The sequence below is a fragment of the Oncorhynchus mykiss genome, chromosome 30 (genome assembly GCF_013265735.2).
Source record: "Oncorhynchus mykiss isolate Arlee chromosome 30, USDA_OmykA_1.1, whole genome shotgun sequence".
In the NCBI taxonomy this organism is placed as follows: Eukaryota; Metazoa; Chordata; class Actinopteri; order Salmoniformes; family Salmonidae; genus Oncorhynchus; species Oncorhynchus mykiss.
This window is the reverse complement of record NC_050570.1, coordinates 8,644,325-8,716,413: the sequence shown is the minus strand read 5'-3', so window position 1 is coordinate 8,716,413 and position 72,089 is coordinate 8,644,325. Positions and strand designations below refer to the sequence as shown.

At 43.8% G+C, this 72,089-nt stretch overlaps 1 protein-coding gene across 1 annotated transcript; it reads left to right on the top strand.

Moving 5' to 3' along the window:
* Positions 1–18,339: 18,339 nt before the first annotated feature.
* LOC110521254 (very-long-chain 3-oxoacyl-CoA reductase-A) lies at positions 18,340–52,981 on the top strand. Its single transcript, XM_021598702.2, has 11 exons — positions 18,340–19,232; positions 39,637–39,683; positions 40,866–40,941; positions 43,397–43,504; positions 44,832–44,896; positions 45,283–45,327; positions 46,000–46,034; positions 46,968–47,049; positions 47,429–47,494; positions 49,104–49,253; positions 51,324–52,981. Exons 1-11 carry the CDS (start codon positions 19,055–19,057, stop codon positions 51,477–51,479), a joined length of 1,008 nt encoding a protein of 335 aa, XP_021454377.1. The 5' UTR covers positions 18,340–19,054; the 3' UTR covers positions 51,480–52,981.
* Positions 52,982–72,089: the final 19,108 nt, after the last annotated feature.

Sequence of the window (72,089 nt, the reverse complement as noted above, 5' to 3'; positions counted from 1 at the left end):
TGCCATGAATTAGTCTATTTCAGCCACAACCGTTGCTGACAGGTGTATAACATCGAGCAAACAGCCATGCAATCTCCATAGACAAACATTGGCAGTAGAATGGCCTTACTGAAGAGCTCAGTGACTTTCAACGTGGCACCGTCATAGAATACCACCTTTCCAACAAGTCATTTTATCAAATTTATGCCCTGCTAGAGCTTCCTCGGTCAACTGTCAGTGCTGTTATTGTGAAATGGAAATGTCTAGGAGCAACAACGGATCAGCCGCAAAGTGGTAGACCACACAAGCTCACAGTGCTGAAGTGTGGAGAAAATCCTCTGTCCTCGGTTGCAACACTCACTACCGAGTTCCAAACTGCCTCTGGAAGCAACGTCGGCACAAAAATTGTTAGTTGGGAGCTTCAGGAAATTAGTTTCCATGGCCGAGCAGCCGCACACAAGCCTAAGATCACCATGCGCAATGCCAGGCTGCTGGAGAGGTGTAAAGCTCGCAGCCATTGGACTCTGGAGCAATGGAAACGTGTTCTCTGGAATGACAAATCACGCTTCACCATCTGACTGTCCGACAAACTAATCTGTGTTTGGCGGATGCCAGGAGAATGCTACCTGCCCGAATGCATAGTACCAACTGTAAAGTTTGGTGGAAGAGGAATAATGGTCTGGGGCTGTTTTTCATGGTTCGGGCTAGTGGCCTTAGTTCCAGTGAACGGAATTCTTAACGCTACTTAATAAAATTACATTTTAGACAATTCTGTACTTCCAACTTTGTGGCAACAGTTTGGGGAAGTCACTTTCCTGTTTCAGAATGACAATGCCCCAGTGCACAAAGCGAGGTCCATACAGAAATAGTCTGTCAAGATCCCCATCGAACAAGTTTGGGATGAATTGGGACGCGGACTGAGAGCCAGGCCTAATCGCCCAACATCAGTACCCAACCTCACTAATGCTCTTGTGGCTGAAGTCCCCGTGGCAATGTTCCAACATCTAGTGGAAAGTGTTCCCAGAAGAGCGGAGGCTGTTATAGCAGCAAGGGGATGGGAGACCAACTCCATATTAATGCCCATGATTATGGACAACGAGCAGGTGTCCACATACTTTTGGTCATGTAGTGTAAATTGATTTGAAACTTCATACTTATGACGACGACTCTCAGGTTCACACGTTGACCCCACTCTATAGAACACACTTTCACTCTATAGAACACACTTTCACTCTATAGAACACACTTTCTCTCTATAGAACACACTTTCACTCTATAGAACACACTTTCTCTCTATAGAACACACTTTCACTCTATAGAACACACTTTCACTCTATAGAACACACTTTCACTCTATAGAACACACTGTCTCTCTATAGAACACACACACACTCGATAGAACACACACACACTCGATAGAACACACTTTCACTCTATAGAACACACTTTCTCTCTATAGAACACACTTTCTCTCTATAGAACACACTTTCACTCTATAGAACACACTTTCTCTCTATAGAACACACTTTCACTCTATATAACACATTTTCACTCTATAGAACACACTGTCTCTCTATAGAACACACACACACTCGATAGAACACACACACACTCGATAGAACACACTTTCACTCTATAGAACACACTTTCTCTCTATAGAACACACTTTCTCTCTATAGAACACACTTTCACTCTATAGAACACACTTTCTCTCTATAGAACACACTTTCACTCTATATAACACATTTTCACTCTATAGAACACACACTCTATAGAACACACTTTCTCTCTATAGAACACACTTTCACTCTATATAACACACTTTCACTCTATAGAACACACCTTCTCTCTATAGAACACACTTTCACTCTATAGAACACACACACACTCTATAGAACACACTTTCACTCTATAGAACACACCTTCTCTCTATAGAACACACTTTCTCTCTATAGAACACACGTTCACTCTATAGAACACACACACACTCTATAGAACACACACACACTCTATAGAACACACTTTCACTCTATAGAACACACTTTCTCTCTCTTGGACACACACAAACACACACACGCACACACACACACACACACAACACACAACACACACAAACACACTGAATTTGTCAAATAGAATAAAATAGAATGTATGATTAATGTATTTATTCATTATGATTTTATTATAGTTAAGTACTCATTGCTGCGGAAATAAATGTCTATCAAAACAAAATCACTAAATGATATCTAACTTATAGACTAATCTTTCTGAAAAGATGACTGTACTGAAAAACAGCATTTAAAAGAGTTCTTAAATGAAAGAATAACATTGTTTTATCACCTTTTTGTTTTTTTCAACTTTTAACAATATTAGTGATGAACAGAAGATACTTTTATAAGTTTGTTTAGACTGTAGATGTGTAATTTGTTCGAGTTTTGAATATTATAATATTTTCATTTTCCAAAATAGATTTTTTTTTAAATGGACTCATGCAATTGACTTACTTTTATCACACGAAGAAAGGAGTTTTGTTGTATTACAATAATGTTTTGTGGCCTCATTTGAGAGGGAATATGTCTTTACATTACAGTAAATTCAGACAACAAGATTGTATGATATGGAAAATGAACAATAAGCTGTTTCCTCTTATTCGGAAATATGTTAGATGAAAATAAACACTTATTTGTTAAAGGACTGAGACATTTTTATCTTACTACATCATTTCATTGGATACAATAAATAGAAACTTGCGCAGATTAAATCTGTTTGTAATTGTTAAATAGTAGAAGGGATCAAATTCATGACTTACCATTGAGGCTGAAATTAGCAACATATCAAATATCTATTGAGACAATTGTTCCGACAGAAAATAAAAAATTGCAGAATTCTGTGTAAATTATGTAGAATGAAATGTCAGAATATTCGTCATTCCATTGTATCTTTGTTTTAAATCAAGGTCAAGCGTTCTCTGCTGCCTGCTGCTCGACATTGTTACAATGGAAATAAATTCCAATAGACTGTAGATACAGCATTACATAACATGACATTAGTCAATAGTTGAAGATAACAAACTGTGGTTAGTTTACTGTTACTTATTCTATCGCCACCAAAAAAAAACACCTCAATTTTTATGTTTCATTGTTTTTGACAGGTTCTGTTGAAGCAACAGGAAGAATGAATTAACCGGGCAGGTGAGGTAATATAGAGCTAGAATATGATGGGTGGAGTAAGAGTGATACAGGATATACATGGTCTTACTTCCTCCTGGATTGTGTGTGTGTGTGTGTGTGTGTGTGTGTGTGTGTGTGTGTGTGTGTGTGTGTGTGTGTGTGTGTGTGTGTGTGTGTGTGTGTGTGTGTGTGTGTGTGTGTGTGTGTGTGTGTGTGTGTGTGTGTGTGTGTGTGTGTGTGTGTGAAGGTGTGTAAAAGCAGTATATTGTTAGTTTATTATTCCACCACTAAGGAATCAACATAATTTCAAGTAAATTTCTGTTTTTACAAACCAACATATACAAAGATGCAACCAGATGAAAATAGAGAAATTAGATGGAAATAAACAGACAGAGATTATTACAGACTAATACAGATAGAGACTAATACAGACTAATACAGATAGAGACATACATACTAATACAGATAGAGAGTAACACAGACTAATATAGATATAGACAAATACAGATAGAGACTAATACATATAGAGAGTAGCACAGACTAATACAGATAGAGACTAACACAGAATAATACAGACATAGACTAATACAGACTACTACAGATAGAGAGTAATACAGATAGAGACAAATACAGATACTGTAAATATAAATACAGATAGAGATGAATACAGACAATTACAGATAGAGACTAATACAGCTAGAGACTAATACAGACTATTACAGATGGAGACGGATACAGACTAATACAGATAGAGACAAATACAGATACATTTGTATACAGATAGAGACGAATACAGACTATTACAGATAGAGACTAATACAGCTAGAGACTAATACAGACTATTACAGATGGAGACTAATACAGCTAGAGACTAATACAGACTATTACAGATGGAGACTAATACAGCTAGAGACTAATACAGACTATTACAGATAGAGACTAATACAGCTAGAGACTAATACAGACTAATACAGATAGAGACTAATACAGATAAATATGAATACAGATAGAGACAAATACAGATAGAGATGAATACAGATAGAGACGAATACAGATAGAGACGAATACAGACTATTACAGATAAAGATGAGTACAGATAGAGATGAATACAGACTAATACAGATAGAGATGAATACAGACTAATACAGATAGAGACATACATACTAATACAGATAGAGATGAATACAGACTAATACAGATAGAGACGAATGCAGATTTAGATTTAGAGTGGTAAAGAAATAAAATAAAGACAGTAGATGTAAAGGATGTTGAACCTGTTTCTCGGGATACATGGTGTACTCAACTATTTCAACTTTTTGACCCATTCCAAATAATTTCTTTATCTACCAATTTGTGCACAGCTTTTCATCGATTTTAACTGTTACGTTACTTTCCCAAAGACTTTCAGGCATTTAAAACATTCTAAATCGTTACTTTGTAGGCCTATAACAGATTGCTACAGGTTTTAAGTTTGATTTTAGTAAAAGACAGAGCAAGATCCCATGAATGTCAATGGACCCTCAGAAAAGTCCTGTTTTTTGGTGTTGTTGTTGTTGTACTTTTTAGCGGAGACGTGAAATATTCTGACAGGATGCCGTGTCTGGACACCAGCTTGTATAAAAACAAAAGGAGACGTCTTTTTTTTGAGGTAAATTGGAGCTGTAAACAGTTTTAATGAACGGTGGTGCCTGCGTGTGTGTGTGTGTGTGTGTGTGTGTGTGTGTGTGTGTGTGTGTGTGTGTGTGTGTGTGTGTGTGTGTGTGTGTGTGTGTGTGTGTGTGTGTGTGTGTGTGTGTGTGTGTGTGTGTGTGTGTGTGTGTGTGTGTGTGTGCTTCCACCAGACGGATGTGGTCGCTCGTAAACAAATGACAGAGAATGTCTGTGCAGTCACTGGGTTGTGAGTGTGTCTGCAACATTCAATAATACTTTTGAGAAACTTGAAGCCTTGTTGCTTTGGTTTGAAAAATGACACAGGATAGTATAGTATGTAAAAAAAAAAGAAGTGATAAAATACCACGTATGTCACTAATATAGGACGTTTTAATCCAATCTCACTGCACCTGATGTTGTGCTGTGGGTTACCCACTTCAACAGTGCCCTTCTTGTTGAAACATGCTAGCGTATAAATATGTTACCTTCAACAGTGTTATCTTGTGATCAAGACATCAATGTCTTGTGATTATTGGTGTCGTAATAATGTTAGCTAACGGGTTAGCAATTAGCGTGTTTGACATTTCAGTGGAGTTAGGGGGTGTCCCTTTGTTGGGAGGAAAATTAGCTAGCCATTTGTGTGTGCGGTTATGTATTTGTGTTTTTGAGTGTGTAATCTCACATGCACATTCAGAAACTGTGAACAGTCTGTCCAGAGATGCCTGTGGGCTGGTGAGACTGTAACACCCAACATCAAGAGTCCCAGCCCAAAAGGGAGCACCACTCCTCCTACCAGAAACACAATGGTGCTCTGTTAATTACTGTCTACCCATGTCACATGTGCTCTGTTAATTACTGTCTACCGAATGGAACATGTGCTCTGTTATTTACTGTCTACCCATGGAACATGTGCTCTGTTAATTACTGTCTACCGAATGGAACATGTGCTCTGTTAATTACTGTCCACCCATGGAACATGTGCTCTGTTAATTACTGTCCACCCATGGAACATGTGCTCTGTTATTTACTGTCCACCCATGGAACATGTGTTCTGTTATTTACTGTCTACCCATGGAACATGTGCTCTGTTATTTACTGTCTACCCATGGAACATGTGCTCTGTTTATTACTGTCCACCCATGGAACATGTGCTCTGTTATTTACTGTCCACCCATGGAACATGTGCTCTGTTAATTACTGTCCACCCATGTAGCATGTGCTCTGTTAATTACTGTCCACCCATGTAGCATGTGCTCTGTTAATTACTGTCCACCCATGTAGCATGTGCTCAGCTCAGGGCAATGGCAGAGTTCCTAAAGCAATGTGAACAGAGTGTGACAACACCATGTGTGGGCCCTACCTAGGGTTTGAAAATTCTGGTAACTTTCTAGATTTCCTGCTCATTCCCTCCTGATTCAGATAACCTTCCAACTGGGGTTTCTGGGAAACCTGGGGAACCCTAGGCCTACCGAAACGCTGTTGTTTCTTTCCTTATCGTTAGTATTTTACTTCATTTGATTTCAGGCATCAATCCCAATTATACTAAAGTATCTCCAATTCCCAAAATATTTGTCATATAATTGTTAATGGTAAGAGTGCTTTAAGACAACCAGCAACACCCAAATGGTTTTGGAGAAATTGTTTAACAAATCGGATGCTCTGTTTGTGTATATTTTAAAGACCCAAACTGCTTGAATGGCGAGATGCGCACGTGTGTGTGTGTGTGTGTGTGTGTGTGTGTCTGTGTGTGTGTGTCTGTGTGTCTGTGTGTGTGTGTGTCTGTGAGTGTGTTTGTGTCTGTGTGTGTGTGTGTGTGTTTGTGTCTGTGTGTGTGTGTGTGTGTGTGTGTGTGTGTGTGTGTGTGTGTGTGTGTGTGTGTGTGTGTGTGTGTGTGTGTGTGTGTGTGTGTGTGTGTTTGTGTCTGTGTGTGCGTACACAATATCATTTGCTGCACATGTGAGTTTTACAGTGTGTTTGTCCCTTTGTCCTCATAGCAATAGTAGTGTGTTGCTCCCATTGTTATGAGCAGAGTCTTGTAGCGTCTGTGTCTTCATTACTCCCATTGTTATGAGCAGAGTCTCGTAGCGTCTGTGTCTTCATTACTCCCATTGTTATGAGCAGAGTCTCATGGCGTCTGTGTCTCCATTACTCCCATTGTTATGAGCAGCCTCATGGCGTCTGTGTCTCCATTACTCCCATTGTTATGAGCAGAGTCTCATGGCGTCTGTGTCTTCATTACTCCCATTGTTATGAGCAGAGTCTCGTAGCGTCTGTGTCTTCATTACTCCCATTGTTATGAGCAGAGTCTCATGACGTCTGTGTCTTCATTACTCCCATTGTTGTGAGCAGAGTCTCATGGCGTCTGTGTCTCCATTACTCCCATTGTTATGAGCAGAGTCTCGTAGCGTCTGTGTCTCCATTACTCCCATTGTTATGAGCAGAGTCTCATGGCGTCTGTGTCTCCATTACTCCCATTGTTATGAGCAGAGTCTCATGGCGTCTGTGTATTTCTCTTGTTTTCAGAGGAGATTTATTAAAGGATGTTGTGAATGGTGAGTGGTGAAACGGAGAGATTTGTACATCCTGGGAGAAGAAGAGGAGAGGAAGAGGAAGATGGAGGAAAGAGATGGATTAAGAGTACAAAACAACTGGGGAGGGGGGGGGGGGCTCAAATAGAAGGAGAATAATCCAGAAGTTCAATAGAGGAGGTATCAGGAGGTATCAACCAGAGAGGAGGTATCAAGAGGTATCAGGATATATCAGGAGGTATCAACCAGAGAGGAGGTATCAGGAGGTATCAGAAGTTATCAGGAGGTATCAGAAGTTATCAGGAGGTATCAGGAGGTATCAGGAGATATCAGGAGGTATCAGGAGGTATCAACCAGAGAGGAGGTATCAGGAGTTATCAGGAGGTATCAACCAGAGAGGAGGTATCAGGAGGTATCAGGAGTTATCAGGAGGTATCAACCAGAGAAGAGGTATCAGGAGGTATAAACCAGAGAGGAGTTATCAGGAGGTATCAGGAGATATCAACCAGAGAGGAGGTATTGGGAGGTATCAGGAGGTATCAACCAGAGAGGAGGTATCAGGAGGTATCAGGAGTTATCAGGAGGTATCAACCAGAGAGGAGGTATCAGGAGGTATCAACCAGAGAAGAGGTATCGGGAGGTATCAGGAGTTATCAGGAGGTATCAGGAGTTATCAGGAGGTATCAGGAGATATCAACCAGAGAAGAGGTATCGGGAAGGTATCAGGAGGTATCAACCAGAGAGGAGGTATCAGGAGGTATCAGGAGGTATCAACCAGAGAGGGGATATCAGGAGGTATCAACCAGAGAGGAGATTTCTCGAGTTATCAGGAGGTAACAACCAGAGAGGAGTTATCAGGAGGTATCAGGAGGTATCAACCAGAGAGGAGGTATCAGGAGGTATCAACCAGAGAGGAGGTATCAGGAGTTATCAGGAGGTATCAGGAGGTATCAACCAGAGAGGAGTGATCAGGAGGTATCAGGAGGTATCAACCAGTGAGGAGGTATCAAGAGGTATAAACCAGAGAGGAGGTATCAGGAGGTATCAACCAGAGAGGAGTGATCAGGAGGTATCAGGAGTTATCAGGAGGTATCAACCAGAGAGGAGGTATCAGGAGTTATCAACCAGAGAGGAGGTACGCTGAATGACGGCCATTTTGGGCGGGGCACATGCACTATGAGAGAACAAGAGAGAGAGCGAGCGAGAGATGGGGAGAGAGAGAGAGAGAGAGAACAAACTTGGAGGGAAAAAAGATTGAGTTCTAGATTGTGTCTAGATACATAACGAAATTGCATACATTTTGTCCTAATCTGTTCCGAAACAAATCTCAAAAGCTGACAATACTGCCGACCGCACTGTTTTCTGAGGAGAGTCTCTCAAGCAGAACTTAACATTTCATTGGAAGTAAAACCATGAATACAGTGTATTCAGTGTCAGGGGGAACAAGATCATGCATATCATATTAGGAGTGCTGTTGTAGGCTCATTTTTGTCTTTGGGATCCCAATGGATAAGATTATATGGACAGGTGGGTGGCTGATCCTAGATCAGCACTCTTAGTCTGACATTTACGGTACCAGAGGTCAGGGATAGAAACAAGGCTTAGGGTGCCATCCTCTCTGTGTCCTCTTAATCATCCTCTCTGTGTCTTGTTAGTCATTGTCTCTGTATCTTGTTAGTCATGGTCACCTGTATCTTGTTAGTCATGGTCACTGTATCTTGTTAGTCATTGTCTCTGTATCTTGTTAGTCATTGTCTATGTATCTTGTTAGTCATTGTCTCTGTATCTTGTTCGTCATTGTCACTGTGTCTTGTTAGTCATTGTCACTGTATCTTGTTAGTCATTGTCTCTGTATCTTGTTGAGTGTGTGCTTCTTTAAAAAATGAGCATTTTACCCAGCATGCTTTGTCATGAAGAATACTCAAATGAACAATGGTTAAAGTAAGGTGTCTCATGTAGACCAGGCAGACGTGGGTAGGTGCCATTCTGGTGTCAGATTCGGTCATTTCCTAGTGCTATAGATGCCATTTATGAGCTGATACTTAGAACAAGCCAAGGAAATCATGCATGTATTTGTGAGCAGACAATATGTATACATTTCCAAAACTTTGTTTGATATCAATGACTGTATATAAATCCACATATAAAGCCACACATTTACAACTGCACATACTTCTGTTCTCAACATAGTATATTGTTTTGGTCATTGATTTAAAGCTCTTGTCCTCTAAAACTAGTATCTAGTTTGATAAAGAGATTAGAACAGAACAATGACAGAGTATTTTTAGAACGGAAAAATGACCGTGAGTATTCTCAGAACAGAAAAAATACATAGTATTCTTTGAATATAAACATCACAGAGTATTCTTAGAAAATACAAATGACAGAGTATTCTTAGAACAGAAAAATTACAATGAGTATTCTTAGAAAATACAAATTACAGAGTATTCATAGAACAGAAAAATGACAATGAGTATTCTTAGAAAATACAAATTACAGAGTATTCATAGAACAGAAAAATGACAATGAGTATTCTTAGAATATACAAATTACAGAGTATTCTTAGAACAGAAAAAGGACAAAGAGTACTCTTAGAACAGAAAAATGACAATGAGTATTCTTAGAATATACAAATTACAGAGTATTCTTAGAACAGAAAAATGACAATGAGTATTCTTAGAATATACAAATTACAGAGTATTCTTAGAACAGAAAAATGACAATGAGTATTCTTAGAATATACAAATTACAGAGTATTCTTAGAACAGAAAAATTACAATGAGTATTCTTAGAACAGAAAAAGGACAATGAGTATTCTTAGAATATACAAATTACAGAGTATTCTTAGAACAGAAAAATTACAATGAGTATTCTTAGAAAATACAAATTACAGAGTATTCTTAGAACAGAAAAATGACAATGAGTATTCTTAGAATATACAAATTACAGAGTATTCTTAGAACAGAAAAATTACAATGAGTATTCTTAGAACAGAAAAATGACAATGAGTATTCTTAGAATATACAAATTACAGAGTATTCTTAGAACAGAAAAATTACAATGAGTATTCTTAGAAAATACAAATTACAGAGTATTCTTAGAACAGAAAAATTACAATGAGTATTCTTAGAAAATACAAATTACAGAGTATTCATAGAACAGAAAAATGACAATGAGTATTCTTAGAATATACAAATTACAGAGTATTCTTAGAACAGAAAAATGACAATGAGTATTCTTAGAATATACAAATTACAGAGTATTCTTAGAACAGAAAAAGGACAAAGAGTACTCTTAGAACAGAAAAATGACAATGAGTATTCTTAGAATATACAAATTACAGAGTATTCTTAGAACAGAAAAATGACAATGAGTATTCTTAGAATATACAAATTACAGAGTATTCTTAGAACAGAAAAAGGACAAAGAGTACTCTTAGAACAGAAAAATGACAATGAGTATTCTTAGAATATACAAATTACAGAGTATTCTTAGAACAGAAAAAGGACAATGAGTATTCTTAGAACAGAAAAATGACAATGAGTATTCTTAGAACAGAAAAAGGACAATGAGTATTCTTAGAACAGAAAAAGGACAATGAGTATTCTTAGAACAGAAAAAGGGCAATGAGTATTCTTAGAACAGAAAAAGGACAATGAGTATTCTCTTTGTATCTTCCTGTTCCATTTGCGACGTATCCCATTGATAATTCAATGTGAGAGGAGAAAATAGTTTTTTCTTTGTTCCAAGAGACATGTTAGCACACATTCAATATCTTTAGCAGCTGATCTGTAATCCTTATTTTGCTCTTGACTTGTCAGTGTTCTTGAAGCTCTAAGATTTACTTAGAGAAATTGTAGGTTAAAGTTTACAATAGTTGTACTGGTAATGATTGTCTTAGTTGAGGTGAACATTTTCAACTCCAACATGTAAAGATAAGTAACAGTGTGTGTGTGTGTGTGTGTGTGTGTGTGTGTGTGTGTGTGTGTCTGTGTGTGTGTGTGTCTGTGTGTGTGTGTGTGTAAGAATAGTGTATTTAAAGGGTGTGTGAAAAGTAGAGATGGAGAGAGACAGTTGGGTGAGAGATGGAGAGAGACAGTTGGGTGAGAAATGGAGAGAGACAGTTGGGTGAGAGATGGAGAGAGGCAGTTGAGTGAGAGATGGAGAGAGACAGTTGGGTGAGAGATGGAGAGAGACAGTTGGGTGAGAGATGGAGAGAGACAGTTGGGTGAGAGATGGAGAGAGACAGTTGGGTGAGAGATGGAGAGAGACAGTTGGGTGAGAGATGGAGAGAGACAGTTGGGTGAGAGATGGAGAGAGACAGTTGGGTGAGAGATGGAGAGAGACAGTTGGGTGAGAGATGGAGAGAGACAGTTGGGTGAGAGATGGAGAGAGTTAGTTGGGTGAGAGATGGAGAGAGACAGTTGGGTGAGAGATGGAGAGAGACAGTTGGGTGAGAGATGGAGAGAGACAGTTGGGTGAGAGATGGAGAGAGACAGTTGGGTGAGAGATGGAGAGAGACAGTTGGGTGAGAGATGGAGAGAGACAGTTGGGTGAGAGATGGAGAGAGACAGTTGGGTGAGAGATGGAGAGAGACAGTTGGGTGAGAGATGGAGAGAGACAGTAGGGTGAGAGATGGAGAGAGACAGTTGGGTGAGAGATGGAGAGAGTTAGTTGGGTGAGAGATGGAGAGAGACAGTTGGGTGAGAGATGGAGAGAGACAGTTGGGTGAGAGATGGAGAGAGACAGTTGGGTGAGAGATGGAGAGAGACAGTTGGGTGAGAGATGGAGAGAGACAGTTGGGTGAGAGATGGAGAGAGACAGTTGGGTGAGAGATGGAGAGAGACAGTTGGGTGAGAGATGGAGAGAGACAGTTGGGTGAGAGATGGAGAGAGACAGTATATAGAATATGTTATTCTAAGTACCTACCCACTGGACACAGCCGTCAATTCAACATCTAGTTTGGATTTACATTTGGTTGAGTTGTCAACTAACGTGAATTCAATGTAAAATTATAAAAAATTCAACATGTCATTTGATTTAGGTGAAAAAATAAAACAACATTCCCTTACATTGAGGACTTTTTGCAAATCCAATCAGTTTTCCACGTTGATTCAGCGTCATCAAATTAAATGTTTCTGATTGAAATGATGTGGAAACAACGTTGTTTCAACCAGTCTTCTCCCCAGTGGGTAAAAACATGGCACAGAGGGGAAGAAATTAAATGTATCATTCTTTGCATTACGTGTGTGTGTGTGTGTGTGTGTGTGTGTGTGTGTGTGTGTGTGTGTGTGTGTGTGTGTGTGTGTGTGTGTGTGTGTGTGTGTGTGTGTGTGTGTGTGTATGTGTGTGTGTGAGAGAGAGATAGAGGATGTGTATGAATATATTGATTGAAAAAGATTTTATGTCCCCCTAAGAAATGTAATACATTTTAGCATTATACAGTTAGACTCTTTTGCTTGCAAAATCATGTAGCCTATAAGTAGGACCTTGTGTAGCCTACTGATTTGATTTAACCAGATATTATCATGGTACTGTAATTTCTCTAAATATTAGAAAGCCGTTAATTACTTATCAAAATGCCTTATGTTCTGTGTCATCAAAGTTAGACATTAGTAAATTGCTTGTTAGTTTTGTTAGGGAGTGTTTGATGAAGTTAGAACTGAAATTCTTGATACAAACATGGTAAGACTGTGCTTGGGCTCTGTAAAGTATTGCTGTTCTTCTCAGTGTGAACACGCTCTACTCGTTTGTGAAGGAGCGGGCAGTTTGATGGTACATTTGAAAACTGTGGTACTGTGACAGAATCATACGTGTGTCAAGAAACCGGGTAATTTGTTCCTTTACTCTTACACAGATATTATATTGTGTATTACAAATGTTGTCAAAGATAAGAGCAATTAGGTTGCCTTAATATGGCAGTTTCCGTGTGGAATTGTGACCAGGTTAGAATTGATCCGATTTTTTAAAATGCAAGGTCTGTAAATTCACGTTGTATTTTGTTGCACATACAGCATGTGCCAGCAGGGAAGAGCTTGAAAAATGTACGCACAGCTGTATGCATATTTGTACATACCTTGTATGTGGAGAAAAAGTTCCCTAAACAGCATGGACAATTGCTTTAATATTGAGAGGACATAATATTGGAGCGCATGAGCAGCCGAGCTGGGGGCTGTTAGGTGAGTGTCGCTGTCCACTGAACGGTGGTGCTGAACTGTTGCGTTCTCTTGTATGACTTCAAGGGGCCATTTTAAACACTTACACATCAAATAATTTATTGATTGGCATATTTTTTATTACAAATGTCAAATGTGAACTTTAAGTACAAAACAGAGATAAACATACACATGGTGATTGTTTGAAATGGGAGGAAATGTATATGCACTGGACAAAAGAGAGGGGAAAGTGTAGCAGCCCACACGATACTAGTGGAGTAACTGTGTGTTTCAGGGGAAATGTATGCAACACCCAGGTGTTTCAGAATATTGTCAAGATGAGAGTCCATATATCTTCTATAATTCCGAATGGGTTGTATGTCCCATTCCAACTGCACACGACGCTGAAATGTGTTTAAGTCAAATAGGATGCATTTGACTTGAAAGAAAAAAACGGAAGAAAAAGCCGAATTTTACATCATTACAAATAGCACTGAAAATACATACTACTTGGCCTAACTAGAAGACAGGACAGTTAAAACATATTACAGGACATGTATTTATTGAAGACATTGAAGAGCTAGAGGGACTGTCTGACAGCAGAGTAGTGTTTCGTAGCCGGTTCATACAGCCAGTTATACAGATGATGCAGGATTAGACCACTACAATATACAGACGTCCTTTGAACTCCCAAAAATGATTGTGTGTGTGGTGTGAGAGAGATAAAATAGTGTGTTTGTCTGTTTCAAGAGTGTGTGTGTCAGTATACAGTATGTAAGAGGGGTGTCTGGAAGGGTGTGTGTGTGTGTGTGTGTGTGTGTGTGTGTGTGTGTTTGCACGTGCGTGTGTGTATGTGAGAGAGAGATAGAGGATGTGTATGAATATATTGATTGAAAAAGATTTTATGTCCCCCTAAGAAATGTAATACATTTTAACATTATATAGTGAGACTCTTTTGCTTGCAAAATCATGTAGCCTATAAGTAGGACCTTGTGTAGCCTACTGATTTGATTTAACCAGATATTATCATGGTACTGTAATTTCTCTAAATATTAGAAAGCCGTTAATTACTTATCAAAATGCCTTATGTTCTGTGTCATCAAAGTAAGACATTAGTAAATTGCTTGTTAGTTTTGTTAGGGAGTGTTTGATGAAGTTAGAACTGAAATTCTTGATACAAACATGGTAAGACTGTGCTTGGGCTCTGTAAAGTATTGCTGTTCTTCTCAGTGTGAACACGCTCTACTCGTTTGTGAAGGAGCGGGCAGTTTGATGGTACATTTGAAAACTGTGGTACTGTGACAGAATCATACGTGTGTCAAGAAACCGGGTAATTTGTTCCTTTACTCTTACACAGATATTATATTGTGTATTACAAATGTTGTCAAAGATAAGAGCAATTAGGTTGCCTTAATATGGCAGTTTCCGTGTGGAATTGTGACCAGGTTAGAATTGATCCGATTTTTTAAAATGCAAGGTCTGTAAATTCACGTTGTATTTTGTTGCACATACAGCATGTGCCAGCAGGGAAGAGCTTGAAAAATGTACGCACAGCTGTATGCATATTTGTACATACCTTGTATGTGGAGAAAAAGTTCCCTAAACAGCATGGACAATTGCTTTAATATTGAGAGGACATAATATTGGAGCGCATGAGCAGCCGAGCTGGGGGCTGTTAAATGAGTGTCGCTGTCCACTGAACGGTGGTGCTGAACTGTTGCGTTCTCTTGTATGACTTCAAGGGGCCATTTTAAACACTTACACATCAAATAATTTATTGATTGGCATATTTTTTATTACAAATGTCAAATGTGAACTTTAAGTACGAAACAGAGATAAACATACACATGGTGATTGTTTGAAATGGGAGGAAATGTATATGCACTGGACAAAAGAGAGGGGAAAGTGTAGCAGCCCACACGATACTAGTGGAGTAACTGTGTGTTTCAGGGGAAATGTATGCAACACCCAGGTGTTTCAGAATATTGTCAAGATGAGAGTCCATATATCTTCTATAATTCCGAATGGGTTGTATGTCCCATTCCAACTGCACACGACGCTGAAATGTGTTTAAGTCAAATAGGATGCATTTGACTTGAAAGAAAAAAACGGAAGAAAAAGACGAATTTTACATCATTACAAATAGCACTGAAAATACATACTACTTGGCCTAACTAGAAGACAGGACAGTTAAAACATATTACAGGACATGTATTTATTGAAGACATTGAAGAGCTAGAGGGACTGTCTGACAGCAGAGTAGTGTTTCGTAGCCGGTTCATACAGCCAGTTATACAGATGATGCAGGATTAGACCACTACAATATACAGACGGCCTTTGAACTCCCAAAAATGATTGTGTGTGTGGTGTGAGAGAGATAAAATAGTGTGTTTGTCTGTTTCAAGAGTGTGTGTGTCAGTATACAGTATGTAAGAGGGGTGTCTGGAAGGGTGTGTGTGTGTGTGTTTGCACGTGTGTGTGTGTGTGAGAGAGAGATAAAATAGTGTGTTTGTCTGTTTCAAGAGTGTGTGTGTCAGTATACAGTATGTAAGAGGGGTGTCTGGAAGGGTGTGTGTGTGTGTGTGTGTGTGTGTGAGAGAGATAAAATAGTGTGTTTGTCTGTTTCAAGAGTGTGTGTGTCAGTATACAGTATGTAAGAGGGGTGTCTGGAAGGGTGTGTGTGTGTGGATTAGACCACTAGAATATACAGATGTCCTTTGAACTCCTAACGCTGAAATGTATTTTATATTTTCCATCAAATGGGCTGTTGCAATGTCAATAAATGCCTTATTTTTAATGTGTTTACCGGGGACACTATTTCTGTTGATGTATAATCGGTGTGTGTCTGTGTATAGGTCTTTATGAATACATACCTGTCTAGAATTCATCACGTGATGTTCCATTAACAAAAATGCATATGCAAACACACACAATATATATATATATATATATATATATATATATATATATATATATATATATATATATATATATATGTGTGTGTGTGTGTATATATTCTCTAAAAGAGAAAATGTTGTTGCGTGGCATGATGTATAGAATTGTTGCTCAATAAACTGCTGGGTGTTTGAGTCGCTGACACGATCGTGTAGAATATTTACTTACAATTGTTTTGTTTATTGTGCATTGTCATATTTGAAACCATGGCAGAAAATCATAATGACAGATTGAGGAAGTTGTTGTGAGTAATTATATAACTACTTCTTCATTGGAGACGAGGTGTTGGATATTTTCAGCATTGATGTGATTGTTATGAAATCATTCTGAAATATCTGTGCGTGAACGGAATGATGAATTGTTGATTTCACCTCTTATTTTTGGGCCTTTAAAAAAATGTATATTTTTGGCTGGGGTGTCATTGTGTATTGCTAATGTTATGGGCTGACGCATAATCACTGTTTTTCAGATGTTCGTGGTGGGGGCTCAGAGCAGTGTGAATAACCACTACTGACGTAACTCACAAAACAGATGGACGTGACATATGAAGAGTGCTGAATGTATTTCTATCCTAATTTACAATTACATGTGGTATTGTTGTATTCATTTGATGGGTATAGACTGTAAGTCATGTCCCTTTGATGCACGCTCATAAGATCTCAAATGCTGAGATATCTTTTCAATATACTCATTGGTTGTAAATGTTTTTGCCCCTTTTGTTGTTGTTGCTGTCTTTAATTTAGAGATGAATTCTGATGGACCTTTATAAAATGGCACTATAGTTGGTAAAGTTAAGTCATAAGCTATCTAAGCAGGATGATAAATAAAATAGGCTACCTCTTAATGAATAACCCCTGTTTGAGTAATATCCTATCACCTGAAGAGATATATTAATAATGTAAGAATATTCTGTAAATGTGCTACTATGCCAAATAGTCTACGTTACAAAAGTGAGATGAACGTCTGAAACGCCAGTTCATCCAAGCCATAACGTAGGCGCTACCTATCACGTATATATCGAATGATCTTCACTTCTGTCAAAGAATGCAAATGGTTGAATGATGACTTGTCAAAAGTCAATCGTTTTTTCCTACTGAGCACATTTTGCTGAGCACATTACATTGGTAAAATGTTCTAGGGCATTTGTGGTTTGTTCATATTTCATGTTTAGTTTACATGTCGGTGCAGGCATACAGCTAATAGACTATGGCGACAGCGGGGTGTCTTCAAGGCAAGAATATCCCAGGATACACTGTTGTGAGACGCTCTGTCTGGATTGCAGGCTGACGCACTGTACATCAAAATGCCCAACGACAAGTCTACATTTTTCCACAGTCGTGACATTATGCAAAGGAGACGCATATTCTCTCATTAATCATGTTCGAGATGTCATTGTGGCTCACAAATGTACAGTGCAACGGAATAAAATGTTAGAAATTCACTGACTGTCTCTCTGTTTATGTAATCACACATCCGCCCCTCCTCTTCCGTGTTTGGAAATTTTACTCAGAGACAGAAGAGGAAGCGAGACATCTCACTCTCTCATTTTCTCTGGTTCATATTCAACTGAGCAGACCAGACACAGCTGCTAATGCATTGGTGCTAATGAGAGACCCCTTAAGCAGACCGGAACTTAGATTTTTTTTGTCACAGTTGTGGGAGTGGGACATCTTTATTCATCCACCATCTTTGATTTACTATGGCGAGACAGTAGTCTCGCGAAACATGAGAATAGAATGAAATCGGCCAGATGGGGTTTGTAGTTTTTATGGGGGGGGGGGGGGGGGGGGGGGTGCTATTGTTCACGCGCGCTACTAGCTCTCATGTAAGCAAAAAAAACACGCGTGTGCTTATAAGCTTTAACTATGAAATGTCAAATAAAATACAATTGTATTCGTCACATGCTTCCTAAACATTATGTTTAGACTAATAGTAAAATGCTTACTTACACATACCCTATCACATGTTGTAATTATCAATATAATGGTACCAGGGTGCTTAAAATAGGCGAATGAGTCATGTCCAGAAGGGTGCGCGCTGATACCAATGATAGACATTTCTTTATCGAATGGCGTCTTTCCAAAAGCTCTCCGGGAGGCTGGTGGATAGATTATTGTTCGACCAATCGGAGCATCCTTCCATTCATAAAGTGGTGTGGACAGTTGTTTTTTTGAACGCGTGGATTTGGAGGGTTTCATAACCCTGACTGAAACTGAAAAACCTGTTCGACTAGAGCCAATAAAAGGCTCGGAAAAGAAGTTGCAGTAATGTGCGCCCAATCGTTCCTCACCTAGGACCTACATGTGACCCCCCCTCCTTCATACACAAAATTGCATGAATGGAAATAGACTCTTCGTGATTGACATGTAAATTCACCAAAGTGTGGGCCGTTTCTATTGGTAGACAGCTGTTGTAGCCAATCAGGAGTGGAGGTGGGTTGGCAGGCAGCCGTAGAGTAGGTGGTGGGCGTGTGCTTAAATCTGGATAGACGAGTGTTGGGGGAGTTGTGGGAGTGTGACGCTACAACCACCTTATAAAGGGACTCACGGTGTGTCTTGAAATTAGAGCACGTTGCCTGAATTTGAGGTCTCCACACAGTCACTGAAAAACCGCTGTCATGCATTCGTTGAAGTTGGACGACATGCTTCATATGACCGAGACGCCGCTCTTCTGGGTCGGGACATTCACCGTGGCCTCACTGTCTTTATGGGTGCTCCACCGACTCCTCCAGGGTTTTCGGATTTGGGTCTTGGGAAATGGACAGTTGCTCTCTCCGAAATTGGGCAAATGGGCAGGTGAGTTGGTCACACGAATTCCTTACGAAAAAACCCAAGTCACGAATGCTGTTCAATAAGCCCTGAACTCGACAATAAAATGTCAACATTGGGATATTTCAGGGAAACTTTGCAATTCCCCCCCAAAAATGTATTCTCATCATTTTTGACGTATCAGCGACATTAGAAAGTTGAGTTGTGTAACAGGGCTATCGAGTAAACGCACTAACTGGTTAACAAGATCATGCTTATTGGCTAAATGTATGTGTGTGTGCGCAACACCCGCACTTCAGCACCTCTGACTGATGTTCCAGAACCCAAACCAGCGTTGTTTTTCGCCCTCCTTTAGAATCTACAAAGATGTCCAGTACAGATGAACCACAAACCAATTTGCGCAGGTTGTGCACTCATTCAGAGCTCTGTCATGTGTTGTGGGTGAGCATTCATCCAGCGGCACACTGGGCAACAATTGCCCATCCACTTGCTGTAGGAACAACCTGCCCAATTCTATAAATATAGATTCCTAATGTTGACATCGTTAGATTATCCAACAGTTTTATTAATTTGGTCATGCGTACTGTGTTACCATGTTTTGTTTTTTTTAATTTTTTTTGACGCAATGGGTTATCAAATGTATTGATCTTTGGTTATTAGTTTCTTTGCCTCTGACTGTATTTGGTCTCATTCGTATCCAGACAGTTGTCTTGTTTCAAAATTGTTTTGTTTGTGTGTTTAAAACTATAGGGCTTTCTGTCGCCGTTTTGGTAATCTAGAAGTTTGTCTTCGCTGTGTAGACATTCGAGAATCGTGTCTTTGCATAATGCTGAGACTTGTCTCGTTGGAATAGCTTTGGCCTAGCTTGACCCAGTTATCCAGTCTCCTCTTTCGAGTATACTACTGCGTCTGGAGGAGAAGCGCGTTTTCGTCTTGCTGCGCAATTGGCCCAGCGCGCACTCCATAGCATCCGGATAGGTTTTATCTTAGACGTTCACATATGCAAAACGGCCACATCTTTCTCTGCATCATGACGCACGTTTGTCAAAAAAAAAAAAAAAAAAAAGGTCTGGGTTTGGAATTATATTTTAATTTGATACAAAATGAATGCCATGTGCGTTTAAGGAATCGGACACGTGTCACATTGATATAATGCATAAGGACATAGTTTGATCTACTCTCGGTTTCTATGCCTCGGGGTTCGGGTTTGTCTGCGCTCTAGCTCTGTAATCGGTTATTGCCTTGTCATAGATTCAAAAAATCATTCTCATGTTGCGTGGACGTTCGTATGTAACCATTTATAATAGGTATGTAGTCAATCTCCATATTGATTGTTTCACATTGAGGTTTGGCAGGCTGCCACTAGCCTACCTCACTGTACAACAGGTGATATTAATATGATTGATAATTAGGGTTTAATTCGTTTTTTTTGGGGGGGGGGGGGTGGCGTTTCTTATATGCCACCCTGGCAATTTTTCTTTAAGTGGTGATGTGAAATATGCATGCCTCGCCCTGAAACCAACCCTCAGCCTCTTCTCATTCATTTCCAATGATAACAGTCCTCAGTATGTATAGCGGTAGTGGGGGTGAGGTCAGTGTAGAGGTGACTATGTGCCAGGGTATGGGTAAACTTGTTACTCTCCCTGAAGCGCAGGTCTTGCAACCAGGTTGAGCAAGACTCACAAGACAGACTATGTTGCCAACTCTTATGGTCATTGTCTAAATAACACAAACAGACCTGGGACCAGGCTACCTGTACATGGCGATCATGCCAAAGGGGGGGGGGGGGGGGGGGGGTGGACGCTAGTTGTGTGTGGGGTGTAGAGATGCTGGGGGTTGGGGGGGTAAATTGCTGGTAGAGTGGGGGGGATGAAGATGCCGGTAGAGTGGGGGGGGTGCTGGTAGGGGTGGAGACGCTGGTAGAGGGTGGGGGTGCGGGGGGAGTGAAGACGCTAGTAGAGGGGGTTGGAGACGCGGGTGGGGGGGTGGAGACGCAGGGGGGTGGAGACGCGGGGGGAGTGAAGACGCTAGTAGAGGGGGTTGGAGACGCGGGTGGGGGGTTGGAGACGCGGGTGGGGGGGTGGAGACGCACGTGGGGGTGCGGGGGGAGTGAAGATGCTAGTAGAGGGGGTTGGAGACGCCAGGGGGGTGGAGACGCAGGGGGGTGGAGACGTGTGGGGGGAGTGAAGACGCTAGTAGAGGGGGTTGGAGACGCGGGTGGGGGGGGTGGAGACGTGGGTGCGGGGGGAGTGAAGACGCTAGTAGAGGGGGTTGTTGACGTGGGTGGGGGGGGTGAAGACGCTAGTAGATGGGGTTGGAGACGCGGGCAGAGTGGGGGGGGTGGGGACACGAGCAGAGTGGGGGGATACGGGTGGAGACGTGGGGGGTTGGAGACGCAGGTAGAGTGGTGGGAGTGAAGACGCTAGTAGAGGGGGTTGGCGATGCGGGGGGGAGTGAAGACGCTAGTAGAGGGGGTTGGAGACGCGGGGGGGAGTGAAGACGCTAGTAGAGGGGGTTGGAGACGCGGGTGGGGGAGTGAAGACGCTAGTAGAGGGGGGTGGAGACGCAGGTGGGGGTGCGGGGGGAGTGAAGACGCTAATAGAGGGGGTTGGAGACGCGGGTGGGGGGGGTTGGAGACGTGGGTGGGGGTGCGGGGGGAGTGAAGACGCGGGTGGGTGGGCTGGAGATGCGTGTGGGGGGGTGGAGATGTGGGTGGGGGGGTGGAGATGTGGGTGGGGGTGTGGGGGGAGTGAAGACGCTAGTAGAGGGGGTTGGAGACGCGGGTGGGGGGGGAGGGAGACGCGGGTGGGGGGGTGGAGACGCAGGGGGTTGGAGACGCGGGTGGGGGGGTGGAGACGCACGTGGGGGTGCGGGGGGAGTGAAGATGCTAGTAGAGGGGGTTGGAGACGCGGGTGGGTGGGGGGGGAGGGAGACGCGGGTGGGGGGAGTGAAGACGCTAGTAGAGGGGGTTGGAGACGCAGGTGGGGGGGTGGAGACGCGGGTGGGGGGTTGTAGACGCAGGGGGATGGAAACGCAGGTGGGGGTGCGGGGGGAGTGAAGATGCTAGTAGAGGGGGTTGGAGACGCGGGTGGGGGGGGTGGAGACGTGGGTGGGGATGCGGGGGGAGTGAAGACGCTAGTAGTGGGGGTTGGAGACGCGGGTGGGGGGGTGGAGACGCGGGTGGGGGGGAGGGAGACGCGGGTGGGGGGAGTGAAGACGCTAGTAGAGGGGGTTGGAGAAGCGGGTGGGGGGGGGAGACGCGGGTGGGGGGGTGGAGACACGGGTGGGGGGGTGGAGACGCGGGTGGGGGTGCGGGGGGAGTGAAGACGCAAGTAGAGGGGGTTGGAGACGCGGGTGGGGGGGTGGAGACGCAGGTGGGGGTGCGGGGGGAGTGAAGACGCTAGTAGAGGGGTTGGAGACGCGGGCAGAGTGGGGGGATGCGGGTGGAGACGTGAGGGGTTGGAGACGCAGGTAGAGTGGTGGGTGTGGAGACACCGGAGTGGGGGGTAGTGGTGGTGGGTGTGGAGACGTAAGTAGAGGGGGTTGGTGCTGCGGGTAGAGTGGAGACGCGAGCAGACGGGGGGATGCGGGTGGAGACTTGGTGGTGGGGGGGGGGGGGGGGGGTGAAGATGCAGGTAGAGTGGTGGGGGTGGAGACGCAGGTAGAGTGGTGGGGGTGGAGACGCCGGTAGAGTGGTGGGGGTGGAGACGCCGGTAGAGTGGTGGGGGTGGAGAGGCCGGTGTGGGGGGAGTGGTGGTGGGTGTGGAGACGCCGGTAGAGAGGTGGGGAGTTGCTGGTAGTGGTGGTGGTGGGTGTGGAGACGCCGGAGGGGGGGTAGTGGTGGTGGATGTGGGGGGGTAGTGGTGGTGGGTGTGGAGACATCGGTAGTGGGGGGGTAGTGGTGGTGGATGTGGGGGGTAGTGGTGGTGGGTGTGGAGACATCGGTTGTGGGGGGGTAGTGGTGGTGGGTGTGGAGACATCGGTAGTGGTGGTGGGTGTGGAGACATCGGTTGTGGGGGGGTAGTGGTGGTGGATGTGGGGGGGTAGTGGTGGTGGGTGTGGAGACATCGGTTGTGGGGGGGTAGTGGTGGTGGATGTGGGGGGGTAGTGGTGGTGGGTGTGGAGACATCGGTTGTGGGGGGGTAGTGGTGGTGGGTGTGGAGACATCGGTTGTGGGGGGGTAGTGGTGGTGGATGTGGGGGGTAGTGGTGGTGGGTGTGGAGACATCGGTTGTGGGGGGGTAGTGGTGGTGGATGTGGGGGGGTAGTGGTGGTGGGTGTGGAGACATCGGTTGTGGGGGGGTAGTGGTGGTGGATGTGGGGGGGTAGTGGTGGTGGGTGTGGAGACACCGGTAGTGGGGGGGTAGTGGTGGTGGATGTGGGGGGGTAGTGGTGGTGGGTGTGGAGACATCGGTTGTGGGGGGGTAGTGGTGGTGGATGTGGGGGGGTAGTGGTGGTGGGTGTGGAGACATCGGTTGTGGGGGGGTAGTGGTGGTGGATGTGGGGGGTAGTGGTGGTGGGTGTGGAGACATCGGTTGTGGGGGGGTAGTGGTGGTGGATGTGGGGGGTAGTGGTGGTGGGTGTGGAGACATCGGTTGTGGGGGGGTAGTGGTGGTGGTGGATGTGGGGGGTAGTGGTGGTGGTTGTGGAGACATCGGTTGTGGGGGGGTAGTGGTGGTGGATGTGGGGGGTAGTGGTGGTGGTTGTGGAGACATCGGTAGTGGGGGGGTAGTGGTGGTGGATGTGGGGGGGTAGTGGTGGTGGGTGTGGAGACACCGGAGGGGGGGTAGTGGTGGTGGGTGTGGAGACACCGGAGGGGGGGTAGTGGTGGTGGGTGTGGAGACATCGGTAGTGGGGGGGTAGTGGTGGTGGGTGTGGGGGGGTAGTGGTGGTGGGTGTGGAGACATCGGTTGTGGGGGGGTAGTGGTGGTGGTTGTGGGGGGGTAGTGGTGGTGGGTGTGGAGACGCCGGTGGTAGTGGGTGTGGAGACACCGGAGGGGGGGTAGTGGTGGTGGGTGTGGAGACACCGGAGGGGGGGTAGTGGTGGTGGGTGTGGAGACGCCGGTAGAGCGGTGGGGGGGGGTTAGAACAGCGTTTCATTCATTGTAAGGAACATGCACATATGGGAATGAAATGTATCCCCAGTGTGTCTGTTACTCAGGAATGGTCTGCAGCTCCATCTATGCTTGTGAATGTGCTTCCCCCTAGTGGTGTGTGTGTGTGTGTGTGTGTTTGAAAGAGTTGTGCTAGAGAGAGAGAGAGAGTGCGAGAGCGGCGTTGCAGTTCATGTGACGAACATGCTCCGGGTAAAGAATGCTGCAGCTCCTCATTTGAAGCTCCCCCCACCAGCACCCCTCTCCTCCACTCTTCTCTGTCCAGCAGCATCTCTCATCCCTCCATCCTGCTCTTGATCTTTTCTTTAATTTTTTATAATTCTCTCACCTACACTTTGTCACCACGATAAAAATAATCCCACAAGGTGCTGTTCCTGTCCACTTGTTCTGTTTAGTCAGTCTGAATGGTTTGAACTTAACTCTTCTCTATAGTCTTTTTGTTTGGAGATCCCACCTTAGCAGTGTAACTGTTCTGTAGTGGGGGTGAACTGAATACGATTCACTGCAGAAGACTGCCCAATAAGTGTTGCTTTATATATTTAACACAAATTGAATGACCGTAAGTGGCTTTAATTTAGAATTGTGTTCAAGAATCTGCAGTTAAATCATTCTTAAAGGAATGCCTGTTCTGATTGTTTTGATATATCAGCTACAGTTAAATCATTCTTAAAGGAATGCCTGTGCTGATTGTTTTTATTTCAGTTACAGTATGTTATCATTTGAAATGAAATCCTATTTATTGATGTCAACTTAAAGATTCTTTCAATGCACTAACTAGGCATCAATTGGGGGGGGGGGGGGGGGGGGGGGGGGGGATTAGAAAGCAACAAGTTACCCTAAAGTTTCCTCTCTCCAAAACCCCCCCCCCCCCCCCCCCCCCCCGAGAGAGAAGTTGAGATGTGAAGAAAAATAAACTATTGATTTTTATATATTTTTGTGACCTAAATATATATGCTATTTTTGGTCCTGGGTGGCTCTGAAGTAGACTTTAATAAGATGTATTGTCTCTCAGCTGATTATGCTCTGCAGTATTTTTTTCTTCTGTGTTTTGTTTGTTCGCCCATGTGACTTTCTTCTTCTCCTGCTATTTAAAGCAGCGTGTGTCTGAGAGGGTGGTGGTGGTGGATGGAGGGCACGTTGGCTCTTCTACTGCAGCCCTCACCCTCCCCACCACACACTCCTCTCTCGGGAGGGGGTGGATTGTTGATAGGAGGAGGAAGAGGGGTGGGACAGTTTATGTAATGAGAGGAGAGAGGCTCGCTTCTCCTCACAGAGACAGGGATCCACTTGTAGTTTGGTACCCATTTTTTATTTGCTACAGCGCTATATTGTATACAGCCATGTATGCTATATTGTATACAGCCATGTAGGCTATATTGTATACAGCCATGTATGCTATATTGTATACAGCCATGTATACATGTATATTGTTTTCTACCCCCCCCCCTCCCCCTTTTCAGTGTCAATTCCTTGACAAGGTCTAAAGAATCTCTGTTGCATGAGGCTCCAGGCTACAGCTACAGTGTTTTCAGTTTCCTGAGACCCTATGTGTTTTCCAGGTTGCTTGATGCGACTGGGTAGCCATAAGGGGTCTGTGAAGGGAAGAGCTCAGCTTGTTGCGGCAGGGGCAGCTCCGCTGTGCGGCCGAGGGGGGGAACGTCGATATACAGCAGCTACCTCTGTTACGTGATGTGCAGCACTCTGCGCTGAGTGCAACTGATGCCCTCCCCACTCGGGGCATCATTGAGCCAAAATGGCATTTAGGATAATTTTCTGTATCTTGAAGGTAGATAAGATGGGAGTGAAACATTTGTGCCAATGAGGCGTTCTACATTTCAATTCAACACTTAAAAAGGGCTCTATGGATCCACACACAGTAACCCCTCCCCCCCACATGGTTGTCATTGTTTCTGTCCTCCCAGTAGAGAAGCGTCAGCTGCTGTGATATCACTCACGGCTGCTTGCCCCTTTCTGTGAGGATTGTCACCGACGTAACTCTCCCCTCACGTGAGGGGAATTAACCATTCTTCTTGTAGCCCTGGTGTGTGTGTGTGTGTGTGTGTGTGTAACTGAATTTTAACAATGAGAAGTTTGGACACAATGTTCCTTTCTGGGTTGACGAGTGGAATTGTTGAATGAATGATTTTCCTGCATCGTTTTCATCTATTGTTTTATTCCATTTCACAAGAGTACAACACAATAGGGCAGTTTGAACTGGATCCTATTCCCTATAGCAGTCTAAGAATGGGTTTGAACTGGATCCTATTCCCTATAGCAGTCTAAGAATGGGTTTGAACTGGATCCTATTCCCTATAGCAGTTTATGAATGGGTCTGAAATGGCCCCTATTCCCTATAGCAGTTTATGAATGGGTCTGAACTGGATCCTATTCCCTATAGCAGTTTATGAATGGGTCTGAACTGGATCCTATTCCCTATAGCAGTTTATGAATGGGTCTGAACTGGATCCTATTCCCTCTAGCAGTTTATGAATGGGTCTGAACTGGATCCTATTCCCTCTAGCAGTTTATGAATGGGTCTGAACTGGATCCTATTCCCTCTAGCAGTTTATGAATGGGTCTGAACTGGATCCTATTCCCTCTAGCAGTTTATGAATGGGTCTGAACTGGATCCTATTCCCTCTAGCAGTCTATGAATGGGTCTGAAATGGCCCCTATTCCCTATAGCAGTCTATGAATGGGTCTGAAATGGCCCCTATTCCCTATAGCAGTTTATGAATGGGTCTGAACTGGATCCTATTCCCTATAGCAGTTTATGAATGGGTCTGAAATGGCCCCTATTCCCTATAGCAGTCTATGAATGGGTCTGAAATGGCCCCTATTCCCTATAGCAGTTTATGAATGGGTCTGAAATGGCCCCTATTCCCTATAGCAGTTTATGAATGGGTCTGAAATGGATCCTATTCCCTCTAGCAGTTTATGAATGGGTCTGAAATGGATCCTATTCCCTATAGCAGTTTATGAATGGGTCTGAAATGGATCCTATTCCCTATAGCAGTTTATGAATGGGTCTGAAATGGATCCTATTCCCTATAGCAGTTTATGAATGGGTCTGAATTGGATCCTATTCCCTATAGCAGTTTATGAATGGGTCTGAACTGGATCCTATTCCCTCTAGCAGTTTATGAATGGGTCTGAACTGGATCCTATTCCCTCTAGCAGTCTATGAATGGGTCTGAAATGGCCCCTATTCCCTATAGCAGTTTATGAATGGGTCTGAAATGGATCCTATTCCCTATAGCAGTTTATGAATGGGTCTGAACTGGATCCTATTCCCTATAGCAGTTTATGAATGGGTCTGAACTGGATCCTATTCCCTCTAGCAGTTTATGAATGGGTCTGAACTGGATCCTATTCCCTCTAGCATTTTATGAATGGGTCTGAAATGGTTCCTATTCCCTCTAGCAGTCTATGAATGGGTCTGAAATGGCCCCTATTCCCTATAGCAGTTTATGAATGGGTCTGAAATGGCCCCTATTCCCTATAGCAGTTTATGAATGGGTCTGAAATGGCCCCTATTCCCTATAGCAGTTTATGAATGGGTCTGAAATGGCCCCTATTCCCTATAGCAGTTTATGAATGGGTCTGAAATGGCCCCTATTCCCTATAGCAGTTTATGAATGGGTCTGAAATGGCCCCTATTCCCTATAGCAGTTTATGAATGGGTCTGAAATGGCCCCTATTCCCTATAGCAGTTTATGAATGGGTCTGAATTGGATCCTATCCCCTATAGCAGTTTATGAATGGGTCTGAACTGGATCCTATTCCCTCTAGCAGTTTATGAATGGGTCTGAACTGGATCCTATTCCCTCTAGCAGTTTATGAATGGGTCTGAACTGGATCCTATTCCCTCTAGCATTTAATGAATGGGTCTGAAATGGTTCCTATTCCCTCTAGCAGTCTATGAATGGGTCTGAAATGGCCCCTATTCCCTATAGCAGTTTATGAATGGGTCTGAAATGGCCCCTATTCCCTATAGCAGTTTATGAATGGGTCTGAAATGGCCCCTATTCCCTATAGCAGTTTATGAATGGGTCTGAAATGGCCCCTATTCCCTATAGCAGTTTATGAATGGGTCTGAAATGGCCCCTATTCCCTATAGCAGTTTATGAATGGGTCTGAAATGGCCCCTATTCCCTATAGCAGTTTATGAATGGGTCTGAAATGGCCCCTATTCCCTCTAGCAGTTTATGAATGGGTCTGAAATGGCCCCTATTCCCTATAGCAGTTTATGAATGGGTCTGAAATGGCCCCTATTCCCTATAGCAGTTTATGAATGGGTCTGAAATGGCCCCTATTCCCTATAGAAGTTTATGAATGGGTCTGAAATGGCCCCTATTCCCTCTAGCAGTTTATGAATGGGTCTGAACTGGATCCTATTCCCTCTAGCAGTTTATGAATGGGTCTGAACTGGATCCTATTCCCTATAGCAGTTTATGAATGGGTCTGAACTGGATCCTATTCCCTATAGCAGTTTATGAATGGGTCTGAAATGGCCCCTATTCCCTATAGCAGTTTATGAATGGGTCTGAAATGGATCCTATTCCCTATAGCAGTTTATGAATGGGTCTGAACTGGATCCTATTCCCTCTAGCAGTTTATGAATGGGTCTGAACTGGATCCTATTCCCTCTAGCAGTTTATGAATGGGTCTGAACTGGATTCTATTCCCTATAGCAGTTTATGAATGGGTCTGAACTGGATCCTATTCCCTCTAGCAGTTTATGAATGGGTCTGAACTGGATCCTATTCCCTATAGCAGTTTATGAATGGGTCTGAACTGGATCCTATTCCCTCTAGCAGTTTATGAATGGGTCTGAACTGGATCCTATTCCCTATAGCAGTTTATGAATGGGTCTGAACTGGATCCTATTCCCTATAGCAGTTTATGAATGGGTCTGAACTGGATCCTATTCCCTCTAGCAGTTTATGAATGGGTCTGAACTGGATCCTATTCCCTCTAGCATTTTATGAATGGGTCTGAAATGGTTCCTATTCCCTCTAGCAGTCTATGAATGGGTCTGAAATGGCCCCTATTCCCTATAGCAGTTTATGAATGGGTCTGAAATGGCCCCTATTCCCTATAGCAGTTTATGAATGGGTCTGAAATGGCCCCTATTCCCTATAGCAGTTTATGAATGGGTCTGAAATGGCCCCTATTCCCTATAGCAGTTTATGAATGGGTCTGAAATGGCCCCTATTCCCTATAGCAGTTTATGAATGGGTCTGAAATGGCCCCTATTCCCTATAGCAGTTTATGAATGGGTCTGAAATGGCCCCTATTCCCTATAGCAGTTTATGAATGGGTCTGAATTGGATCCTATCCCCTATAGCAGTTTATGAATGGGTCTGAACTGGATCCTATTCCCTCTAGCAGTTTATGAATGGGTCTGAACTGGATCCTATTCCCTCTAGCAGTTTATGAATGGGTCTGAACTGGATCCTATTCCCTCTAGCATTTAATGAATGGGTCTGAAATGGTTCCTATTCCCTCTAGCAGTTTATGAATGGGTCTGAAATGGCCCCTATTCCCTATAGCAGTTTATGAATGGGTCTGAACTGGATCCTATTCCCTCTAGCAGTTTATGAATGGGTCTGAACTGGATTCTATTCCCTATAGCAGTTTATGAATGGGTCTGAACTGGATCCTATTCCCTCTAGCAGTTTATGAATGGGTCTGAACTGGATCCTATTCCCTATAGCAGTTTATGAATGGGTCTGAACTGGATCCTATTCCCTCTAGCAGTTTATGAATGGGTCTGAACTGGATCCTATTCCCTATAGCAGTTTATGAATGGGTCTGAACTGGATCCTATTCCCTATAGCAGTTTATGAATGGGTCTGAACTGGATCCTATTCCCTCTAGCAGTTTATGAATGGGTCTGAACTGGATCCTATTCCCTCTAGCATTTTATGAATGGGTCTGAAATGGTTCCTATTCCCTCTAGCAGTCTATGAATGGGTCTGAAATGGCCCCTATTCCCTATAGCAGTTTATGAATGGGTCTGAAATGGCCCCTATTCCCTATAGCAGTTTATGAATGGGTCTGAAATGGCCCCTATTCCCTATAGCAGTTTATGAATGGGTCTGAAATGGCCCCTATTCCCTATAGCAGTTTATGAATGGGTCTGAAATGGCCCCTATTCCCTATAGCAGTTTATGAATGGGTCTGAAATGGCCCCTATTCCCTATAGCAGTTTATGAATGGGTCTGAAATGGCCCCTATTCCCTATAGCAGTTTATGAATGGGTCTGAATTGGATCCTATCCCCTATAGCAGTTTATGAATGGGTCTGAACTGGATCCTATTCCCTCTAGCAGTTTATGAATGGGTCTGAACTGGATCCTATTCCCTCTAGCAGTTTATGAATGGGTCTGAACTGGATCCTATTCCCTCTAGCATTTAATGAATGGGTCTGAAATGGTTCCTATTCCCTCTAGCAGTCTATGAATGGGTCTGAAATGGCCCCTATTCCCTATAGCAGTTTATGAATGGGTCTGAAATGGCCCCTATTCCCTATAGCAGTTTATGAATGGGTCTGAAATGGCCCCTATTCCCTATAGCAGTTTATGAATGGGTCTGAAATGGCCCCTATTCCCTATAGCAGTTTATGAATGGGTCTGAAATGGCCCCTATTCCCTATAGCAGTTTATGAATGGGTCTGAAATGGCCCCTATTCCCTATAGCAGTTTATGAATGGGTCTGAAATGGCCCCTATTCCCTCTAGCAGTTTATGAATGGGTCTGAAATGGCCCCTATTCCCTATAGCAGTTTATGAATGGGTCTGAAATGGCCCCTATTCCCTATAGCAGTTTATGAATGGGTCTGAAATGGCCCCTATTCCCTATAGCAGTTTATGAATGGGTCTGAAATGGCCCCTATTCCCTATAGAAGTTTATGAATGGGTCTGAAATGGCCCCTATTCCCTCTAGCAGTTTATGAATGGGTCTGAACTGGATCCTATTCCCTCTAGCAGTTTATGAATGGGTCTGAACTGGATCCTATTCCCTATAGCAGTTTATGAATGGGTCTGAACTGGATCCTATTCCCTATAGCAGTTTATGAATGGGTCTGAAATGGCCCCTATTCCCTATAGCAGTTTATGAATGGGTCTGAAATGGATCCTATTCCCTATAGCAGTTTATGAATGGGTCTGAACTGGATCCTATTCCCTCTAGCAGTTTATGAATGGGTCTGAACTGGATCCTATTCCCTCTAGCAGTTTATGAATGGGTCTGAACTGGATTCTATTCCCTATAGCAGTTTATGAATGGGTCTGAACTGGATCCTATTCCCTCTAGCAGTTTATGAATGGGTCTGAACTGGATCCTATTCTCTATAGCAGTTTATGAATGGGTCTGAACTGGATCCTATTCCCTCTAGCAGTTTATGAATGGGTCTGAACTGGATCCTATTCCCTCTAGCAGTTTATGAATGGGTCTGAACTGGATCCTATTCCCTATAGCAGTTTATGAATGGGTCTGAACTGGATCCTATTCCCTATAGCAGTTTATGAATGGGTCTGAACTGGATCCTATTCCCTATAGCAGTTTATGAATGGGTCTGAACTGGATCCTATTCCCTATAGCAGTTTATGAATGGGTCTGAACTGGATCCTATTCCCTATAGCAGTTTATGAATGGGTCTGAACTGGATCCTATTCCCTCTAGCAGTTTATGAATGGGTCTGAACTGGATCCTATTCCCTCTAGCAGTTTATGAATGGGTCTGAACTGGATCCTATTCCCTCTAGCAGTTTATGAATGGGTCTGAACTGGATCCTATTCCCTATAGCAGTTTATGAATGGGTCTGAACTGGATCCTATTCCCTATAGCAGTTTATGAATGGGTCTGAACTGGATCCTATTCCCTATAGCAGTTTATGAATGGGTCTGAACTGGATCCTATTCCCTATAGCAGTTTATGAATGGGTCTGAACTGGATCCTATTCCCTCTAGCAGTCTATGAATGGGTCTGAACTGGATCCTATTCCCTCTAGCAGTTTATGAATGGGTCTGAAATGGATCCTATTCCCTATAGCAGTTTATGAATGGGTCTGAACTGGATCCTATTCCCTATAGCAGTTTATGAATGGGTCTGAAATGGCCCCTATTCCCTATAGCAGTTTATGAATGGGTCTGAACTGGATCCTATTCCCTCTAGCAGTCTATGAATGGGTCTGAAATGGCCCCTATTCTCTCTAGCAGTTTATGAATGGGTCTGAACTGGATCCTATTCCCTATAGCAGTTTATGAATGGGTCTGAACTGGATCCTATTCCCTATAGCAGTTTATGAATGGGTCTGAAATGGCCCCTATTCCCTATAGCAGTTTATGAATGGGTCTGAAGTGGATCCTATTCCCTATAGCAGTTTATGAATGGGTCTGAACTGGATCCTATTCCCTCTAGCAGTTTATGAATGGGTCTGAACTGGATCCTATTCCCTATAGCAGTTTATGAATGGGTCTGAAATGGATCCTATTCCCTATAGCAGTTTATGAATGGGTCTGAACTGGATCCTATTCCCTATAGCAGTTTATGAATGGGTCTGAACTGGATCCTATTCCCTATAGCAGTTTATGAATGGGTCTGAAATGGCCCCTATTCCCTCTAGCAGTTTATGAATGGGTCTGAACTGGATCCTATTCCCTATAGCAGTTTATGAATGGGTCTGAACTGGATCCTATTCCCTATAGCAGTTTATGAATGGGTCTGAACTGGATCCTATTCCCTCTAGCAGTCTATGAATGGGTCTGAACTGGATCCTATTCCCTCTAGCAGTTTATGAATGGGTCTGAAATGGATCCTATTCCCTATAGCAGTTTATGAATGGGTCTGAACTGGATCCTATTCCCTATAGCAGTTTATGAATGGGTCTGAAATGGCCCCTATTCCCTATAGCAGTTTATGAATGGGTCTGAACTGGATCCTATTCCCTCTAGCAGTCTATGAATGGGTCTGAAATGGCCCCTATTCCCTCTAGCAGTTTATGAATGGGTCTGAACTGGATCCTATTCCCTATAGCAGTTTATGAATGGGTCTGAACTGGATCCTATTCCCTATAGCAGTTTATGAATGGGTCTGAAATGGCCCCTATTCCCTATAGCAGTTTATGAATGGGTCTGAACTGGATCCTATTCCCTATAGCAGTTTATGAATGGGTCTGAACTGGATCCTATTCCCTCTAGCAGTTTATGAATGGGTCTGAAATGGATCCTATTCCCTATAGCAGTTTATGAATGGGTCTGAACTGGATCCTATTCCCTATAGCAGTTTATGAATGGGTCTGAACTGGATCCTATTCCCTATAGCAGTTTATGAATGGGTCTGAAATGGCCCCTATTCCCTCTAGCAGTTTATGAATGGGTCTGAACTGGATCCTATTCCCTCTAGCAGTTTATGAATGGGTCTGAACTGGATCCTATTCCCTCTAGCAGTTTATGAATGGGTCTGAACTGGATCCTATTCTCTCTAGCAGTTTATGAATGGGTCTGAAATGGATCCTATTCCCTATAGCAGTTTATGAATGGGTCTGAACTGGATCCTATTCCCTATAGCAGTTTATGCATGGGTCTGAACTGGATCCTATTCCCTATAGCAGTTTATGAATGGGTCTGAACTGGATCCTATTCCCTCTAGCAGTCTATGAATGGGTCTGAACTGGATCCTATTCCCTCTAGCAGTTTATGAATGGGTCTGAAATGGATCCTATTCCCTATAGCAGTTTATGAATGGGTCTGAACTGGATCCTATTCCCTATAGCAGTTTATGAATGGGTCTGAAATGGCCCCTATTCCCTATAGCAGTTTATGAATGGGTCTGAACTGGATCCTATTCCCTCTAGCAGTCTATGAATGGGTCTGAAATGGCCCCTATTCCCTCTAGCAGTTTATGAATGGGTCTGAACTGGATCCTATTCCCTATAGCAGTTTATGAATGGGTCTGAAATGGCCCCTATTCCCTATAGCAGTTTATGAATGGGTCTGAACTGGATCCTATTCCCTATAGCAGTTTATGAATGGGTCTGAACTGGATCCTATTCCCTATAGCAGTTTATGAATGGGTCTGAACTGGATCCTATTCCCTCTAGCAGTTTATGAATGGGTCTGAACTGGATCCTATTCCCTATAGCAGTTTATGAATGGGTCTGAACTGGATCCTATTCCCTATAGCAGTTTATGAATGGGTCTGAACTGGATCCTATTCCCTATAGCAGTTTATGAATGGGTCTGAACTGGATCCTATTCCCTATAGCAGTTTATGAATGGGTCTGAAATGGATCCTATTCCCTATAGCAGTTTATAAATGGATCCTATTCCCTATAGCAGTTTATGAATGGGTCTGAACTGGATCCTATTCCCTATAGCAGTTTATGAATGGGTCTGAAATGGCCCCTATTCCCTATAGCAGTTTATGAATGGGTCTGAACTGGATCCTATTCCCTATAGCAGTTTATGAATGGGTCTGAACTGGATCCTATTCCCTCTAGCAGTTTATGAATGGGTCTGAACTGGATCCTATTCCCTATAGCAGTTTATGAATGGGTCTGAACTGGATCCTATTCCCTATAGCAGTTTATGAATGGGTCTGAACTGGATCCTATTCCCTATAGCAGTTTATGAATGGGTCTGAACTGGATCCTATTCCCTATAGCAGTTTATGAATGGGTCTGAACTGGATCCTATTCCCTATAGCAGTTTATGAATGGGTCTGAAATGGATCCTATTCCCTATAGCAGTTTATGAATGGGTCTGAACTGGATCCTATTCCCTATAGCAGTTTATGAATGGGTCTGAACTGGATCCTATTCCCTATAGCAGTTTATGAATGGGTCTGAAATGGCCCCTATTCCCTATAGCAGTTTATGAATGGGTCTGAACTGGATCCTATTCCCTATAGCAGTTTATGAATGGGTCTGAACTGGATCCTATTCCCTCTAGCAGTTTATGAATGGGTCTGAACTGGATCCTATTCCCTATAGCAGTTTATGAATGGGTCTGAACTGGATCCTATTCCCTATAGCAGTTTATGAATGGGTCTGAACTGGATCCTATTCCCTATAGCAGTTTATGAATGGGTCTGAACTGGATCCTATTCCCTATAGCAGTTTATGAATGGGTCTGAAATGGCCCCTATTCCCTATAGCAGTTTATGAATGGGTCTGAACTGGATCCTATTCCCTATAGCAGTTTATGAATGGGTCTGAACTGGATCCTATTCCCTCTAGCAGTTTATGAATGGGTCTGAACTGGATCCTATTCCCTATAGCAGTTTATGAATGGGTCTGAAATGGCCCCTATTCCCTATAGCAGTTTATGAATGGGTCTGAACTGGATCCTATTCCCTATAGCAGTTTATGAATGGGTCTGAACTGGATCCTATTCCCTATAGCAGTTTATGAATGGGTCTGAACTGGATCCTATTCCCTCTAGCAGTTTATGAATGGGTCTGAAATGGCCCCTATTCCCTATAGCAGTTTATGAATGGGTCTGAACTGGATCCTATTCCCTATAGCAGTTTATGAATGGGTCTGAACTGGATCCTATTCCCTATAGCAGTTTATGAATGGGTCTGAAATGGATCCTATTCCCTCTAGTGTGCTACTTAGGTATATTGTAAATGTATTTAACCTTTTATTTAACTAGTTAACTACAAATTTAACTAGACATTTTTATTTAAAATGATAGCCTACCAAAAGGCCTCATGCGGGGACGGGGGCTGGGATAAAAAATACAAAATGAATTTAATAAAAAATATAGGACTAAACACACATCACGACAAGAGACAACACAACATAAAGAGACCTAAGATGACAACACAACATGGTAGCAACATAACAACATGGTAGCAACATAACAACATGGTAGCAACATAACAACATGGTAGCAACACAACATAACAACAACATGGTAGCAACACAACATAACAACAACATGGTAGCAACACATGACAACACAACATGGTAGCAACACAGCAACAACATGGTAGCAACACAACATAACAACAACATGGTAGCAACACAACAGAAAGAGACCTAAGATGACAACACAGCATGGTAGCAACACAGGGTACAAACATTATTGGGCATAGACAACAGCGCAAAGGGCAAGAAGGTAGAGAGAACAATACATCACACAAAGCAGCCACAGTAAGAGTTTCCATGATTTGCGTCTTTGAAGGAAGAGATTGAAATTAAACTGTCCAGTTTGTATTTGTTGCAGTCGTTAGCAGTTGCTACTCTATTGGACCCGGGTCAAACGCGGTCCACCATTTTAGGTGATAAAAGTACATCTGAAATGTAACATAATTCCACACACACTGCTTTGCACCCTATGCGTTGAGACATGGGATCAATATACGTTGCATCATTTCAGGGAGCCCTGAATTCTCTCTGTCTCTCACTCTGTCTGTTTTTCCTGTAGAGGGATGGACTGATCTGTTAACATAGTGTTTCTTTCTCTAACTCCATCTTGTGAATACCCTCCTCCTCTCCATCTTGTGAATACCCTCCTCCTCTCCATCTTGTGAATACCCTCCTCCTCTCCATCTTGTGAATACCCTCCTCCTCTCCATCTTGTGAATACCCTCCTCCTCTCCATTTTGTGAATACCCTCCTCCTCTCCATCTTGTGAATACCCTCCTCCTCTCCATCTTGTGAATACCCTCCTCCTCTCCATCTTGTGAATACCCTCCTCCTCTCCATCTTGTGAATACCCTCCTCCTCTCCATCCCTCAGACTTTTTTGTCAACCTGATGTGATGCAGTCAAGTTGCCCATTGATGCTTTTCTGCCCAGGAGTGTTTTAATTCTTAAGATGGCCAGGGACTCTGCTTCTCTTTTCACTCTGTGCTGCGCTCTCCCTCCTTTTTTGTTCACTTTCCCTCCCCCTCTTCTCATTATTCTGCTCTCTTTCTATTTTTAGCCACCCCTAGGATCCCTGCTCTCCCTCCCTCTTGTGCTTCTTGTTCGTCATCAACCCCCCCCCCCCCCCCTCCAGCTTGGTGCTAGATAATAATGGCTACTGCCTGCATGAATCTTTCATCATCTGTGGGTTGGTTCCTCTGCTACAGTGCTACTCATGGTGCATGATGGTTTTGGGGTGGGGTGATGGTAAGCATTGGTACCCACTTCCCACCCTGAACATCCTGCATCTGATGGCTTTGGGTAGCGAGAGGTGTGTGTGTGTTGATCAGTCAGGCAGGGACTAGGGGGTGAAGGGCAGAAGCTGTCTAAAAATAGCAGTGCTCCCTCCTGACAAGGAGAGCAGAGAATGTCACTAGAACATCAGTCCGGACTCCTTGTACATCCATCTATCCTGCTTGGGCTCCGCTGTCTTTAGTCTTTGTTATAACCACTCATTTAATAGACCTTTCTCTTCAGCCAACTGTAAAGATCATTTGTCAAGAGGCCTTGTTTAATAGACCTTTCTCTTCAGCCAACTGTAAAGACCATTTGTCAAGAGGCCTTGTTTAATAGACCTTTCTCTTCAGCCAACTGTAAAGACCATTTGTCAAGAGGCCTTGTTTAATATACCTTTCTCTTCAGCCAACTGTAAAGACCATTTGTCAAGAGGCCTTGTTTAATAGACCTTTCTCTTCAGCCAACTGTAAAGACCATTTGTCAAGAGGCCTTGTTTAATAGACCTTTCTCTTCAGCCAACTGTAAAGACCATTTGTCAAGAGGCCTTGTTTAATAGACCTTTCTCTTCAGCCAACTGTAAAGACCATTTGTCAAGAGGCCTTGTTTAATAGACCTTTCTCTTCAGCCAACTGTAAAGACCATTTGTCAAGAGGCCTCGTTTTATAATGAGTCAGCGTAGCTTATTGATAACGTTGTAGAATTTATACTAGTTTATTTTCTTTCAGTTCCACGTTTGTGCGTTGTCATGTGGATTAATAACGTTGTTGGGTGTGTCTCCTTGACTGATTTGCTGTTGACACAGATGTTCTATTTGAACCGATTGCCATCCAGTCACCTGTGAAGGCTCCAGTGCTGTGAAGGCTCCAGTGCTGTGAAGGCTCCAGTGCTGTGAAGGCTCCAGTGCTGTGGAAACTCTGTTGCTCCACTGTTGCTGTTTTGATCATCCGAAAAGCAGTCTGACCAGAAATTATGGCGTCACAATTTAGCTAAGATAAAGGAATTTTCTCTGCAATGAGTTTCTTTTGAAAGCCTTGACAGGAATTGCATGAGGACACTTCATGTTAATGTATACTGAACACAAATATAACATGTTGGTCACATGTTTCATGAGCTGAAATAAAAGATTTCAGACATTTTCCATATGCTTATTTCTCTAAAATGTTGTGCACAAATTTGCTTACATCCCTGTTAGTGAGTATTTCTCCTTTGCCAAGATAATCCATCCACCTAACAGGTGTGGCATATCAAGAAGCTGATTAAACAGCATGATCATTACCCAGGTAATGTTGTGCTGGAGACAATAAGGCCACTAATGTGCAGTTTTGTTGCACAACACAATGCCACCGATGTCTCAACTTTTTAAGGGAGTGTGCAATTGGCATGCTGACTGCAGGAATGTCCACCAGAGCGGTTGCCAGAGAATTGAATGTTCATTTCTCTGCCATAAGCCGCCTCCAACACAATTTGAGAATTTGGTAGTATGTCCAACCAGCCTCACAACCACAGACCACATGTAACCATGCCAGCCCAGGACCTCCACATCCGGCTTCTTCACCTACGGGGTCATCTGAGACCAGCCACCTGGACGGCTGATGAAACTGAGGCGTATTTCTGTCTGTAATAAAGCCCTTTTGTGGGGAAAACCTCTGACTGGTTGGGTCTGGCTCCCCAGTGGGTGGGCCTATGCCCTCCCAGGCTGCACCCCTGCCCAGTCTTGTGAAATCCATAGATTAGGACCTAACTAATTCAGTTCATTTGACCGATATCATTATATGACCTTTAAGTCAGTAAAATCGTAGCAATAGTTGCATGTGGTGTTGATTTTTGTTCAGTATGTTAGACCCCCAATATATTGGTTATGTCATATATTCCCCACTATATGTTAGCAGTCCATACAGTTTGAAGTGTGGTGTATAGTGATTTGGCACCAGGCTGAAATGTTATGAGAACCTGTACCGGCCTCTCTGTACCGGCCTCTCTGTACCGGCCTCTCTGTACCGGCCTCTCTGTACCGACCTCTCTGTACCGACCTCTCTGTACCGACCTCTCTGTACCGACCTCTCTGTACTGACCTCTCTGTACTGACCTCTCTGTACTGACCTCTCTGTACTGACCTCTCTGTACTGACCTCTCCTCCCCATTTTCTCTTTTTTTATCTCCAGTTGTGACGGGAGCCACAGACGGAATCGGGAAAGTCTATGCAGAGAAGGTGAGTTTCCTGCATGGGCCCATTATTTCATTTCCTCCATAGAAAAACACACAAGAGCAGTGGTTCCCAGGCTTCTACTCAGTTCCTCACACACACAGAGTTCCGTGTTGAGTTGGAGAACCCTTGTCATTGGGCCATGTGTTTTAGAGTAGTAGTAAAAGCCCAGACATAGTAGTTGGTCGGCCCATGCTACAGGTCTCTCTCCCAGTGAAGATGTGGTAGTTGGTCGGCCGGTGCTACAGGTCTCTCTCCCAGTCAAGATGTAGTAGTTGGTCGTCCCATGCTACAAGTCTCTCTCCCAGTCAAGACGTGGTAGTTGGTCGTCCCATGCTACAGGTCTCTCTCCCAGTCAAGACGTGGTAGTTGGTCGGCCCGTGCTACAGGTCTCTCTCCCAGTCAAGATGTAGTAGTTGGTCGGCCCGTGCAACCGCTCTCTCTCTCCTAGTCAAGACGTGGTAGTTGGTCGGCCCGTGCTACAGGTCTCTCTCCCAGTCAAGACGTGGTAGTTGGTTGGCCCGTGCAACCGCTCTCTCTCTCCCAGTCAAGACGTGGTAGTTAGTCGGCCCGTGCTACAGGTCTCTCTCTCCCAGTCAAGACGTGGTAGTTGGTCGGCCCGTGCAACCACTCTCTCTCTCCCAGTCAAGACGTGGTAGTTGGTTGGCCCGTGCAACCGCTCTCTCTCTCCCAGTCAAGACGTGGTAGTTGGTTGGCCCGTGCTACAGGTCTCTCTCTCCCAGTCAAGACGTAGTAGTTGGCCCGTGCAACAGTGTAGCTTGATTCCTATTGAGTCTCCCATTCAAGTTCAGTATGGTCTTCAGTAACTGGAGTGGTGGTGTTCAGTAACTGGAGTGGTGGTGTTCAGTAACTGGAGTGGTGGTGTTCAGTAACTGGAGTGGTGGTGTTCAGTAACTGGAGTGGTGGTGTTCAGTAACTGGTGTGGCGGTGTTCAGTAACTGGTGTGGCGGTGTTCAGTAACTGGAGTGGCGGTGTTCAGTAACTGGAGTGGCGGTGTTCAGTAACTGGAGTGGCGGTGTTCAGTAACTGGAGTGGCGGTGTTCAGTAACTGGTGTGGCGGTGTTCGGTAACTGGTGTGGCGGTGTTCAGTAACTGGTGTGACGGTGTTCAGGTATACTGGAGTGGTGGTGTTCAGGTATACCTCGTCTTCTCGCCCCTCCTTCTCAGCTTGCTGGAAAAGGGTTTGCCATGATGCTCATCAGTCGCTCCCAGGACAAGCTGGATGACGTTGCCAGGCAGCTTGGTAAGTGTGTGTGTGTGTGTGTGTGTACCTCTTTCTGACTGTCTGGCAGTCATCCCAATGCTAATGGGTGGATCACTATATTCACTTTAATAACGTCACTTTAATAATGTTTACATATCTTGCATTACTCATCTCATGTGTATATATGTAGATGTGTAAATACTGTATTTTACCATCTCCTGCATCTTGCCTATGTCGCTTGGTCATCCATATATTTTATGTACATATTCTTATTCCATCCCTTTAGGTGTGTGTGATTGTTAAATATTACTGCACTGTCTGAACTAGAAGCACAAGCATTTCACTATATTTGCATTAACATCTGCTAACCATGTGTATGTAACCAAGAACATTTGATTTGGAGTATAGTGTGTGTGTGTGTGTGTGTGCACCAGGTCTGCTGACATGTAAGATGGGGGGCCAGTTTAAAAAGATTCCCCAGCCTTTACTAAAGGCTAGCCTGTACATCATTACAGGAACTGTATATAACATGGGGATACACACTCCTGTCTGTGGACGCCTGGAATCCCTTCAGGTGGAAGCCTGGAATCCCTTCAGGTGGAAGCCTGGAATCCCTTCAGATTGTCATGGAAAGCTGTCAGGTTGAGGGCACGGTGTGTGGGAAGATGAAGATGTCTGCGTGGGCAGGCCTGCGTTGTACACCACGTGTCCAAAAGTATGTGGACGCCCTTTCAAATGAGTGGATTCAGCTGTTTCAGCCACACCCATCGCTGACAGATGTATAGAATCGAGCACACAGCCATGTAATCACCATACACAACCATCGGCAGTGGAATGGCCCGTACTGAAGAGTTCAGTGACTTTCAACATGGCACCATCAGGATGCCCTGCTAGATCTTCCCCGGTCAACTGTAAGTGCTGTTATTGTGAAGTGAGAATGTCTAGGAGCAACAACAGCTCAGCCTGCTAAGTGATAGATCAAACAAGCTTACCAAACGTCACCGGTGAGTGCTGTAGCGCGTAAAGAAAATAGTCTCCTCCGTTACAACACTCACTACCGAGTTCCAAACTGCCTCGAAGCCACATTGGCACAATAATTGTTCGTCGGGTGATTCATGAAATGGGTTTCCATGGCTGAGCAACCGCACAAAAGCCTAAGATCACCATGTGCAATGCCAAGCGGAATTGGTGTAAAGCTCGCCGCCGTTGGACTCTGGATCAGTGGAAACGCATTCTCTGGATTAATGAATCACACTTCACCATCTTGCATTCCGACTGACTAATCTGGGTTTAGCGGATGCCAGGAGAACACTACCTTCCCGACTGCATAGTGCCAACTGTAAAGTTTGGTGGAGGAGGAACAATGGTCTGCGGCTGTTTTTCCATCGTTCGGGCACCTTAGTTCCAGTGAAGGGAAATCTTAACGCTACAGCATACAATGACATTCTAGACGGCCCTTTCCAGTTACAATCATGACAATGCCTCTGCACAAAGCAAGGTCCATACAGAAATGGTTTGTCGATCGGTGTGGAAGAACTTGACTGGCCTGCACAGAGCTCTGACCTCAACCCCATCGAACACCTTTGGGATGAATTGGAACGCCGCCTGCAAGCCAGGCCTAATCGCCCAACATCAGTGCTCGACCTCACTAATGCTCTTGTGACTGAAGTGGAAACGAGTCCCCGCAGCAATATTCCAACATCTAGTGGAACACCTTCCCAGAAGAATGGAGGCTGTTACAGCAGCAAAGGAGGGACCAACTCCATATTAATGCCCATGATTTTTGAATGAGATGTTTGACGAGCACGTGTCCACATACTTTTGGTCATGTATGGGTATCTGTCCAAGGCTTGTACTAAAATGTCACCCCTTAATCCAGCAGTGGTGACTCCTGGCTGTGTTCAGAAATATCCCTCTCTGTGATTGGCACATCCCCCTGAATTCTTCTCTCGTATCTTACCGGGGCGCACATTAGACAAATGAGTATTCTACAATCTAATTGCGGCGAGTGTTAAAGGAGAAGAGGGAAAGGAGGGGGGTTTTTTAACGTTTTTTTGGGGGGTTTGTATACATCGCCCACTCCTGTTTGAGTCGGTAAAGTTGTGTATTTTCATACTGATGATAAATAAAAAAAAATCTGTGGAATTTTTGTTGTTGAAAGAGGGATCGATCTCCTGTTGGATGGGACATGGAACGTGCTTAGTGCAGTCAGTGAATGGGCTGACTGATGATAACGTATGAATGTGTGAGTATGTAGGCCATAGGAAGTGGAGACTACTTGATGGGCGTGTTTTTTTTTTTTTCAGGTTGTCTCTACATAACATTAGAACGCAAAGTTAGCTTTGGTGCCTCCTGTCTGCACTAAAACTATAACTGATAAGGAAAGCATTGAAACACAGTCAGACAACCATATAAATCTCTCCTCCAATATGTACTGCTCATCATTAATGGAGTATTGTATTAATGTCCCACCGTTAACATCAACTGTTTACAGAGGAGCAATACAAGGTGGAGACCAAGACCATCGCTGTGGACTTTGGTCTGTCGGATATCTACCCCAAGATCGAAGCTGGACTGGCAGGCCTGGAGATCGGAGTGTTGGGTAGGTGTTCCTCGCTCTGTGTACCACAACTTCAACACACCACGTTCTCATCTGTTTCACAAAACATCCTCACAAACCACATACTGACATCGGTCTCATAATCTACACCGATAAACGACTCGCGCGCACACACTTTTGACATTGCACATTTTGTTGTACCGAGGTAAACGTGTCAGTTTAAAAAAAATTAAAAACATTTCCCAGCAGCACATACTGATACTATGGTGGCATGCATGTTTACACTTGTTTAACAACACATGCCGCTGGTCCCTGGACTGTCGAGCCGCTGGTCCCTGGACTGTCGAGCCGCTGGTCCCTGGACTGTCGAGCCGCTGGTCCCTGGACTGTCGAGCCGTTGGTCCACGGACTGTCGGCTACTTAATGCTACTTAATATAATGTTTACATACCCTACATTACTCATCTCATATGTATATACTGTACTCGACACATCTACTGCATCTTGCCTATGCCGTTCTGTACCATCACTCATTCATATATCTTTATGTACATATTCTTTATCCCTTTACACTTGTGTGTATAAGGTAGTAGTTTTGGAATTGTTAGGTTAGATTACTCATTGGTTATTACTGCATTGTCGGGAACTAGAAGCACAAGCATTTCGCTACACTTGCATTAACATTTGCTCACCATGTGTATGTGACCATTAACATCTGCTTACCATGTGTATGTGACCATTAACATCTGCTCACCATGTGTATGTGACCATTAACATCTGCTCACCATGTGTATGTGACCATTAACATCTGCTCACCATGTGTATGTGACCATTAACATCTGCTCACCATGTGTATGTGACCATTAACATCTGCTAACCATGTGTATGTGACCATTAACATCTGCTCACCATGTGTATGTGACCATTAACATCTGCTAACCATGTGTCCTTAGAAAATAAGATGCAGTCAGTCCTGGAGTTGTGACCCTAAAAATCTAAAACAGTAGAAGTGTTACTCTATTCTCAGTGTGGTCATTCAGAATGAACCACCTACTAGTATGCCTTAAGATGTACCTACAGAGTTGATTAGTTTTCAGATGTCACTCTCCGTCAGTCCACATTCTTGCTGTGTGACTGTCACATTCAGACAAGACCATTGTTCTTTGTGTCAGAGCCCATAAGTACATGTGCTGCTTGGCTTGCTCTTCCAGTTTAAGGTGTGGTTGTGTGCACTTTTTATGAACACCTTGCTCTCATAAGGTCCTGCTGCCCCCTGGTGGCTTTCAAGTGTAACAGCGGCAGTTTTAAATTTATTTATTGCCAATAACTATGGTCTCGTCTGCTTTTAAATAAAAACAATTATTCAACAGTGAACAATGTTGGAATCTCCTATCCCTACCCTGAGTACTTCCTGCATATTCCTGACCTGGACAACGTGAGTATTTATAAAAAATAATAATAATAATAAAAAAAAAAATTAAATTGTGAGTGAAGCATGGGCTCACCATCAGTTACTTCAGGGGGACTGACACCTTTTGAAACCAGTTGAGTTCCAGAAGGTTCCTAGCGTTACTTTAGCTGTAGAAAATAAACTAAGACTGTTTGCATTCGGAATGATTTAAAGATGCAATCTGGGATCTTAAGCACAACAAATTCGTAACATATCACACTATTTGCAAAATTGGTAACGCATAGTTAATGACGTAGTACACAACTGGGACCTGTTTTGGCTCTTCAGAACCACTTTGAAAACTGTTTGAAATTATTAAAGTTTGAGAGGAGTTTTTACACTTAAACTAATGTTTTTCTTCTACATTCTAGTTCATCACCAACATGATCAATGTCAACATGACCTCTGTTTGCCAGGTAAGAGTTCTCTCGTTTCTGGAGCAGTTCTGAGTGTATATGTATACCATAGATTTATCATCTAGTATATATTTTATCAGTGACGCTGTGCACTCTGTCTCTGAGGCAAAGTTCAGGGTTTTCAGTGGTAAGACGACGTCTTGACGACACGCTGGTATCACTGGCACAGACGGCATGTAGACGGGCGTCCATCTTTCTCTTCCTCTTCACCCACCCATTCTTTCCTCTCCTCCTTCACTGTTGCTGCTGTGCCTCCTGCAGGTTCCCAGAGCATCGGTGAACTACAGAACTGTCATTGTTCACCCATAGACTACCCTTTCTTACCCTTCTTACCCTTTTTTCTTACCCTTCTCTCTTTCTCTCTCGCCCTGCTTCTCACGTGGCTGAAATGTACCAGTGTGCCATACATCTCCCATAATGCCACTGGGGTAAATCTGTAGTGGGATCTAAAGTTCATCGCTGGTCCTGTATAACTTTAAATGACGGTATTTGTTTTTTTTTGAGACAACTTTCTTGTCCAATCAATTTGGTCTGGAAATTTGCATAACGTGTGATCTGTAGTGTCCCACGTGTTTTATTGATATGGTACTGTATATGCTGCAGCCACTGATTCCTGACCTGTTCTGTCAGATCGTTGACCTGTTGCTCAGGAGTTGACCTTTGCCTCTTCAGATGACCCGTCTTGTCCTGCCCAGAATGGTTCAGAGGTGAGTTGGTTTCCTTTTTCAGAAGTGCTGTTGCCACATTTCATAAAGAAACGTACATTCAGTTCTAATTTGCCTTAGTGCCAAACTAGGTAGTCTGAGGCAGTTCTTTATGGGGTTTTACGTCTCAGTCAAATTCTTGTCATGACAATGCGGTGCTTCACCATAAAACTATAAATTCTAAATAAAATCCTTTGTCAACCTGAGTGGTTGATTTTTTTTTTCACCCACCTCCCTCTAATGCTGGTGTGAGTACTAGTCTGAGCGATCATTCCACTCCTTGTCACTCTAAATCCATAAAGAGTTTGCAAGAGGGCAGAAACGGGCTGTGGCACTCAGGCTATTCCAATGCTGGAACCTACATCAGAAAAGCCTAAATGTGCTCTATTAGAAGGACCATGATATGAAGACAGGCTTGATATGTTTAGAACAGGAGACCAAGGGTGTTATCCAGAGGATACACTAAAACACAGCTCCTTCTCCCAGCTGCGGCTACGCCTTCCCCTTCTCCCAGCTCCCCCACCACCCAGCTGCGCCTTCCCCTTCTCCCAGCTCCCCCACCACCCAGCTGCGCCTCCCCTCCTTCTTTCTAGCCCTCTTTCTTTGTTCCCCATTCTGACCAGCTGTTTTTCAATTCGCACAAATGCGCCCTCGGATTGGCTCGGACGAATCACATGGGATCTCTGGGCCAATGGAAAGGTGAGGGGCCAACCAACCCCATTTTCACTACATCACTGCAGCAACAGGGGCACAAACTACGTCAGCAAGCGACTGCCATGGCAACCCACACAGTGACTTTGATTACTGTGTGTGGCAGTTTACAGTGGAACTAGTCTGCTTGTACTCTGACAAAACAGACCACGGCACCTTCCAGCGCGCCATAGCAGAACAAGAGGAAAGTCCTCTCATCCCCTTTTTTTGTTTTGTGTGTTTCAGGTCCAAAGGTGTGGTCCTCAACATCTCCTCTGCTAGTGGCATGTACCCTTTCCCACTCCTCACTGTATACTCCTCTTCCAAGGCAAGGGCCACTCATAGACCTCTATATACAGACCTGCACCACCCGCAGACCGACAGATACAACACGTGTTTATAAATTGTTCCATAGTAGGATTTGTTACATATAGCGAAACCTTTTAGGTTCTCCAGCTGTAGTTCAGTAGGGGGCGCTCTCTCTCATATTCAAAGGGATTTATTGGCATGGGGAAACATATGTTTTTTTGCAGAATGTAGAGTCTCAATTGGGTGTTTGTCCCATTTTGTGAATTCTTGGTTGGTAAGTGGACCTGTTCATTAACTGATTTGAAGTATTATTTTTTTTTAAATGTATTTTGTCACATCCTAATTGAGATGATGATGATGATGATGATGATGATGATAATATCTCTTGGTACCTTTAGGCTTTTGTGGACTTCTTCTCTCGTGGACTTCAGGAGGAGTACAAGGCCAAGGGAATCATTGTCCAGGTAGGAACTCTTCCTGTTTACCTGGGCCACTTTCAGCAGGACACCACGTTGGGCAACGTTCAGGTACAATTGTGTTATGTAAAGCAAACATGCCTCTCTAGCAGGTAGAATAGGATCAGGGATCAGCTCTATTCATGGAATTTCTATCGGCAACGTTTGCACCACGTTCTACAACGTTTGCATACAAAACATGACCCTGTTCGCTACTTATTTCCGTAGGACTTATTCTCCGTCAGTTCCACAAAGCTAGCTATGGCTACACCTTACAGTTCTACAAAGCTAGCGATGGCTTGTTGGAGAATAATCAGAATTAGTTGGTAACATAGGTAAGATGTTTTATATTCATCATATGTTTGTAAGTTACTTCTCATCAGAATGTGTTTGTATAATACTGTGGCGGGGTTGCAGTATCTGTTCTATGTCAAGACTAAGTTGCTTGGGCCGGAGAGAGGGGAGACGTCAAGCGTGTATCTCTTGGCTCCACAATGTCTGTGTGCCAGTCAATGTGTCTCTGATCTTGTCAAGATAGGATGGATTTGATATATGGCTGTTGATATGGAGGATTGGTTTATGGTTCTGAGTTTGAGAAAATAACATAGTTTAGGAGACAAAGCTGAACGATGAATTATGCCTATGCTGTCTGGCTATGTGTCTCTTTGCTATAAAGGATCTCAGTTGCAATGTGTAAGGGACTCTCAGAGAATTCATTGATAGACACTGAATTGATCTGAGAGTCACAGGGTTGTGATAGAGCTCATATAATTAAAGATGGACTTTGTGATAACTAACTCTGACTTGTGTGTGGTTTGCTCTCATGATTTGGTAAATAGAGGAAATTTCCACGACAGGCTACACCTTACAGTTCCACAAAGCTAGCTATGGCTACACCTTACAGTTCCACAAAGCTAGCTATGGGTACACCTTACAGTTCCACAAAGCTAGCTATGGCTACACCTTACAGTTCCACAAAGCTAGCTATGGATATACCGTACAGTTCCACAAAGCTAGCTATGGATACACCGTACAGTTCCACAAAGCTAGCTATGGCTACACCTTACAGTTCCACAAAGCTAGCTATGGCTACACCTTACAGTTCCACAAAGCTAGCTATGGCTACACCTTACAGTTCCATAAAGCTAGCTATGGCTACACCGTACAGTTCTACAAAGCTAGCTATGGCTACACCGTACAGTTCTACAAAGCTAGCTATGGCTACACCGTACAGTTCCACAAAGCTAGCTATGGCTACACCGTACAGTTCCACAAAGCTAGCTATGGGTACACCGTACAGTTCCACAAAGCTAGCTATGGGTACACCGTACAGTTCCACAAAGCTAGCTATGGCTACACCGTGCAGCCCTGCAGTTCCACAAAACTCAATCTAATCCTGGTCCTGAGGACCCAACGTTTGTTTTGTTTTTGCCTTAGCACTCATACACTTGATTCAACTATTCTAAATGTGTACCCCTTTGGGTTCCCAGGTCCCAGATTGGGAAACACTAACTCAACAGGTCTCAAGTCGTGTTTTTAACGTGGATACTGTTGCTGTATATACATTGTTTAATTTTCAGCTAAACTTTCTCTCTCTCTTGCATATTTTGTTTTCTAGAGTGTACTGCCCTTCTTTGTGGCCACCAAGATGACCCGTATCAAGAAGCCCACCCTGGACAAGCCCACCCCTGAGCGCTATGTGGCCGCTGAGCTGAACACCATCGGACTGCAGGGCCAGACCAACGGCTACTTCCCCCACGCTGTAATGGTACGGACCCCCCCCCCCCCCCCCCCCCCCCCCCCCCAAATCTCCCTTAAAATGTACGTTTCGTTTTGGACAAGTCGAGGTAGTCCTTCCCAGTTTCTGTACGTTTTCTTCTGTTTGTCATGTTGTATTTTGCTTCACGTCACTGAATAATGAATGCACCCTCTGTGTACAGTGCATTCGTGAAGTATTCCGACCCTTTGCTATGAGACTTTAAATTGAGCTCAGGTGCATCCTGTTTTCATTGATCATCCTTGAGATGTTTCTACAACTTTATTGGAGTCCGCCTGTGGTAAATTCAATTGATTGGACATGATTTGGAAAGGCACACACCTGTCTATGTTAAGGTCCCACAGTTGACAGTGCATGTCAAAGCAAAAACCAGGCTATGAGGTCAAAGGAGTTGTCCATCGAGCTCCAAGACAGGATTGTTTTGAAGCACAGATCTGAGGAAGGGTTTCAAAATATATCTGCAGCATTGAAGGTCCCCAAGAACACAGTGGCCTCCATTCTTAAATGGAAGAAGTTTGGAACCACCAAGACTCTTCCTAGAGCTGGCCGCCCGGACAAACTGAGCAATTGGGGGAAAAGGGCCTTGGTCAGGGAGGTGACCAAGAAGCCACTCTTCAATAAAAGGCCATGACAGCCCGCTTGGAGTTTGCCAAAAGGCACCTAAAGGTCTCTCAGACCATGAGAAACAAGATTATCTAATGAAACCAAGATTGAACTCTTTGGCCTGAATGGCAAGTGCCACATCTGGAGGAAACCTGGCACCATCCCTACGGTGAAGCATGGGGGTGGCAGCATTATGCTGTGGGGATGTTTTTCAGCGGCAGGGACTGGGAGACTAGTCAGGATTGAGGCAAAGATGACCGGAGAAAAGTACAGAGATCCTTGATGCTCCAGACCGCTCAGGACCTCAGACTGGGATGAAGGGTCACCTTCCAACAAGACAATGGCACACAGTCAAGACGACGCAGGAGTGGCTTTGGGACAAGTATCTGAACGTCATTGAGTGGCCCAGCCAGAGCCCGGACTTGAACCCAATCAAACATCTCTGGAGAGATGTGAAAACAGCTGTTCAGTGTCGCTCCCCATCCAACCTGACAGAGCTTGAGAGGATCTGCAGAGAAGAATGTGAGAAACTCCCCAAATACAGGTGTGCCAAGCTTGTCGTGTCCTACCCAAGAAGACTTAAGGCTGTAATTGCTGCCAAAGGTGCTTCAACAAAGTACTGAATAAAGTGTCTGAATACTTATGTAAATGTGTTTTTAAAATTATTTTTATTATACATTTACAGAATTGTCTAACCCGTTTTTAGTTGTGACATTGTGGGGTATTGCGGGGTGGGAAACTATTTAATCCATTTTAGAATAAGGCTGTAACTTAACAATGTGGAAAAAGCCAAGGGGTCTGAGTACTTTCCGAATGCACTGAGTGTACTAAACATTAAACACCTTCTATTGAGTTGCACCTCCACCTTTTGCCCTCAGAACAGTCTCAATTCATTGGGTGTCGAAAGCGTTCCGCAGGGATGCTGGTCCATGTTGACTCTACAAGGTGTTGAAAGCGTTCCACAGGGATGCTGGTCCATGTTGACTCCACTGCTTCTCACAGTTGTCAAGTTGGCTGGATGTTCTTTGGGTGGTGGACCCTTATTGATACACACGGGAAAACTGAGCGTGAAAAACCCAGCAGCGTTGCAGTTCTGGACTCAAACCGGTGTGCCTGGCACCTACTACCATACCCCGTTGAAAGACACTTCAATATTTTTCTCTTGCCTATTCACCCTCTGAATGGCGCACACACACAATCCATGTCTCAAGACTTAACAATCTTTCTTTAACCCGTCTCCTCCCCTTCATCTACACTGATTTTTGAAGATTTAAGAGGTGACATCAATAAGGAATCATAACTTTCATCCGGATTCACCTGGTCAGTCTGTCATGGAAAGAGCATGTGTTCTTAATGTTTTGTATAGTATGTCCACACTGAGTGCTAACTAACCTCTTGCCACTGGGCTGGCTGACCACTGTCCTGGTGGCTATTAACCTGGTCCTCTGTTGTCTTCAGGGCTGGCTGACCACTGTCCTGGTGCCTATTAACTTGGTCATCTACTTCGGGGCCAGGATGAACCGAGCCCAACGCACCGGATACCTGAAGAGGAGGAAGCTGAGGGAACTGGCCAACCAGAGCAACGGGAAGAGTGACAGGCTGAAGAGCGAGTAAAACCTACTCCATAGCAACGAATGGAGACTAGAAGCTGACCATAGAACTTCCATTCAACTACCCTGGACTGTCTGTCTTGATCAGCCCCCCCCCCCCCCTCAGACGTTTCACATTGTTTAGTTTTAGCCATAAACTGGCACACCTGATTCCATTAGTTGACTAATGGTGTCAGGTGTGCCATTTTAGGGTTAAAACCATGTGAAACGTCTGGGGAAGCCTGATTAGAGGGTTGGGGAACGCTGCATTAGATAATGTTGTTGAATTTTCACTATTTTTGTGTGTCACGGAGTCTATATTGATGTAACTTTAGCAAGTCTCTCTGAATGAAGTGGTAACTGGCCACAGTGGCAGGAACAAAATAAATGAAAGGAAAATGTCTTTGTTCTCAGCACAGGGAATAGTTATTTTTCTATGTAAACAAAAATGAATTGGTGATAAGAATCTCAAATATATTTTTATGTACGTAAAAGCAAGCTAGATCTTCAGGTACTTTACGAAGTTGTGTTTATACGCTGTGGCTGAAAAGTGTACAAGTGATAATCTTAATCCCTCCTGTCCTTGATTCCTAATTTCCTTAACACCTCTCTAAGCTCATTGGCGGACAGGCTCAAAGGTCCCACTCCTCGAACCCCTTCCAATGAGCTTCCAGAGGGAGGAATCAAGAACCCGGATAGTCAGTTGATGGCTTGTACACGTTTCAGACCTTAGCCCATGTAAGGATCTCTCTCCAGCCTCAGCTTGTCTTGACTTTAGCTGAGTTGTTGGCTTTTTTTGTGTGTGGTTGTTTTTGTGGATTTGTTTTGTTTCCTGGTTTTAAGTTGTCCAACCGCAATCTTGTAAGGTTGTTTTATGGATTTGATGGAGGGAAACAAAAGTACTTTCTTTTCTCTCATTTCTCATCCAGTTCATGTTGGTTTTGGTCCAACAAGAGGGACTCTGGCACATTTGAAGTCCTTGTATGGAGCTCTGAACGAGTGACAATAATAGTTGAAAAGCTGACCGTACACGCTTTTGGCTTACAGCTCATACACTGTATTGCAGATACCAAAGATTGTATGTATTATATTGTGCAAGATTGCCTCTTTGTACAACGAGCACAACTCTTTCTGACTGTGTTTGTATGGGGGTTTGACTGTGTTTGTATGGAGGTTTGGTCTGTGAGGGCCTTGGCTCTCTGTATGCCTTGTTCAGACTTCAACCGTGGTGCCTTTTTTAGAAGAGTTCTCAGTGTGAAACGCCCCCAGTTTTACATGATCAGGGATGTTGAGCAGTGAATTGCCATGAACTCCTGCTACTTTGCACCTGTATAATATTCAGAACTTTTCTATGATTTTATAACTTTAAAAAATACTGTGCAATGTGCTCTGTAGTTTCACTCCAACTTTTTGTAGGATTTTTGGATATTATTAATGAACATGTACTATGCTGTTTAAAAGGGATTCAAATGTTAAGTTTATATTCCTTGTGTGTTTAAAAAAAATAAAGTTTATAACAACATGGCGTATGCTTTTCTCCGGTATTCCTTTGTGGTAAGATTCATTCCAAATGGCACCCTGTTCCCTACTCAAAAGTAGTGTACTATAGGAAACAGTGTACTGTTTGGGGGCACAACCAATGTGTTTCCCCCCCCCCCTCCCAGCCTCCATCTTTACTAAGATTTTGGGGCCAAGACTATCTCTCTTATATCACTTTATGATGTCACAACCGGTAATCCACCATTGTCATAGAGTTCCAAGAACAACAACCAACAGCTGTCTGCATGTGGAATGACCAGAGACTAGGCAACAGCTGTCTGCATGTGGAATGACCAGAGACTAGGCAACAGCTGTCTGCATGTGGAATGACCAGAGACTAGGCAACAGCTGTCTGCATGTGGAATGACCAGAGACTAGGCAATAGCTGTCTGCATGCAGAATGACCAGAAACTAGGCAACAGCTGTCTGCATGTGGAATGACCAGAGACTAGGCAACAGCTGTCTGCATGTGGAATGACCAGAGACTAAGCAACAGCTGTCTGCATGTGGAATGACCAGAGACTAGGCAACAGCTGTCTGCATGTGGAATGACCAGAGACTAGGCAACAGCTGTCTGCATGTGGAATGACCAGAGACTAAGCAACAGCTGTCTGCATGTGGAATGACCAGAGACTAAGCAACAGCTGTCTGCATGTGGAATGACCAGAGACTAAGCAACAGCTGTCTGCATGTGGAATGACTAGGCAACAGTTGTCTAAATGCGGAATGACCAGAGACTAGGCAACAGCTGTCTGCATGCGGAATGACCAGAGACTAAGCAACAGCTGTCTGCATGCAGAATGACCAGAGACTAAGCAACAGCTGTCTGCATGTGGAATGACTAAGCAACAGTTTTCTGCATGCGGAATGACCAGAGACTAAGCAACAGCTGTCTGCATGTGGAATGACTAGGCAACAGTTGTCTGCATGCGGAATGACCAGAGACTAGGCAACAGCTGTCTGCATGTGGAATGACTAAGCAACAGTTTTCTGCATGCGGAATGACCAGAGACTAAGCAACAGCTGTCTGCATGTGGAATGACTAGGCAACAGTTGTCTGCATGCGGAATGACCAGAGACTAGGCAACAGCTGTCTGCATGCGGAATGACCAGAGACTAAGCAACAGCTGTCTGCATGCGGAATGACCAGAGACTAGGCAACAGCTGTCTGCATGCAGAATGACCAGAGACTAGGCAACAGCTGTCTGCATGCGGAATGACCAGAGACTAAGCAACAGCTGTCTGCATGCAGAATGACCAGAGACTAAGCAACAGCTGTCTGCATGCAGAATGACCAGAGACTAAGCAACAGCTGTCTGCATGCGGAATGACCAGAGACTAAGCAACAGCTGTCTGCATGCAGAATGACCAGAGACTAAGCAACAGCTGTCTGCATGCGGAATGACCAGAGACTAAGCAACAGCTGTCTGCATGCAGAATGACCAGAGACTAAGCAACAGCTGTCTGCATGCGGAATGACCAGAGACTAAGCAACAGCTGTCTGCATGTGGAATGACCAGAGACTAAGCAACAGCTGTCTGCATGCAGAATGACCAGAGACTAGGCAACAGCTGTCTGCATGTGGAATGACCAGAGACTAGGCAACAGCTGTCTGCATGCAGAATGACCAGAGACTAGGCAACAGCTGTCTGCATGTGGAATGACCAGAGACTAAGCAACAGCTGTCTGCATGTGGAATGACCAGAGACTAGGCAACAGCTGTCTGCATGTGGAATGACCAGAGACTAGGCAACAGCTGTCTGCATGCAGAATGACCAGAGACTAAGCAACAGCTGTCTGCATGCAGAATGACCAGAGACTAAGCAACAGCTGTCTGCATGTGGAATGACTAAGCAACAGCTGTCTGCATGCAGAATGACCAGAGACTAGGCAACAGCTGTCTGCATGTGGAATGACCAGAGACTAAGCAACAGCTGTCTGCATGCAGAATGACCAGAGACTAAGCAACAGCTGTCTGCATGCGGAATGACCAGAGACTAAGCAACAGCTGTCTGCATGCGGAATGACCAGAGACTAGGCAACAGCTGTCTGCATGCGGAATGACCAGAGACTAAGCAACAGCTGTCTGCATGCAGAATGACCAGAGACTAAGCAACAGCTGTCTGCATGTGGAATGACCAGAGACTAAGCAACAGCTGTCTGCATGTGGAATGACCAGAGACTAAGCAACAGCTGTCTGCATGTGGAATGACCAGAGACTAGGCAACAGCTGTCTGCATGTGGAATGACCAGAGACTAAGCAACAGCTGTCTGCATGCGGAATGACCAGAGACTAAGCAACAGCTGTCTGCATGCGGAATGACCAGAGACTAAGCAACAGCTGTCTGCATGCAGAATGACCAGAGACTAAGCAACAGCTGTCTGCATGTGGAATGACCAGAGACTGTCTGCATGTGGAATGACCAGAGACTGTCTGCATGCGGAATGACCAGAGACTGTCTGCATGCAGAATGACCAGAGACTGTCTGCATGCAGAATGACCAGAGACTGTCTGCATGCAGAATGACCAGAGACTGTCTGCATGCAGAATGACCAGAGACTGTCTGCATGCAGAATGACCAGAGACTGTCTGCATGCAGAATGACCAGAGACTGTCTGCATGCAGAATGACCAGAGACGGTCTGCATGCAGAATGACCAGAGACTAAGCAACAGCTGTCTGCATGTGGAATGACCAGAGACTGTCTGCATGCAGAATGACCAGAGACTGTCTGCATGTGGAATGACCAGAGACTGTCTGCATGCAGAATGACCAGAGACTGTCTGCATGCAGAATGACCAGAGACTGTCTGCATGCAGAATGACCAGAGACTGTCTGCATGCAGAATGACCAGAGACTGTCTGCATGCAGAATGACCAGAGACTGTCTGCATGCAGAATGACCAGAGACTGTCTGCATGCAGAATGACCAGAGACTGTCTGCATGCAGAATGACCAGAGACTGTCTGCATGCAGAATGACCAGAGACTGTCTGCATGCAGAATGACCAGAGACTGTCTGCATGCGGAATGACCAGAGACTGTCTGCATGTGGAATGACCAGAGACTGTCTGCATGTGGAATGACCAGAGACTGTCTGCATGCAGAATGACCAGAGACTGTCTGCATGTGGAATGACCAGAGACTGTCTGCATGCAGAATGACCAGAGACTGTCTGCATGCAGAATGACCAGAGACTGTCTGCATGCAGAATGACCAGAGACTGTCTGCATGCAGAATGACCAGAGACTGTCTGCATGCAGAATGACCAGAGACTAGGTCAAGACGAATGATAAGTGGCTACTTCTCTGGATGTTTAAATAGTCTACTTTATTGCTTCTTGCTGTGTTTCATTTGAGACCTTTACACGGAAATGAGAATAATTGGATAAAACCGATATGAGTTTGAACTTTTTGCTTTTATTGTCCCCAGAACAAGGTGCACCTGTGTAACGATCATGCTGTTTAATCAGCTTCTGGATATGCCCCACCTGTCAGGTGGATGGGTATCTTGGCAAAGGAGAAATGCTCACTAAAGGGATATAACCAAATTTGTGCACAAAATCTAAGCGAGGATTTTTGTTCATATAGAATATTTCTGGGGTCTTTTATTTCAGCTCATGAAACATGGGACCAACACTTTAAATGTTGTATTTAGATTTGTTTTCAAGTTCAAAGCAGCCGCTGTGGTAGAAGATATTTCAAAGTAGGTTTTCCAAGTATGTTAGGCACGCTACTAAAATTGGTAAAAGCTCATTTAGTTTGAAGAAGAAGGATTGGGTGGCAGGGTGAGGATCAATAATATATAGCCTATGTATTGTAGCCTAAATTTGTACTACACTGTGTTTTATAGTAGGTTGGAATGATAATGCCATTGGTTAAATAGGAGATAAAAATATCCGTTAACATAGGCCTACTGCTAACAGAGGGTGATGTCACAGAGGGGTCATGACATGGAGACAGACTACCATGGCAATTTGAATTTTCTAAATAGAACATATAGCATGTGATGTCATAAAGGCTGTTTCCTGAGGGAACAACAACAATAATAATAATAATAGGTTTATAGTGCTTTTCGTTACTTATTTCAAAGCTCTATAGAGAAAATAAATGATATATTTATTCAAAACAATGTAGTTCTAGGTTAAGCCCCAACCCAACCCTAGTAGCCATGACTTTAGCCCCTCGCCTAAATGTACATGTACATCTAATGGTCCACTGGAATGTCTGAGCCTTCTCCATTCAGGGTCATGTTCAGTTGTAAAAAAAGAAAAACACATGCAACAGACAGGCGCAACCTGAACATGTCCAAGAGAGACTAATTTTCATTTATTTTTATCCTGCTGAACACGACCCCAGGTAAATAACATGCTGCTGAACACGACCCCGGGTAAATAACATGCTGCTGAACACGACCCAGGTAAATAACATGCTGCTGAACCCGACCCAGGTAAATAACATGCTGCTGAACACGACCCCGGGTAAATAACATGTTGCTGAACACGACCCAGGTAAATAACATGCTGCTGAACACGACCCCGGATAACTAACATGCTGCTGAACACGACCCCGGATAACTAACATGCTGCTGAACACGACCCCGGGTAAATAACATGCTGCTGAACACGACCCCAGGTAAATAACATGCTGCTGAACACGACCCAGGTAAATAACATGCTGCTGAACACGACCCCGGGTAAATAACATGCTGCTGAACATGACCCCAGGTAAATAACATGCTGCTGAACACACCCCAGGTAAATAACATGCTGCTGAACACGACCCCGGGTAAATAACATGCTGCTGAACACGACCCAGGTAAATAACATGCTGCTGAACACGACCCCGGGTAAATAACATGCTGCTGAACATGACCCCAGGTAAATAACATGCTGCTGAACACGACCCCGGGTAAATAACATGCTGCTGAACATGACCCCAGGTAAATAACATGCTGCTGAACATGACCCCAGGTAAATAACATGCTGCTGAACACGACCCCGGATAACTAACATGCTGCTGAACACGACCCCGGGTAAATAACATGCTGCTGAACACAACCCCGGGTAAATAACATGCTGCTGAACACGACCCCGGGTAAATAACATGCTGCTGAACACGACCCCGGGTAAATAACATGCTGCTGAACACGACCCAGGTAAATAACATGCTGCTGAACACGACCCCGGGTAAATAACATGCTGCTGAACATGACCCCAGGTAAATAACATGCTATGCTGTTGAACACGACCCAGGTAAATAACATGCTGCTGAACACGACCCCGGGTAAATAACATGCTGCTGAACACGACCACGGGTAAATAACATGCTGCTGAACACAACCCCAGGTAAATAACATGCTGCTGAACACGACCCAGGTAAATAACATGCTGCTGAACACGACCCGGGTAAATAACATGCTGCTGAACACAACCCCGGGTAAATAACATGCTGCAGAACACGACCCCGGGTAAATAACATGCTGCTGAACACGACCCAGGTAAATAACATGCTGCTGAACACGACCCAGGTAAATAACATGTTCAGTTGTCCCATTTAAGCTCATATAACTGCGATTTTATCAATGACGCTTGGAATCTAACTAAGCTAGGGTGCGGATTACCAAGCAGATCCTGTATGTGTGATTCTACTGTTCATTTCTCTAGTGGAGAATAAACGTTTGCTGTATGTTCTCCTGTGTTGACTCCATCCAGGATGAGTGAGGAGAACAGGGTGTTCATCATAGAATTAGGAATTTGAATACTAGAATGAACACAAGCTTTCTTATGAAGATTAGCCATGTTAGTCAGGGAGTTGGTCAACCACGGCTTGCCAGTGCTGTGATAAGATACATTCTTCACATTCCTTGTTTTAAAACAGTGTCTGCACTGCGTGTGTTAGCTAGCTTGCCAGACAGTTTTAGAGGAATGATTCCATTCCTTTTTCAAATGAACTATGAATTTGCCAACAATCCGTTGAAAAGATGGAACGGCACAGCCAGAGGAGGACTGGCCACCCCTCATAGCCTGGTTCCTCTCTAGGTTTCTTCCTAGCTTTTGGCCTTTCTAGGGAGTTTTTCCTAGCCACCGTGCTTCTACACCTGCATTACTTGCTGTTTGGGGTTTTAGGCTGGGTTTCTGTACAGCACTTTGAGATATCAGCTGATGTAAGAAGGGCTTTATAAATACATTTGATTGATTTGATTGAAAAGATGCAGTCAATCGACAGTTATACAGAGGCTGAAATCAGTTGATGATACGACAAGTTGTGAATGCACAGGTACTGATATTGCATCATATAATAGCCCTCACAGATTTCCCCCCAAAATAAAAAAAAATATGGTCTGTTTACATATTTTTTAGAGGCTATTTATACAGAAAATTGGTGAAAAAGCTTTTTAAAATGTATTTAGAATTATATGACAATAGGTTGACTATAATTACATTACACACTTTCTGATACATCTCATGACACTTGACTTTTATTTTCCTGCATCAGTAAAAGCTCTACTGTCATTCATTCCAATTACACTGTTTCTGGATTTCTCCTTGACCAAGATGGCTGCTATTTTCAACCCAATATGGCACTTTGAGGGTTTATGACATAGCTTCTCTAGTCATTTAATTGGATCTCTATGGCTTTCATACTTAAGCAGCTCCATAGGATGTAGAACAAACTGATTCAGGCCTGCATTGAGGCCCGCTTCAGTGAGCTGCGGCAAGAGTTCCCTATCAGGGAGCAACCTCAGAGAGAAGAGCTATATAAGCTATTGGACTCAGTCAGGCTTCAAAATGGCTGCTGTGTTGCAGGAGCAACCTCAGAGAGAAGAGCTATATAAGCTACTGGACTCAGTCAGGCTTCAAAATGGCTGCTGTGTTGCAGGAGCAACCTCAGAGAGAAGAGCTATATAAGCTACTGGACTCAGTCAGGCTTCAAAATGGCTGCTGTGTTGCAGGAGCAACCTCAGAGAGAAGAGATATATAAGCTACTGGACTCAGTCAGGCTTCAAAATGGCTGCTGTGTTGCAGGAGCAACAGAAGAGGTGACTGGACTCTTAATATATTAGATTTTTTCTATATATTTTTTTGTAGGCCTATAGGCAGACTTATTTACTTTTATTTCATCTTGTACACATTTGCAGCTAAAAATTGCAGTATACAGACAAAGGAAAACATTGATAGCTAATAATTGTAGACAGCCTACAGTCTACTGCTATTATGTTACTGGTTTAGGCCATGGACAGAAATATGGGGTTTAATCAATTCAATCATTCAACCCATCAGGTGAGAGGAAGTCAGTTTTGGACATCAGGTCAAAGAAAGAGAGGAGTCTGGAGGCTCAGGGGGAAGTGAGAACAGGAGCATGAATTAGAGGAGGAGCATTAGAGAGAAGCAGAGGGCCAGATGATCTGAGGAAAGTGAAAAATAGAGGAAAACGAGAGAAGGCTGAGACGGAGAGGGAGCAGAGGAGAGAAAGCCTAATCAATGTCAGAATAAAAGTCAAAGTGAACTGTTTGACAAAAAAGAGAGGAAGATGAGGTTAGAGGAAGATAGAGCGCATAACCTGGCACAAGGACATCAGAGCAAGAGAGAGGAGGGGAGCAAGAGAGAAGAGGGGGGCAAGAGAGAGGAAGGGGTGCAAGAGAGGGGGGAGGGGGAGAAGAGAGGAGAGAAAGAGGGGAACGAGAAGAGAGAGGGGGGTGGAAGAGAGGAGAGAAAGATAGGGGAACGAGAAGAGAGAGAGGGGGGAGAAGAGAGGAGAGAAAGAGAGGGGAACGAGAAGAGAGAGAGTGGGATGGAAGAGAGGAGAGAGGGGGAAAGAGAGGGGAACGAGAAGAGAGAGAGGGGGTTGGAAGAGAGGAGAGAGGAGAGAAAGAGAGGGGAACGAGAAGAGAGAGAGGGGGTGGAAGAGAGAAGAGAGGGGGGACAGAGGAGAAAGAGGGGGTAAGGAGAAGAGAGAGAGAGAGAGAATTTTGCAGAATTCTGTAAAAATATCCTAATGCATGCAGAGCAGAATTAGGCCGATACCCGCTAATGATGAGAAAACAAAAAGATAATTACTTGACACATTGGAAAGAATTAACAAAAAAACAGAGCAAACTAGAATGCTGTTTGGCCCTAAACAGAGAGTACACAGTGGCAGAATACCTGGCCACTGTGACTGACCCAAACTTAAGGAAAGCTTTAACTATGTACAGACTCAGTGAGCATAGCCTTGCTACTGAGAAAAGTCGCCGTAGGCAGACCTGGCTCTCAAGTGAAGACAGGCTATGTGCAAACTGCCCACAAAATGAGGTGGAAACTGAGCTGCACTTCCTACCCTCCTGCCCAATGTATGACCATCTTAGAGACAAGGAGGAGGAGTAGAGGAAGAGTAGTAGGAACAAAATGCAGCGTGGTGTGTTTCCATAGTATAATTTAATGAGACTGAATACAAAATACAAAAGAACAAGAGAATCAAAATGAAAACCGAAACACCGAATGGTGCAAACACTGAAACGGAAAATAATCACCCATAAAACACAAGTGGAAAAAGGCTACCTAAGTATGATTCTCAATCAGAGACAACGAACGACACCTGCCTCTGATTGAGAACCATACCAGGCCAAACACAAAACACAACATGGAAAAAGGACCATAGACAACCCACCCAACTCACGCCCTGACCAAACTAAAACAAAGACATAACTAAAGAACTAAGGTCAGAACGTGACAGATCCACAAAGAATTTGAAAACAAACCCAATTTTGATAAACTCCCATATCTATTGGGTGAAATACCACAGTGTGCCATCACAGCAGCAAGATGTGTGACCTGTTGCCACAAAAAAAAGGTCAACCAGTGAAGAACAAACACCATTGTAAATACAACCTATATTTATGTTTATTTATTTTCCCTTTTGTACTTTAACCATTTGTACATCGTTACAACACTGTATATATACATAACATGACATTTGTAATGTCTTTATTCTTTTGAAACTTCTGTGAGTGTAATGTTCACTGTTCATTTTTATTATTCATTTCACTTTTGTATATTATCTACCTCACTTGCTTGGCAATGTTAACATATATTTCCCATGCCAATAAAGCCCCTTGAATTGAATTGAGGGGGGGGGGGGAGAGAGAGAGGGGGGAAAGAGAGGAAAGAGAGGAGGGAAGAGAGGAGAGCGGGAGGGGGAGGGAAGTGGCGAAAGGGGAGGGAAGAGGCGAGGGAATGGGAGAGGGAAGAGGGAATGAGAGAGGGGAGAGGGAAGAGGCGGGGAGAGGGAAGAGGCGGGGAGAGGGAAGAGGCGGGGAGAGGGGAGAGGGAAGAGGCGAGGAGAGGGAAGAGGCGGGGGGGTGGGGGAGAGGAGAGAGAGAGGGGGGAAAGAGAGGAAAGAGAGGAGGGAAGAGAGGAGAGCGGGAGGGGGAGGGAAGTGGCGAAAGGGGAGGGAAGAGGCGACGGAATGGGAGAGGGAAGAGGGAATGAGAGAGGGGAGAGGAGAGGGAAGAGGCAAGGTGAGGGAATGAGAGAGGGGAGAGGGAAGAGGCGGGGAGAGGGAAGAGGCGGGGAGAGGGAAGAGGCGGGGAGAGGGGAGAGGGAAGAGGCGAGGAGAGGGAAGAGGAGGGGAGAGGGAAGAGGCGGGGAGAGGGAAGAGGCGAGGAGAGGGAAGAGGCGGGGAGAGGGGAGAGGGAAGAGGCGAGGAGAGGGAAGAGGCGGGAGAGGGAAAAGGCGGGGAGGGGGAAGAGGCGGGAGAGGGAAGAGGCGGGAGAGGGAAGAGGCGAGGAGAGGGAAGAGGCGAGGAGAGGGAAGAGGCGAGGAGAGGGAAGAGGCGGGAGAGGGAAAAGGCGGGGAGAGGGAAGAGGCGAGGAGAGGGAAGACGCGGGGAGAGGGAAGAGGCGGGAGAGGGAAGAGGCGTGAGAGGGAAGAGGCGAGGAGAGGGAAGAGGCGGGGAGAGGGAAGAGGCGGGGAGAGGGAAGAGGCGAGGCAAGGGAATGAGAGAGGTGAGAGGAGAGGGAATGAGGGAGAGGGAAGAGGCGAGGCGAGGAAATGAGTGAGGAGAGAGGAGAGGGGAGAGGCGAGGGAATGAGAAAGGGGAGAGGAGAGGGAATGAGAGAGGGAAGAGGAGAGGAGAGGGAAGATTCGAGGGAATGAGACAGGAGAGGAGAGGGAAACATTACTATTGATAAAGGAAAATGAGCTGAAGGATGAGAAGCTGAAAGAGGAAATTAGGAAGGAAGAACAAGAGAAAGGAGTGGAAGAGAATGAAGGAGAAAAGCAAGAGAGAGGGGGAGAGAGGAGGGACAGTTGAAAAATAAATAAGTTGATGAAAAGAGGCCCTTAACCAACAATACAGTTTAAGAAAAATACAAAAAAATATATATATAAATAAAAGTAACAAATAATTAAAGAGCAGCAGTAAAACAAGAGAAATACAGGCTATATACATGGGGTACCGGTACAGAGTCAATGTGCACCAGTTAGTTGAGGTAATTGAGGTAATATGTACAAGTAGGTAGAGTTATTAAAGTGACTATGCATAGATAATAACAGAGAGTAGCAGCAGTGTAAAGATCCCAGATTTAATAAGGTTTATCTTAGTCCATGATAGCATGACTACAAGTTTCAAGTTGCTAGGCAACTGTGGATTTACGGCCATATTTTTACAAATCCCTTAGCTAAGTTAAGAAATGTACCACGGGCCTCCTACATTACAAAGTTGGTGAAATTCGGTCCTATGGTTCATGAGAAGAAGAGTTGAAGTCAACGATATTTTCTCAAACTCTGTAGGGACTATGTGATGTGTCCAAAGACAACATTTGGAGTGAATCTTACTTGTAGTCCATCAAATCAAATCAAAATGTATTTGTCAAAGTGCGCCGAATACAACAGGTGAACTTGTGAACAATAGGTAAGTAACGAAATAAAAACACCAGTAAAAAGAGTGAAAAATAACAGTAGCGAGGCTACATACAGGCACCGGTTAGTCACGCTGATTGAGGTAGTATGTACATGTAGATATGGTTAAAGTGACTATGCATATATGATGAACAGAGAGTAGCAGAAGCGTAAAAGAGGGGTTGGTGGGTGGTGGGACACAATGCAGATAGCCCGGTTAGCCAATGTGCGGGAGCACTGGTTGGTCGGGCCAATTGAGGTAGTATGTACATGAATGTATAGTTAAGTGACTATGCATATGATAAACAGAGAGTGGCAGCAGGGTAAAAGAGGGGTTGGGGGGGCACACAATGCAAATAGTCCAGGTAGCCATTTGATTACCTGTTCAGGAGTCTTATGGCTTGTGGGTAGAAACTGTTGAGAAGCCTTTTTGTCCTAAAAATCAGAAGATTTTTTAATTATTATTTTTAGTGTTAGCATTACATAGTCAAACAAAGTGAATTGTTAGTTTCCTTATTCGTTAAGATGTCAATGCCAAACGTAACATGGTTCATGATGGACCAAGTTTCATAGGCCACTGTGAAGTGGATTGACAAAAGATTTAAATGGGCCACGTAAAATCTGATTTCTGATTTATAAATAACTCAGCCATCTCATAACCAATCCCTTAGCTTTCCTCAAACTAAATTAAGAGATGTAACATTGGGGGAGAGAATATATATTTCAAAAGGTTTTCCAACATTTCCAAGATGAAGGAAAATCGATCTTGACAAACCTCATGGGTCCTTGAGGCTAATTTGTTCAGCATGAGGAAAAACACCTACATACAAAGTTCTAACTCAAACGGGGCAGCGGATATGAGGGTTTTAGTGTGACTGCTTATAAACAGCGCCACCTACAGGCCAATCGGCGCCATTATTGTTGACCAAGTTACTCATGGAGTCAAGTTTTTGTGTGCCAACTTAGAAAACGTTACCAATCTATGCTTGAGTTATTTGACCATGGCAAGGAAAAAATTAATATTCTAAGAAGTATAGCGTTGCTGTGAACCCATAATAAATCATATGAAATACATTTTATGAAAAGGAGAAGAAAGCCTTTCCATGTGAGCTTCCACAAACAGAAAAAAAAATATGTCTCAATATTTTTCTGAACATTCATATGGATCTTTTATTTTAGCTGCCTAGCTATTGTTCAGTAGGTCTTTGTAGCCTACCCATGTACAGATCCTTTTACTTTTTCCACATTGTTGTTACCTTACAGCCTTATTCTAAAATGGATTAAATTGTTTTTTCCCCTCATCAATCTACACACAATACCCCGTAATGACTAAGCAAAAACAAGTTTTTAGAAATGTTAGCTACAAGCTTGGCACACCTGTATCTGTGGAGTTTCTCCCATTCTTCTCTGCAGATCCTCTCAAGCTCTGTCAGGTTGGATGGGGAGCGTCGCTGCACAGCTATTTTCAGGTCTCTCCAGAGATGTTTGATCAGGTTAAAGTCCGGCCTCTGGCTGGGCCACTCAAGGACATTCAGAGGCTTGTCCCGAAGCCACTCTTGTGTTGTCTTGGCTGTGTGCTTAGGGTAGTTGTCCTGGTGGAAGGTGAACCTTTGCGCCAGTCTGAGGTCCTGAGCGCTCTGGAGCATCAAGGAGCTCTGTACTTTGCTCCATTCATCTATGCCTCATTCTGGACCAGTCTCCCAGTCCCTGCCGCTGAAAAACATCTTCACAGTCTTTAGGTGCCTTTTGGCAAACTCCAAGTGGGCTGTTATATGCCTTTTACTGAGGAGTAGCTTCCGTCTGGCCACTCTACGACAAAGGCCTGATTGGTGAAGTTCTGCAGAGATGGTTGTCCTTCTGGAAGGTTCTCCAATCTCCACAGAGAAACTCTAGAGCTCTGTCAGAGTGACCATCCAGTTCTTGGTAACCTCCCACCAAAGTCAAAGAGCTCAGTGATACCTGAGCTCTGTGGACAGAATAGAGACATATTTGATGGACATATGAACCAAACCGACAATGTAACATTCTGACTATTTGTTATATATGTTATAACATTTATGGCTTTAAATAGATAATATTATTTTGGGACTACACTGTAAAATTGTTGGACTGTTGAGGACTGCAAAATAAGTAAATAGGAACCATGAATTTAGTTGATGTTCCAGGGGGACTTATTTCAAGTAACACATGACAGAGCTGTTATTTAGCTAGCCAGCTTTTACTTTTCTCTAATACATTTGGTAAGTAACAAACAAGCAAGGAAGTTATATTTAAGTCATCCAAAATATGTTTGGAGACCTTCATAGACCATGTTCGAATCGAGTGATACATTTTACTCAAGCTGTAAGTCAGTAGCTAAGTAGATAGCTAAACATGCTAACTTGCCACCATGCTATTTGTGTCACAGATATAACAATGAGACAGATATTTCACTGGACGTGTAAATGTGAAGCATCCGCTTGGCGTTTACACTACGAAGCCCATTGGCGGACAGTGGGAGAAGATGGAACGAGATGGATTTTGGCCGAAATTCTGCACATATTCTCATCAATGAAACATTTGATCTCAATACAGTGTTCTGTTCCCAAAACTAGAATATGTGCTGAACAGACTGTACAAAGTTTTTTTTAAACTTTACCCTTTGCCAAAGTTTTTTTTTAAATTGCGTTGTTTAGGAGTGCAAAGGCGAATTGAGTTATTGCACACGCACTTCACAGAGTAGGCGTTCCCTAACTGAAATATGCAAATATTTATTAGAACGCGCCAATAGGATCTCGCTAGCTTGTGCTTTGCTCTGCCCACCTCTTTGCTTGTTCCCATTGGAAGCGACAAGCTGTGGTCTATTTTTAGTTATAAAAATATTTGTTTTTCCTACTAAGTCCTAGCTAGTTAACTTGTAGGTAGCTGATAAAATAAGGCAATTTATATAATGCATTTTTATTCTAAACTGTGTTCTTGTCTGTCCAAATACATTTAAATACAACCGGCTTGCTAGCTTCAGAGAACTTGCAGTTTGATGTTGTTACCCAAAGTTGACCTCTGGGTGGGGGTATATGCAAGCTAAAAAGTGACTGCTTGTGTTTGTGGGCAAAACCGCTGCCCCCAAAACACATGTTCAACAGGTCCCTGCCACACTGACTAAATTAAACCAGGGCCCATATTCACAAAGCGTTTCAAATAATCTGCTCTAGGATCAGTTTTACCTTTCAGAATAGAATAATCATAATTAATATGATTATTTTGACAGGGTGGGGGCAGATCCTAGATCAGCACTCCTGTTCTGAGACACTTTGTGAATACAAGCCCAACTCTTCAACTGTTAATGGAAGTTCTATCCATGGTCATATGATTGTTTTTAAATAGTCATATGGAGGCATAATTATACATTTTCTTTGGTAGGAGCTGTTCCCACCAGCAGTGTTGTGAAACCAAGTGCCAATCCACCACTTGCAGCGAGGGGAGTGGAACAGCAGATGTTTTAGCATCAACCTCTCTCATCGTCACTCAATGCCTAGGTTTACCCCCCCTGTACACACACCCTACCATACCCTTGTCTCTACACTATGCCCTGAATCTATTCTACCATGCCCAGAAATCTTCTCCTTTTATTCTCTGTTCCCAACGCGCTAGACGAGCACTTCTTATAGCCTTAAGACGTACCCTCATCCTACTCCTCTGTTCCTCGGGTGATGTGGAGATTAACCCAGGCCCTGCATATCCCCAGGCGCTCTCATTTGTTGACTTCTGCAACCGTAAAAGCCTTGGTTTCATGCATGTTAACATCAGAAGCCTCATCCCTAAGTTTGCTTTATTCACTGCTTTAGCACACTCTAGTCAACCCTGATGTCCTAGCCGTGTCTGAATCCTGGCTTAGGAAGGCCACCAAAAATTCTGAAATTTCCATCCCCAATTACATCATTTTCCGCCAAGATAGAACTGCCAAAGGGGGCGGAATTGCAATCTACTGCAGAGATAGCCGGCAGAGTTCTGTCATACTATCCAGGTCAATGCCAAAAAAGTTAGAGCTTCTGCTTTTTTTGATCCTTCTCTCCAGAAATAAGTCTCTCGCTTTTGCCTCTTGCTATAGACCCCCCTCAGCTCCCAGCTGGGCCCTGGACACTATATGTGAATTGATTGCCCCCCATCTATCGTCAGAGTTCGTACTGCTAGGTGACCTAAATTGGGATATGCTTAACACCCCGGCCGTCCTACAATCTAAGCTAGATGCCCACAATCTCACAAAAATGATCAAGTAACCTACCAGGTACAACCCCAAATCTGTAAACATGGGCACCCTCAAAGATATCATCCTGACCAACTTGCCCTCTAAATACACCTCTGCTGTCTTCAACCAGGATCTCAGTGATCACTGCCTCATTACCTGCGTCCGTTATGGGTCCGTGGTCAAACAACCACCCCTCATCACTGTCAAAACGCTCCCTAAAACACTTCTGCGAGCAGGCCTTTGTAATCGACCTGGCGCGGGTATCCTGGAAGGACATTGACCTCATCCCGTCAGTAGAGGATGCCTGGTTGTTCTTTAAGTGCTTTCCTCACCAACTTAAATAAGCACGCTCCTTTCAAAAAATTTAGAACTATGAACAGATATAGCCCTTGGTTCACTCCAGACTTGACTGCCCTTGACCAGCACAAAAACATCCTGTGGCGGACTGCACTAGCATCGAATAGTCCCCACGATATGCAACTTTTCAGGGAAGTCAGGAAACAATACACACAGTCAGTTAGGAAAGCTAAGGATAGCTTTTTCAAACAGAAATGTGCATCCTGCAGCACTAATGACACTGTAAAGTCCATGGAGAATAAGAGTACCTCCTCCCAGCTGCCAACTACACTGAGACTAGGAAACAGTGTCACCACTGATAAATCCACGATAATCGAGAATTTCAATAAGCATTTCTCTATGGCTGGCCATGCTTTCCATCTGGCTACCCCGGCCAACAGCTCTGCACCCCCCGCAGCAACTGGCCCAAGACCCCCCCACTTCTCCTTCACCCAAATCCAGACGGCTGATGTTTTGAAAGCGCTGCAAAATCTGGATCCCTACAAATCAGCTGGGCTAGACAATCTGGACCCTCTCTTCCTAAAATTATCCACCGTCATTGTTGCAACTCCTATTACTAGTCTGTTCAACCTCTCTTTCGTATCATCTGAGATTCCTAAAGATTGGAAAGCGACTGTGGTCATCCCCCTCTTCAAAGGGGGAGACACTCTAGACCCAAACTGTTACAGACCTATATCCATCCTACCCTGCCTTTCTAAAGTCTTCGAAAGCCAAGTGAACAAACAGATCACCGACCATTTCGAATCCCACCGTACCTTCTCTGCTATGCAATCTGGTTTCCGAGCTGGTCACGGGTGCACCTCAGCCACACTCAAGGTCCAAAACGATATCATAACCACCATTGATAAAAGACAGTACTGTGCAGCTGGGGTATGTACACACCTCATCCCCATATTTGTTTTCGTTTTTCTGTTCTTTTTTTGCACACCAGTATTTCTACTTGCACATCCTCGTCTGCACATATATCACTCCAGTGTAAATTGCAAAATTGTAACTACTTGGCCAGTATTTATTGCCTTACCTCCTTACTTGATTTGCACACACTGTATACAGATTTGTTCTATTGTGTTATTGACTGTACGTTTGTTTATCCCATGTGCAGCTCTGTGTTGTTTGTTTTTGTCGCACTGCTTTGCTTTACCTTGGCCAGGTCGCAGTTGTAAATGAGAACTTGTTCTCAACTGGCCTACCTGGTTAAATAAAGGTGAAATTAAATCAAATAAAAATCAACAGCCGTCTAAGTTGAAATAAATAAGTATTTGACTTAATCCTATTAGTAATAGATGTTTTCCAAAAGAAGGAAGTTCGTGAGTATAAGGTGTCCTCTCTCTCCTCTCCGATCTTCTATTTCTCTCGCCACTGCTCAGCCATTTAGAGATGTCCCTACAGAGAAGGTGATAGAGTGAGTTACTTGGATCGAACAACTCTCTCTTCTCACCCATATCATTTAAAACAATCCAAAATTGAAAAATCACTAACTGATCGTTTGACTACTATGTCAAATGGAAGTTAAAAAAAACTACTCTTTACACAAGAAGATCAGCCATGGCCCATCAGGAGTGTCCAGGTGAGTTCTAAACTGAGTGGTCCTGTGTCGCTTAGTTGGTATGAGCAGGGTCCAGAGCCCATATCCACAAAGCATCTCAGATGAGTGCTGATCTAGAATCAGTTTATCTTTTTAAATCATAACGAAAAATATTATAAGGACAGATGCTAGATCAGCACTCCTACTCAGAGATGCTTTGTGGAAATGGGCCCCGGGTTTAATTCCTACAAGGGTCACAATCGGGGTTCGGGTTTCAATTGGCCTCACCCCAGTTGAATTTCATTTCAAATAAAGGAAGTAGAATTTTAATTAAATTCAATACAATTATAATGGATTATTATTATTTATTCAACACATCCCCATAGTAATGTTTATTTTGACATCATAAATGGTTACCAATCATATGTAGCATAAGGCTGGAACATTTTTATGTGTACAACTCAAATAAAAAAAACTACATTTTAAATAGTTATAGTGGTCTGGAAATACTCTAAGATCATGTTGTGGGTTGTCTGTAATAATTCATAATTCTCTTAATGTTTTTAAATATCAGAAAAAAATACATTTCCCAGAATGCATTAGATCTTTGAATTGAATCTAACACACAAATCAAATTGTATTGGTCACTTACACATATTTATCAGATGTTATTGCGGGTGTAGCGAAATGCTTGTGTTTCTAGCTCCAACAGTGCAGTAATATCTAACAATTCACAAAAATACACACATCTAAAAGTAAAATAATGGAATTTTAAAAATATATAAATATTAGGATGAGCAACGTCGGATTGGCATTGACTAAAATATAGATAGTATATACAGGTGAAGTCGGAAGTTTACATACACCTTAGCCAAATACATTTAACTCAGTATTTCACAATTCCTGACATTTAATCCTAGTAAAAATTCCCTGTCTTAGGGAAGTTAGGATCACCACTTCATTTTAATAACGTGAAATATCAGAATAATAGTAGAGAGAATTATTTAGTTAAGCTTTTATTTATTTATTCACATTCCCAGTGGGTCAGAAGTTTATATACACTCAATTTGTATTTGGTAGCATTGCCTTTAAATTGTTTGACTTGGGTCAAACGTTTCAGGTAGCCTTCCACAAGCTTTCCAGAATGAGTTGGGTGAATTTTGGCCCATTCCTCCTGACATAGCTGGTGTAAGTGAGTCAGGTTTGTAGGCCTCCTTGCTCGCACATGCTTTTTCAGTTTTGCCAACAAATATTCCATAGGATTGAGGTCAGGGCTTTGTGATTACCACTCCAATACCTTGACTGTTGTCCTTAAGCCATTTTGCCACAACTTTGGAAGATGTTTGGGGTCATTGTCCATTTGGAAGACCCATTTGCAACCAAGCTTTAACTTCCTGACTGATGTCTTGAGATGTTGCTCAATACATACACATAATTTCCCTGCCTCATGATTCCATCTATTTTGTGAAGTGAACCAGTCCCTCCTGCAGCAAAGCACCCCCACAACATGATGCTGCCACCCCTGTGCTTCACGGTTGGGATGCTGTTCTTCGGCTTGCAAGCCTCCCCTTTTTTCCTCCAAATATAACGATGGTCATTATGGCCAAACAGTTCCATTTTTGTTTCATCAGACCAGAGGACATTTCTCCAAAAAGTATGATCTTTGTTCCCATATGCAGTTGCAAACCGTAGTCAGGCTTTTTCATGGCGGTTTTGGAGCAGTGGCTTCTTCCTTGCTGAGCGGCCTTTCAGGTTATGTCGAGATAGTACTCGTTTTATTGTGGATATAGATATTTTTGAACCTGTTTCCTCCAGCATCTTCACAAGGTCCTTAGCTGTTGTTCTGGGATTGATTTGCACATTTCGCACCAAAGTACGTTCATCTCTAGGAGACAGAACGCGTCTCCTTCCTGAGAGGTATGACAGCTGAGTGGACCCATGGTGTTTATACTTGCATACTATTGTTTGTACAGGTGAACGTGGTACCTTCAGGCGTTTGGAAATTGCTCCCAAGGATGAACCAGACTTGTGGAGGTCTACAATTCTATTTTCTGAGGTCTTGGCTGATTTCTTTTAATTTTCCCATGATGTCAACCAAAGAGGCACTGAGTT

Bases quoted from the DNA above. Each gene is read 5' to 3' on its own strand.
- LOC110521254 (XM_021598702.2), top strand. From the start codon at position 19,055: ATGCATTCGTTGAAGTTGGACGACATGCTTCATATGACCGAGACGCCG. The intron at 39,684-40,865 runs GTGAGTTTCCTG...CCTCCTTCTCAG, and splicing joins GGAAAGTCTATGCAGAGAAG to CTTGCTGGAAAAGGGTTTGC. The intron at 43,505-44,831 runs GTAGGTGTTCCT...ATTATTCAACAG, and splicing joins CCTGGAGATCGGAGTGTTGG to TGAACAATGTTGGAATCTCC.